Here is a 69,117-nt window from a genome sequence, read left to right on the forward strand (position 1 = left end):
CGTTTAAATACACCCACACACAAAAATGTTGATTTACTGTGGCAATATGTAACTAATGAACCCTTCTCAAAGATATGTGGTATGTTTATTAAAAGATTTTTATATATCTATGTGCAAGTCATTAAATCTATGTGATACATGTTTTTTAGGGGCTACCTTGAAAAAATTGCCCAGTACCCCAAAGAGTGTAATTGGTGGTGCAATTAACAGCAAGATAAATGAACTACGACACAATGAAACCAGAGTGAAGATTTGAAGAACCAGATCTGTATTTTTTGTTTTGTTTTCAACAGGGTTGGGGTCAATTCCAATTCAATTTTTAATTCCCTTTTCAATTCAATTCCAATAAAGAATATTCTGTGAATGCAAAAAGTAATTGCAATTTTGAATTGATTTGTAAGAGGAATTGGAATTGAAAAACAGGAATTGACCCCAACCATGGTTTTCAGTGAGTGTTGTACAAATTGATAGGTCAGGGTTTCTGTAAAAACTTAATAGAGGCCAGCAGGCGTGCACGATCTGGGAAAAACTGCTCCACTACAACAGACCTCTTTCCCTTCGTTTTCTCTAAAAACCTCCTGATATCCTTCACTGCAGCTCTGACTCACCGAGGACGAGGAGGCGAGAGAGGAATCCGTGAAGCCGCCCTCACTGTCACTCCGAGCCGCGATGCTCCAGCGTGTAGCCGGACCTTTCCCCACCAAGCCGCTCGCTACCCCAGCTTCACTACTGTGCCACCACTTCTTTTACTGCCACTATTTACCAACACCGTCCGTGCTCCCTCCCAGCACCTTCTTAGTGCGTTTTTTCCACCCGGCGCCTCGGCTTGTACCGCCGAGCCTGGCCCTGCCTCCTCCTCGGCTACACCCTGTGTGTCTGTCCGCCCGTCTGCTGGCTGCTGAGGTTGTTCCTCGTCACTAACCAGCGCCCCGTGCACCGCCTCAACACCATCTCCCCCCGGCGTCTCGGTCGTCACTATCCCCCGCTGCCTCGACCCCGTCCCCCAGCTGTGCGTCATCGCCTCCGGGCAGCTCTTCCCCCGTCACGGCATCAGTGGTACCATCGGTCCGACCGGCGACTGTCTCCTCCGCCGGGGCTCGATCTCTGTCTGCCCGCTGCATCTGTGGCTGCGGGCCGGTGTCTCTATTCCTCCCCGCGTCGCCCCGCTCCTCCTCCCGCTCCCTGTCCTGCTCGGGACAGTTCCTCACGACATGCCCCTCGCTCCCACACCTGAAACACTTCATGGACTCCGAAGTAGCGAACACGACGTAGTCGGTATTGTCGATCTTAAATTTAAAAATGACATTAAGATCCTCATTGATGTTATTGAGGATCATATACAGCTGCCTTCGGAAGGACACGACGTGTTTCAGTTGCGGGGCTTTGCAGCCCAGCGGGACCCTCTTAATGCCGGACATCAGCTGCCCGAGCCGGTGCGGATGAACGGAGGGACGTTAGACAGCGTTACCTTCCGGGCAGGAGCAGCGAGCGGCAACACCGGGGTGAAAGTGTCGTCTAACACTGTGCCATTAGCCACTAGCTGATTGAGCAGATCAGTGGTTTTTAAGAAGATAACAATGGCAGCAGACTTGATATTTTCACACCCTGCTACCTCCCCAACCGCTAACACACACTGCTCTAGGGGGCAGAACTGCACCGGAGCGATCTTGACTCCATGGCGTCGGGTCAGTTTTTCAAAAGACGCATTCAGGGGGTCCGACCCCCCGACCCGGGAAGAACTACCGGTACTCCCCCCTCCCCTCCCCTGTTCCCCCACAATAAGAAAAGCACTGAAAACAGAAGACAAAATAAACAAACTGAAAAAAGTAAAGCAACAAAAAAACGCAGCCAAAGGACAGAGCTCTCAGCAGCACTCCCGCTCACTGCAGACCCCTCCCACACACTCCCAGCTGAGAGAGAGAGAGAGAGAGAGAGAGAGAGAGAGAGAGAGTGTTAGTGTCTGTCTGTCTCTCTCTCTGTAGATGCATCATAGGGAACATATGTAACAATCTCTCTTTTTGTTTACCAAAAATGAGAATGAACGTATTTCAAGTGGGTGTTGCCTTGGTTGGAAACGTTTTAAGATTATTTATGAAGTGTAAAGTGGATTTGTCTCAGTTCTCCGTAGTTTTCAATGTATGTGCCATTCAGTAGCGTTCATGTTACAGATGTGCCAACAACAACCAACAACGTTTCAAATTAGGTCTTGCGAAGCTGCCAAATAATGCTGTATAATCGTATGTGTCTTCATACACCGGCTGCTATAGTCTGATAGCTTTGATTATATATATATATTTTCTCGTGAACCACAAATGCTATTTGCTTGATTTTTACAGAGTATGTTATAAATACCATTGTTATGAAGCCTGACAAATTGTATGCTGTAATTATGAATATTTTCAAATCATTTGTTTGTTTTTCCTAACATGTTACAAATGTTCCCTATGTGAAAGATGCATTATATCTTAATAACGTCTAAACAATTAAAGATATACAGATTATTATTTTCGGTAAAGTTATAACACATTGCTATTAACTATGTGTGTCAGTAAAAGTTTAAATTTCCTAAAGGATTTTTATTGATCTTGCAAAATAAGTGTTTAGGGAACATTTGTAACATAGAGGTGGGTTAGCCACCGAGTAAGGGCAGCGGCTCCGGCTCCAGCACCGGCACCATGTCGCTGGAAAAGCGCTAAGTGAGCTCACAGTGAGCTCAGTGTAATGTCTGCTCTGGTGAGCTCACAGTGTGACCTAGTCGTGAGTTCACGTCTTCACTGGGTAGTCCTTGACAACTTAATTGACTCAAATCTTGGGCTTAATTGGTCAAAATGACCATTGGTTGAAGGTACTCAGGGACTGATGTGTAGAGAGACTTATTAAACCTGCAGGATTGTGGTTTTCCCAGATCAGAATTAACCAGATCACCACAAAGGAACATGGTAGGTGCTATTGCAACACAGATTACACAAATACATTGAAATCCAAGTTTGCAGTGGTCCTTGGGCCATTGTGTGGTGATCCAGATCACTTCAGCAGGAATTTTGCAGTGGTCTGGACTACAACTCTCTCTCTCTCTCTCTCAATTCAGTGCATTTGAATTGTCAAAGCAATTGGACATGCATACATACATACATACATATACACTCACCTAAAGGATTATTAGGAACACCTGTTCAATTTCTCATTAATGCAATTATCTAACCAACCAATCACAGGGCAGTTGCTTCAATGCATTTAGGGGTGTGGTCCTGGTCAAGACAATCTCCTGAACTCCAAACTGAATGTCTGAATGGGAATGAAAGGTGATTTAAGCAATTTTGAGCGTGGCATGGTTGTTGGTGCCAGACGGGCCGGTCTGAGTATTTCACAATCTGCTCAATTACTGGGATTTTCACGCACAACCATTTCTAGGGTTTACAAAGAATGGTGTGAAAAGGGAAAAACATCCAGTATGCGGCAGTCCTGTGGGCGAAAATGCCTTGTTGATGCTAGAGCTCAGAGGAGAATGGGCCGACTCGATTCAAGCTGATAGAAGAGCAACTTTGACTGAAATAACCACTCGCTACAACCGAGGTATGCAGCAAAGCATTTGTGATGCCACAACACGTACAACCTTGAGGCGGATGGGCTACAACAGCAGAAGACCCCACTGGGTACCACTCATCTCCACTACAAATAGGAAAAAGAGGCTACAATTTGCACAAGCTCACCAAAATTGGACAGTTGAAGACTGGAAAAATGTTGCCTGGTCTGATGAGTCTCGATTTCAGAGTCAGAATTTGGCGTAAACAGAATGAGAACATGGATCCATCATGCCTTGTTACCACTGTGCAGGCTGGTGGTGGTGGTGTAATGGTGTGGGGGATGTTTTCTTGGCACACTTTAGGCCCCTTAGTGCCAATTGGCCATCGTTTAAATGCCACGGCCCGTTGTTTCTGACCATGTCCATCCCTTTATGACCACCATGTACCCATCCTCTGATGGCTACTTCCAGCAGGATAATGCACCATGTCACAAAGGTCGAATCATTTCAAATTGGTTTCTTGAACATGACAATGAGTTCACTGTACTAAACTGGCCCCCACAGTCACCAGATCTCAACCCAATAGAGCATCTTTGGGATGTGGTGTGTAACGTTATGTTGGGTGTATTTGGATAAGAGTATTTGGGCTCTGAGCTGAAGCACGGATCTAAAGAAGACCTCTCCCCCCCAAAGTTATCAGATTTCCTTAGCTCATCAGCTTGGAACTGGTTTGCATCAAAGTGACAGTTTTGGGGAGGATGGCACCGAGAAGAGGCCAAATAGTTTGTTATTCTGCTATGAGATGTCTGGAGAAAGGGGCCTGTGGGTGATAAAAACTCTTTGAAGTGGATGAGAGCCGAAATCCCGACATAGAGCTACGAACCCAGGCCAACCGGCATTTCCAAAAGATGGCATGGATTGACATCAGTCATAAATCCAAAGTCACAAAAGATTAAGTCTGTTTTAGTTACTTGTGATAAATTGTTGATATCCTAAGCGTTGGCATTAGAGTCATTAGGTGATTAATCGAGTACTGTTCTGTTGGGTTGTTACTGAATAGCCAAAACAATGATTACCCAAATGTCCCCATGTGAAGCATTGATTGTTAAGGTACCAGGAACAGAGATTCCTGAATTCCTTGGACGCCTAGGCAGTTTGGACTTTGAAGTAGAGTCGCGTCGAACTCAGTTGGTAAACGACACTACGACGCAACTCGAAAAAGAGTCGATAGAGGTGATGAAAGTTATGGCTAGCTTAGCACTTGCGAGCTCAAGGGTAGTGAACTGGATCATAAGCAAGTTTGAAAAACTGAAAAAGCTAGGAGAAAAGTATGCTAAAGCGAAAGAAGAAAGAGCCAAACGGCATGGAATGGTTTTAGAATTTGAAGGAAAGCTAGATACTTGTGGAAAACAAGTCATTGTGTTGAATGCTGAAAAAGAGGACTTAATTGAACAGAGAGAGCAATTAGGAAATGATTTAAGACAATGTCAAGTTGAATTGGAAACAACTCTGATCCAAGTAAAAGGTCTGCAAAATGACAGATGTAAAGCGGTTGAAAATGAAAGGATAGTTTTGAAGGACCGGGATGTTTTGGAAATGCGTCTTTGCAAAACAGTCAGGGAGAAAGATTTGGGCACTGTAAAAATGGAGATACTCGAAGGCGAGGTCATACATTTAAAAAGGGACAGTGAAGAAATGAGGAGAGTAAATCAGGTGCTTAGGGGAGAACTCAAATCAACTGAAGTTGAAAATGAGCGTCTCAAGCAACAAATAGGGGCCCTGAAAGCTGCCTCTTGGTGGGCTGCAAAGCTGACACCTGACAGCATAAAGGAACAGCCGGAACCGGCCAATGCACGGAGTCGCACACCGTCTCCACATTTAGGCCCCGGGTTGCCTCGTCCTGATCGTACCCCTCCCTGTAGTCTTTCTCCACCCAGGGTAAGAAGCTCGTCGCACAGACGAACTTCCTCTCCCGAGAGTCCAGACCGAAAGGTTAACATGCGCCAGTTGAGAGAACTGGCTAAAGATTGTGAAACCTTTAACCCAGCAGACAAGGAAGGAAATGTGGAAGCGTATATTAAGGACATTAAGTATGCTTTGAGTTTCTATCCTGAGGCTACGGAGAAGGAAAAGGTTCTCCTAATCCGCAAAACTACCTCTCGCCAAGTCCATTCTTTGATGGAGAGGCAAGGGTCCATGGTCTGCGATAGGTTTCAACGCTTGTGCAGAGCATTAGTTAGGGACTATTCCAGGTTCATTGATCCAGTGGCAGCAGTGACTGCCGCACACCAGATCAAACAGGGTAAGCATGAGTCCCCCCGTGATTACTATGAAAAGCTTAGGAAAACCTATTTTGCGGGTCAAGATCGACCCGGGGCCGAGGAAGAGGTGAGCTTTAAAGGGTTGTTTGTTGCTAATTTGTTCCCAACGATTAAGGAAATGATCACATTACATGCAGACGCAATGTATATGAACATAGCTGAAATTTGAAAAAATGGCACAGAAAGCTTGTGAAAGCAAGTACAATAGCACTTCTGATCGTAAAGATTCAAGCACCCAAGTACTGGCAAGGCGCTCTGAGAGCCCTATTTCTCCACTGGAGTTAGAGGGGACAGAGATTCAAAGAAGGAAAGAACCTCCCAAGGTTGGAATCCAAGACACCCAGGCTTACAATAAAAAAAAGAAATCTGCTCCTAGCCTAGGTGGGTTAACTCAGTCTCTGAGCAATGTTGCAGTTTCTGAGCTACTGCTACGCTTAGCTCTGCTCCCTTTGCCCCCTCTTCCCAAACTGGAAGTTAGTAGCCAGGGTAAAGGGCCGGACTCGCCACCTAAGGAATGACTAGCTCTGGAACCACCCCCTGTCCCCGCCTCTGTGTTTTTGATTGGATGTGAGGAACAGCAGGGGGGTTTCTCTGACACATCAGCCCACTGGGACCTCCCAGTGGGGGAAGTTGCCTGCAGGCAAGCTGAACCTTTGGTGATGTTACTGGGTGATCTGACACAGAGAGGCAGAGCCAAGCAAGTTTACATAGAAGTGACCATTGAGAATGTGTGGGAGTGAGGAGCCTTGTTGGACACTGGGGCTGAAATTTGTTTAATGTCTGCCACCACAATGGGCAACCTGAAACAAATTATGGAAACCTCAGACCAACGACTGAAAGTGGAAGCTTGTAGTGTGAACATTACAAGTTACACAGAGACTAAGGCACAGCTCACTCAAAAGGCATTGTTAGAGTTCACCTTTGGGAAGATTAAGTTGGTTCATCCAGTTTATATTTCCAAATTTGAAACAGAGAAGTTGATCATTGGTCAGGATCTATTGAACAGGTTGTGGGCTCAAGTTGAATCACCAAAGCCGGTGGAATTGAATGACAGATATGATACAGCCACCAAGGTACAACTTCCCAATGAGACCATTTTTTGTGCATGTCCCTAAAGGGGGCACCGGCTTACCATGTAAGCCAACCATTCGAACCCAGGTCCCTACCAACTATTATAGACATAGTGAAGGTCAGGTGCCTGAATAACACCTGAATTCCCAGTCACCTCCCTCTGTTAATCAACTTCCACCTATTGGTTACCGTCAGTAACCATACTCAATACTGAGTAATACCAATTGTTTTTTTGTTTTAATGTACTTGTGTTATAATATGTAACCTGTATATGTGCTAGTATAGGATTGTCAATTTGATTGGAATACATTCTGCTTAAATAATGAACTATTAGTTTGTTTTCTTTGATTTCTCGGGGTCATGAATGGTGAAGTCCACTGTTGAATTCTGTTACATAACTTTGAGATAAATGCTTAACGTCTTATTTTGTCTTGAAGGGGATAACGTCCTAGTCGACCTCAGTCCCATTCAAGAAAGGGGGTATGTAGCGTTATGTTGGGTGTATTTGGATAAGAGTATTTGGGCTCTGAGCTGAAGCACGGATCTAAAGAAGACCTCTCACCCCCAAAGTTATCAGATTTCCTTAGCTCATCAGCTTGGAACTGGTTTGCATCAAAGTGACAGTTTTGGGGAGGATGGCACCGAGAAGAGGCCAAATAGTTTGTTATTCTGCTATGAGATGTCTGGAGAAAGGGGCCTGTAGGTGATAAAAACTCTTTGAAGTGGATGAGAGCCGAAATCCCGACATAGAGCTACGAACCCAGGCCAACCGGCATTTCCAAAAGATGGCATGGATTGACATCAGTCATAAATCAAGCCCCCCTCCAATAGGACACTGGGGGCTGAAAACGAAATCCAATCTCAAGAACTCAGGAACCAATCACCTATTGATCTGACAGACTATAAAGGACAAACACGGCCTTTCTTTCTCTCTCTCTCTCACCTGAACCAGTAACTCGCTGCCACAGCTCAACCTGTAGCTCTGTTGCCCGAACCGGAACCAGAAACCAACCAAGTCTTTGCCGGCAACAGAAGAGTTAAACTGGGAGAAGGAGATTGAGCCGTACAAAGAATTCTTTTAAAGGACTTAAATAATTAAATAAAGAACTTTACAGACTGCGCTGCCCGCCTGTGCCCACCTGATCAGTGGAGTTTTACAGCTGGACAAATGACTAAGTCGACTGAATACGAAAGTGTCAGTCATTTAAATAGCTATTTGAGTTTTAAGAAACTTGACCCTTGGAACAAACAGGGCCCTGCTTTCCTCAAAGACTTTGTCTTCAAGTAACTACGGTGGAAACCTGCTTACAAAGAAGATTTTGTGCACAACCTTGGAGCCTTCAAACCAGTGGAAAATCTGTTTGGAAACGACTCTACTTTCGCGAAACCCCAACTTCCAGGTGCATCGACTGAGTGGAAGTTCTTGGACAAAGCCGAACCGGACTGCCTTTGTTCCAAACCACACGGACCTCGTGCCGTGTGCTGTTATCTGAGCCCGAAGCCAGAGAGGCCTCTCTGCGACGAAGTTCAGATAAGTTTAACAGTTTGGAGTTCATGATTCATGACATTTGAGAAATCAATTAGAAATGTTAATCTGTGATTCATAACTCTAGAATGTGTAATATCATTTAGTTTTCTTAAATATAAATGTGTGTTGCATTAAACTGTTTTGTTGATAATTTTAGAAATAAAATCTGTCAACGCCGAGAAATATCTTCTCATTCCTGTTTAACTGTTTAGTCTGAAATTGACACAAGTTAATAGACACCAGATTATAGGTGGCCCTGCCTATCCTTAATCATTGAATAATAATCAGTTAAGGGAAATTGTGGTAACAAGTAATGATAGGATCTTTCTCTCCACCTAAACGTTAATGAGACTGATATATATATATAACGAGAAGTTACCTGACATAAATACTAACCTGCGTAGTTATTTAATGTCTGACTAATAATACTAACAAGAGACTCACCTTCATCTTACTAACTGGTATTGTAGTCAATGTGTTTATAACCTCTTTTGTTTAACGATTTGTGTTATCATATGCGATCCCATGGTCTTTGATTTGGTCACGGAAGTGATTTGTCTTTGATTTGTTGATATAGAGTTGAATTCTAATTAGTTTTTCCCTTTTGTATAATTAGTGTAGTGCTACATTTAGTCTTTGTTTTGAATAAATTTGACAATTTATATCTTTGGAATTGGTGTCTGCGTCCAATTATTACAGAAATTGAGTTCTACAAGATTCCAGGATTCGTGATAAGGTGATACTATAAATTCACTTCTTTAATTGAAATTTATAAGTGTACCTTACGCTACAGGTGGAACGGGAGCTTCGTGCCCTGGATGTGCATCCCACAAATCTCCATCAACTGCAAGATGCTATCCTATCAATATGGGCCAACATTTCTAAAGAATGCTTTCAGCACCTTGTTGAATCAATGCCACGTAGAATTAAGGCAGTTCTGAAGGCGAAAGGGGGTCAAACACAGTATTAGTATGGTGTTCCTAATAATCCTTTAGGTGAGTGTATATGGAAAAGGAACAATATGTGTACATCTCTGCATATGGTGCCCTAACAGATGTGCAAGTTACATGACAGACAGACACTCACACACACTTTCAAAGACAGACAGGCAGACAGACACTCACACACACTTTCACACACTCACTTTCACAGACAGACAGACACAGACACAGACACACTCACTTTCACACAGAGACAGGCACATTTTCACACAGAGACAGACACACAAACACACACAAACAGACACAGACACATACTTTGACAGACAGACAGACAGACAGACACATGCATATTATGGGTCTTTGTTGGGTAGTGAAATGGGTAGCATCAGTCGCAGTGTGGGTAATGTCAGGGAGCCAATCATAGTCCCCGTTATTTGCATATCGTGGCGCAAAGCATTCTGGGAAAAGCAACTTAACACGTTTAGTCATGTATTTGTCCATAGTTTACACATGAGATGAAAGAGACAGTATGACGTATTGAGCACCTAGGATTCCTCATGTGTATGTGAGGGGCAGAGGAACCGGATCCCAAGTGTGCGTCCCAGGTGCTATAGGTTTCAAAGCATGCAGGGGAATAGGCACCCCACCCTGACATATATAGAAGACTGGATAGGGAGATATAAATAGCAATGGGGAGACTCTTGTACTTGGTGTGGCTCTATCCATATAGTGGGGCCAGCAGCCACTTAGCAGGTGCAGCAATAGAAGCTCAGCCTGGGGAGACTGGATTTAGCATTTCCTCTCCATTTTGATAACTATTCATAATCATTTCTGCAAAATACTTCTATGATACCTATGTATGTTTTTTACTTGTACTATATTATACTATCAAGTATCAGTGTACACATACAATGTGACCTGTTACATTAATACAGAGGCCACGGAAGGCCAGATCACTAATAGCCACTGTCCCCTGATATTACACTTTTTTACAATCACTTTGGCACTCATTTCAGAACCTTGATGTCATTTTTCAAAACTCTAGACACTAAACTCACACCCGATGATCAAAATGCACATTTTTCAAAACTCTAACACTTTTTTACAATTGCTTGGATACAATACACATCAACCTCAGATCATTTGTTCATTGAACTAAAATGACACAACTTAACATCAAAGTATTACCATTTCAAAATGCAATTCACACATTACATCTGAGATCACTGTCTATTCATTTCATTACAAAGATCTAACTATCAATTGATACAGCTGCTCAAAATGATAAGTGACTGTTGCATTACTCTTAATGCATAGTTTTATGGAAACTGACAAACAGTATTCCATGTTTCGATCATGAAAGTTTCAGGATAATGAGATCCATTGACACCAATAACCGAGGAGCATGGTTTCTTAGGGTTACCATAGACTTGACTGTGTCTTCTTGTTTGTGAAGGAACAGGACTGTGTTTTCCTGTCTGGGTTCCCGCAGGCTTAAGTGGGTTTGACCTACTATTAGAAAAAAAAAAAAAAAGGAGCGCTAATTAATTGTTCAATATCTGATACGCCGGTGATAATATAAAATAACGTGTTTATAGTTTATAGAAGTTTATAGTGTTTATGGTAAATGAAGAAAAGTCATTAAGTTATATACAAGTTCTATAAATGCAAACATTGAAAAGCATGTTTGTTGTTATTCCTATATAGGATTTAGTATTATTTGTGTTTTCTTGTTTTTTGCTATGTTTTCTCCCCCTATGATAACTATGGAGTGAAGCGGTGCGTTTGACTGGACAATAGGTGACAGAAAATTAAGGTTTCCAGAAGATGGGACTTTTGATTCAGATAGACTTGAGCACCTAAAAACGGTTTTGCAAAATAGGAATACAAAGCATTAAGAAATGAGAAACCAAAGCTAGCTATCTTAAAACATTTGTTAGAGAAAAGAAAGAAAAGACAACAGGCATAATTCAATCTGAATGCCCCGAAGACAAATTAAAAATATATATATATGTTTTTCAGTATAAATGATAGTCCTCAAGATACTGAAGGAAAATTACTAGATAAGTAATAAATAAGGGTAGTTTGAGACACTGCAGGTCAATATAACATGCCAACCAAAACCATGGTATCTGAATTTACTATGGATATAAATTAATATGTGTCTCTTTGTATGTTTGTACGTTTTCAGTTTGCGCAAGGTAAATGTCCATATTTTGACTTTTTCATGTACTGTATAGTCCAGAATATGACTAAGAGAGTCATAAGTCACAAATAGTTACAGAATGATAGCTAAAAAACGCCAGTTAAATATGTTGTAATAACAGACCTACAAGAAAGTCAGCATTTAACTGTACACAGAATGCTATTGCAAACAGAAATAATAATACAAAATTAAGTTATTTAAATAGGTCTTACGAATACAGAAGTTAAAAGTAACATGTTAGACATGGAATTAGAGCCAAATTTAGAAATAGGAATCCGAGGCAACCACAAACATTCGGTGAAGGTTTCTTACATATTGATAAATAGATAACCAGATACTCCAGGAAATTAACGATGTGCTCATTTGGAAGCTATGAGTTCCACAATGAAGAGTTTTTAAATCCCTAGAAATAGATCCCTAAATACAATGTGTAGGTAAGAAATTAACTATTGATCAGTTCAATCTGGATTCGGGAACAGTTCTTCTGAACCTGTACTGGTGTAGATTGGACTTCAATAGGAGGAAGTGACACAATAAAGACATGAGCCGCGCAGGAGGACAGTCTTAGTGCCCACGCAGGTTCTTAGTTGGGGAAATCATTGACTGGACACATTTTTTGAAAATGTGCTTTCCTGAAGTACCTGGACATCATTATTCAGATCAATGAAAAGGCTTATTTTCCAAAGATTAAATACATTCATTAACTACAATAATGTAGTGAAATGTATATAAATAGTAATAATACAAATCGATCAAATATAACTTGCATTTTCTTGTAAGAAATTAGGAATAGGAGAAAGAACAGCTGTTGGGATGCAGTGCGATGTTATCCAAAATTGAAAGCGGTTGAGAAAGGAGAGTTTGTTCTGTGTGAGACAAATGTACTGCCACGAGAGACTCTGATGGTGATTGACTGGAATATGAGGGAAAATAATGAAGTTACTACAGGTATAACTAAAGGTGTAACATAACTAATTTAATGAAACATAGTCATGGCAAGTTATAAAACTGTTTGGAAATAGTCCTTTCACAAACAGAAATACCCTATCAATTAGGAAGAGGGGGGCAGGGGGCAAGGGCCGTATGTGCTCCTCTGCTCCCCCTGTTCGCCTGAGCAGACAAGCAGCCTGAGATGAGAGAGAGAGAGAGAGAGAGAAGTCAGAGACAAGGCAGAGACTGTAAGTACGTGTAAGGGTTCATAACTTATTACAAACAGAGCAAGAGTGTAATGAATGGTAATTTACACTGCTTGTATTAATAATGATAATAATATTGATGTTGATACAGACGAATACATCACATACTAGATGACAACCGCATAAAACTAATAATAATGAAAATAGGAATAATAGGAGTATGGAAATAATTTCAAATTATGGTTTATTGGTAAAAAATGAATTGAGAAACAAAGATTAATAACTGCCATCATTTACCCAACTACTATTAACTATGGTGTTGAAGGAGCTGCTGTAATAGTTATTGTAATGTTCTCAGGTATTTAAGTTAGATAAAAGGACAAAGATAAGCACATTGTTTTGAAACTTTGACAACTCCACACAAAAAGAGTATCTACACTAGGAAGTAAAGCTGATTCAATAAACACAGGAGATATGATGCTGCTGACGACAGCTGAGTGCTGTACTGAAATAATTTGATAAATGAGATAAATTGGAATCAAGATTATTATTATTTTGAATTGTCCCTTTACTAGAAACCTTATAGATTGTGCGAATGTCAACTAATGTGATAGAGATGCCTTTTATAAGGATGATCTCTGATGTTGTGTGAACCACACATTGTGTCTTCAGACTGATTTATTCCACATGGCAGATATGCATATTATGAATCGTGTCCTGAAGGAACCGATGTCTGACCCATATGGAGAAGATGCTGGTGTTCTTGTTGAGACACAGTAGGCCGAGGGCGCGGCTTTAAAGACAGCCTCACAGCAACTTGAACAGACCAATGCTGAGGTCCACTACGCTGAAGTGATGCTTGACTCAGTGGAGAAATAAGTTAAAATACTATAATTAAAGGTTTTCCAGATTATAGGAATCTACAATATATTGTGAAACTGCTCAGATGACGTCCGCAGTAGCACATATTCTTCTATTGATAGTTTAATTTATAATGTACTATTAGTGGAGATGTCACATTATTCAAATGAATAGAATGACAGCCATGAAGTCAGAATCAGTCCATTGCCCTTCACTTAAGATTTGTACAATGTATAATGTTTATAAATCAAAACGCAACAAATATATGTACAATACAGTTTACAAACTGAATTTGTAAAAAAGAATGTTTTGCTGACTTTTGTATTCTCTTTGAAGCAACAAAATGTATGTGTTATGTATGTCGTAACTAGGGTTTGACTTTTATGACCTGGGGCTGGATGAAATTTAATTTGAGATGCACTGTAAAAGCTCCAGGAAATTGCAACTGGCCACTGCACCTTCCATAAGAGAGCTCAAACATTTGCTAATGCATTGGTTGCCTCACAGGCACTCTTTCCCTGGTTTGCCCATGTGGCGCATGGTGTTGGCCACACGGGCAAAGGGGGGATGTGTGCATCAGTCTTTTAAATTGGTTTGCCACAGGTTTTAGAGTAACAGCTTAGCAATATTGTAGAACTTGCCACATTTGTCAAGCTCATAATCCTGCAATATGCAAATAGATTGTGTTCAAAAGCTTAAATGTTGTGGATATGAATATATACTTGTAATAATATATAGGTGTTCTAAATGGGTTGAAGCCTATCCCATAGGAAGGCTGAAGTAGTAAAAGTAGCAAAAATACAGTTAAGGGATGTTATATGTAGATTTCGCATTCCAGGGAAATTTCCAGTGATAGGAACACTCACTTCACTGGGACAATAGTGCAGGAACTATGCAAAGCCCTGCGAGGTAAACAACATTTTCACTGCCCCATCAGGCTCAGTCAGCTGGAGCAGTGGAGAAACAAAATGGGATATTAAAGAATAAGCTGTCTAATATATGCAAACAAACAGGACTCAAACGTCCAGATCCCCTTCCTATAGTCCTAATGACAATGAAATCGTCAGCAAATTGAGAAAAACAGGTCTTTCTCCGTGTGAGATTATTATGGGATGACTTATGAGACTCTCCATCACTCCTCCATTGTCTGTAAGGGAAATGGACATCCACTTGATGGATGATGCTATGTTGTCTTTTTGTATGGGACTAACACGTGCTTTCGAAGCTGTCCATTCACAGATGAAAGCCGCCCAGACTGAACCATCCCAGCAGGTTTACCACCCCTTCCAGCAAGGTGACTGTGTATATCAAAGCACACAAGAGAAAGTCCTCCCAACAGCCCAGGTGGACAGGGCCCTACCAGGTGCTCCTGACCACCCACACAGCTGTGAAGTGCCTAGGAACGACGACATGGATCCACTCCTCACACTGCAAACTTGCCAATCGAGGCGATCAGCACAACCCTGGTGGAGAACAGAGGGATAAAGGAATTGTTCTTCCACATCAGATTTGACATTACTGTATGTATGCAGGCCCTTGTAATTGCTTTTCCAATACTGCCAACTGGTTATTGATGATTGATTTCACATTGTGGTACGAGTATCGAGTGAAATGAGTGCTATCCACCTCAACAACACAGCGATAACATGGAGCCGGCAGGTGATCCAGGTCACAATAGAGGTCAAGCAGTGGGAGGAGGAAGACGTGGTGGTCAAAGGTGTAGCGTAAGGTACACTTATAAAATTCAATTAAAGAAGTGAATTTATAGTATCACCTTATCACGAATCCTGGAATCTTGTAGAACTCAATTTCTGTAATAATTGGACGCAGACACCAATTCCAAAGATATAAATTGTCAAATTTATTCAAAAACAAAGACTAAATGTAGCACTACACTAATTATACAAAAGGGAAAAACTAATTAAAATTCAACTCTAGATCAACAAATCAAAGACAAATCACTTCCGTGACCAAATCAAAGACCATGGGATCGCATATGATAACACACAAATCATTAAACAAAAAAGGTTATAAACACATTGACTACAATACCGGTTAGTAAGACGAAGGTGAGTCTCTCATTAGTATTGTTAGTCAGACATTCAATAACTATGCAGGTTAGTATTTATGTCAGGTAACTTCTCGTTATATATATATATCAGTCTCATTAACGTTTAGGTGGAGAGAAAGATCCTATCATTACTTGTTACCACAATTTCCCTTAACTGATTATTATTCAATGATTAAGGATAGGCAGGGCCACCTATAATCTGGTGTCTATTAACTTGTGTCAATTTCAGACTAAACAGTTAAACAGGAATGAGAAGATATTTCTCGGCGTTGACAGATTTTATTTCTAAAATTATCAACAAAACAGTTGAATGCAACACACATTTATATTTAAGAAAACTAAATGATATAACACATTCTAGAGTTATGAATCACAGATTAACATTTCTAATTGATTTCTCAAATGTCATGAATCACAAACTCCAAACTGTTAAACTTATGTGAACTTCGTCACAGAGAGGCCTCTCTGGCATCGGGCTCAGATAACAGCACACGGCACGAGGTCCGTGTGGTTTGGAACAAAGGCAGTCCGGTTCGGCTTTGTCCAAGAACTTCCACTCAGTCGATGCACCTGGAAGTTGGGGTTTCGCGAATGTAGAGTCTTTTCCAAACAGATTTTCCACTGGTTTGAAGGCTCCAAGGTTGTGCACAAAATCTTCTTTGTAAGCAGGGTTCCACCGTAGTTACTTGAAGACAAAGTCTTTGAGGAAAGCAGGGCCCTGTTCGTTCCAAGGGTCAAGTTTCTTAAGACTCAAATAGCTATTTAAATGACTTTCGTATTCAGTCGACTTAGTCAATTGTCCAGCTGGATGGCTGGGCACAGGCGGGCAGCACAGTCTGTAAAGTTCTGTATTTAATAAAGTCCTTTAAAAGAATTCTTCGTACGGCTCAATCTCCTTCTCCCAGTTTAACCCTTCTGTTGCTGGTAAAGACTTAGTTGGTTTCTGGTTCCGGTTCTGGCAACAGAGATACAAGTTGAGCTGTGGCAGCGAGTTACTGGTTTAGGTGAGAGAGAGAGAGAGATGCCGTGCGTTACCCTTTATACGCCTGTCAGATCAATAGGTGATTGGTTCTTTAGTTTGTGAGATTGGATTTCGGCTTCAGCCCCCAGTGTCCTATTGGAGGGGGGCTTGATTTATGACTGATGTCAATCCATGCCATCTTTTGGAAATGCCGGTTGGCACGGGTTCGTAGCTCTGTGTCGGGATTTCGGCTCTCGTCCATTTCAAAGAGTTTTTATTTCCTACAGGCCCCCTTCCCCAGACATCTCACAGCAGGGATTCCAAGCTATTTGGCCCATTCTCGGTGCCATCCTCCCAAGACTGTCACTTTGATGTAAACCAGTTCACATGCTGATGAGTTAAGGAAATCTGATAAATTTGGGGGGAGAGGTCTTCTTTAGATCAGTGCTTCAGCTCAGAGCTAAAATGCTCTTATCAGAATACACCAACATAACGCTACACTGGTTAATTCTGTTCTGGGAAAACCACAATCCTGCAGGTTTAATAAGTCTCTCTACACATCAGTCCCTGAGTACCTTCAACCAATGGTCATTTTGACCAATTAAGCCCAAGAATTGAGTCAATTAAGTTGTCATGGACTACCCAGTGAAGACGTGAACTCACGACTAGGTCACACTGTGAGCTCACCAGAGCAGACATTACACTGAGCTCACTGTGAGCTCACTTAGCGCTTTTCCAGCGACATGGTGCCATTGCTGGAGCCGGAGCTGCTGCTCGGCCTGGGATCCAGCTGATCTTTTTTGAACCGGCCCGCTTTTCCACCGGTTTTGACGTCACTGGATGTGGGCGTTCCCAAGCATGGAGTAGAAGTGGAGAAACACAGCAATAGTAATCAGCACCGAGGCGACTGCGTCTTTAAACCCCATTTAACATCACAATCAAACTCATTCCGCGTCTATGGCAAATCGTAACCCTAATGTTACAAATGTTCCCTAAACACCTATTTTGCAGGATCAATAAAAAATTATTAGGATTTTTTAAACTTTTACTGACACACATAGTTAATAGCAATGTGTTATAACTTTACCGAAAATAAAAATCTGTATATCTTTAATTGTTTAGACGTTATTAAGATATAATGCATCTTTCACATAGGGAACATTTGTAACATGTTAGGAAAAACAAACAAATGATTTGAAAATATTCATAATTACAGCATACAATTTGTCAGGCTTCATAACAATGGTATTTATAACATACTCTGTAAAAATCAAGCAAATAGCACTTGTGGTTCACGAGAAAATATATATATATAATCAAAGCTATCAGACTATAGCAGCCGGTGTATGAAGACACATACGATTATACAGCATTATTTGGCAGCTTCGCAAGACCTAATTTGAAACGTTGTTGGTAAGTTAGATAATTAGTGGGGACCCTCTATTTGCAGTTCTTCCCCTCCATAATTGCTAAAATAAAGTTTTACTGACATTTTATTGACCCTACCACTGCATAGGGCACATCTGTAACATGAACGCTACTGAATGGCACATACATTGAAAACTACGGAGAACTGAGACAAATCCACTTTACACTTCATAAATAATCTTAAAACGTTTCCAACCAAGGCAACACCCACTTGAAATACGTTCATTCTCATTTTTGGTAAACAAAAAGAGAGATTGTTACATATGTTCCCTATGATGCATCTACAGAGAGAGAGAGAGAGACAGACACTAACTCTCTCTCTCTCTCTCTCTCTCTCTCTCTCTCTCTCTCTCAGCTGGGAGTGTGTGGGAGGGGTCTGCAGTGAGCGGGAGTGCTGCTGAGAGCTCTGTCCTTTGGCTGCGTTTTTTTGTTGCTTTACTTTTTTCAGTTTGTTTATTTTGTCTTCTGTTTTCAGTGCTTTTCTTATTGTGGGGGAACAGGGGAGGGGAGGGGGGAGTACCGGTAGTTCTTCCCGGGTCGGGGGGTCGGACCCCCTGAATGCGTCTTTTGAAAAACTGACCCGACGCCATGGAGTCAAGATCGCTCCGGTGCAGTTCTGCCCCCTAGAGCAGTGTGTGTTAGCGGTTGGGGAGGTAGCAGGGTGTGAAAATATCAAGTCTGCTGCCATTGTTATCTTCTTAAAAACCACTGATCTGCTCAATCAGCTAGTGGCTAATGGCACAGTGTTAGACGACACTTTCACCCCGGTGTTGCCGCTCGCTGCTCCTGCCCGGAAGGTAACGCTGTCTAACGTCCCTCCGTTCATCCGCACCGGCTCGGGCAGCTGATGTCCGGCATTAAGAGGGTCCCGCTGGGCTGCAAAGCCCCGCAACTGAAACACGTCGTGTCCTTCCGAAGGCAGCTGTATATGATCCTCAATAACATCAATGAGGATCTTAATGTCTCCGAAGTTGGATCTCTCTTGCTGCCACCACCACGAAGATTGCTCTTTAATAATGTTGGAAAGTCAAAGACAGCAACCGTCAGGGTTCTTGCATATGACGTATTCGTGCTGCACCTCTCTGCAAGGATCCAGGACAGTTTGTCAATGTAAACTCCAGTGCCTGGGAATATTTCCACCTAAAAGACAATGGTAAATAAAAAACAAGTTTATCCCCAAACTATTCTTATATTATGTTAAGTGGAATACATTATCAGTAAGGCTGTGATTTTGTTACAGAAATGTGTTATTAAAGACCACAGTATGTCTCAATTCTAAGTTTATTAATTTACAGACATAATAAAGTCAGTGAATCTGTGACACCCATAATTCAATTACATTCTTATTATCAACTATAACTATGAATATAACTGATAATGTAGCATCATTAGATTGTTTACAACCAATATTTGTTTTCAATATATATATTTTTACCTTGTCTTTGTAATATTGTAGACCAAGAGTGTTATACCTGTTTTGGTGATTCTTTGTCAGATTCAGAACAATTTGCTGTGGGGCTGTCAGAACCACTTGATGGTGACACACTTTTGTCTTCATTGCTGATAAATGTGGCTTTTGTTACAATTTTTTTCAGATTGTCCAAAAGGTCTGGAATCTCTGGAGAAAAAAACCTTAGTATTAAATGATAATCATTTCTAGTAATATATTTAATACAAAGTGAAAACAAAACCATCAATGCCTGCAATTATACTTGAGAGACTTGCTCTATGTTATTGGCAAACTGACCTTTTTGTGGGTCATTAACATTAGCTACGAAAAAAATAAAAGAGATAAAATACAAGAATTACCAGGTCTAATGTAATGCATATAGTCATTAATGTAGGATTATGAAGTTATGTTGAAAAACTTTATTTAATAATCAGTATTATTAAACTATTAGACAGTGCACATTAAGAGTCTGTATTGTGGTTCTAGATTACTTCAGTATGATCAACTATAATACATTACTCTGGAATCTAAATTACTGAAGAATAACATTTATCAAGGTAAGGAATTATTTGCTATAAATAAAAAAACTTACCATCAATCATACGGTTTCGAAGACATTGGTTTTCATTTTTAAGTCTTGTGTTTTCCTTTTCGAGCTGCTTAACGTTTTGCTGTAGCTCAACTTCACTGGACTCTTTAAATGTCTGTAGAATATGACGGGATCTAATTCTTGAAGCTCCATCGGTTTTCTTTCTTATTTTGTGCTGTATTCAGAGAGGAAAAGAGTTTAAAATGAAAATATATATATATATGAATATGATTAAAAAAAAACAATCCTGCAATACATTTATTTAATATTTGCAGTAATTATCTCACCGGTAACTGTGGTTCATCAAGGTCACTATCATCTGAAATTTGAAGTTTTTTGTTTGGTTTAGGTACTCTCTTCATTTTAGGACAGGGCATTTTTGTTAGGTCATTAAGTTTTCTTCTTAGTTCGCCTTCTTTTCCTAAAATAAAAATAAAATAAATAAAACCCTGCATTATGTCCACAGATATTTGGGGATTATATTTATTTGTCATAAAAATACTGTGCTTTGACCACACAAATTAAGATGAACAGCCAACACTGAATCAAAACTGAAGTTAAATTATATCTGGTTTAATTTATTTTGTGATTTGGGGGATTTTATTGTAAAGCACAACACACAATAAATCGTTCTTACAAATGCCAGTCAAGTATGACGAGTTTTTAGCGCCCTCACCACCACCTACCATGTTATAAGAGTATGTTAGAAGTACAACACATTAATAACTTAAACATTCATTTCAAATATACTGTGATTGTATATATCAAATAGCATGTAAAGACTTTAATATTTTTTTTTTTTAAATAAACATTGTTACCAGTCATAATGATCTGCGCTTCATGGACAGGCCATCCACCTTTTGGAGGTTTGTTCGTGTCTCTCCACTCTGCTCTGAAGTTTCGAGTCGTCTCTTCGTCATCATCAGCAATGCTGAATAAATCAAAATTGCGAAAGCAAGCAGTGGGAATCACGCTGTAAGAGTCTTTGTCGACCCCGCTTTCCCACTTCACCAACGCGTGCATCACCGCCATACTACCTTCACCTTCTCGTCCGTTTTTTCTGCGCCTTTTTCCCCCGACAAGTCACGGCACAAAAAACAGTCCCGCTCTGCATTCTGGTACTTGGCGTTCTTAATAACACCAACAGGGTGTAATCGCATAGACCACTCGAGTATAAAGTACTACATATCCCATCTGTTACAGTTTTTTTTCTTCTTCTGAAACTGCAAGCGCACTACATAAAGTTTGGCAAATGAAGAAATTTGGATGATGAGTTTACAATCTTATAAACAGTATTTAAGTAAACCTAGATATGCAATTCCAAAAAGAACAGCATCGAGATGGAGAAACAGGATACAAAAATAATAATACAATGTTTATACTTTTTGTATTTTAATTACAGTATGTAATTATTGCCTTTTGATTTACATTTACAGAAAAAGAACGGCGGCAAATGTGGACTACCCAACAAGAAGCAACAAAGTTACTAAAATATCAGATTCTCAGGTAAGCTTCATGCAGCCATACATGTATAATTATAAAATCAATCCAAAAAATAGACCTTGTTTACCCTACAACTGATTTGAGTGTTAATTCTATTTAAGATATAAAAAAATATTTTGTTTTCTGAACTAATAATCTGTGAACATTCTATTATCTCTATAATTTTAATTAATACATTTATTTTATTATTGGTGGAACATTATATTTTTCAGCTCAGATGATTTCACGTACCATCAATTTTTCTGTTAATAAATGTGCAAAAACAAATCAGATGGATAGGCCCCTACATATGAACATTAAGTTAAAGGCCTAGAGTGAGTGTTCTTCACTTCCAGTCATGGCGGGCCACAATCCAGCTCTTTGTAACTCATCAACAACCAAAGACCTGGGAAAAGGGTTAAATGGCTTCAGTTAAGCCAATTAGGTAATTAAGAGCTCAACTGGAAAAAAAACAGCAGGCATAGGGGTACTTTAGGACCACAGTCACTGATATAACCTACAATGTTGTTGTAATGAAAATCAGCAGACAGTGGGCCTCCTCCAGGACTAAGGTTGAGAAGCACTGGTCTTGAAGACCACAATAACAATCGACCTCAAGGGCTAGGGATATTCGAGGTGATGCTAAACCAGTCCTGAATGTTTAAATATAATGTTATTTTCTTGTAGTGTGCCGTTGCTGTTAATGCAACCAGTTATATTGAGCCATCAAATACAGAAGCTGACGAAAGACATCAACATGTAAATTTAGTTGTAAATTTAAAGTGTGTGTGAAAAGTATTTTGTATATGGAGATTAACCCATAGTTTCACAGATAAATTGTGGACCAGTGATATTCAGGATCTTCAAAACAAGTCCTGAATGCTCAAACTTAACACTTCTTTTTTTAGAGTGTCGTTGCTGTCAATCCAGCCAGTGATGTGGAGCCATCAGATACAGAAGCTGATGAAAAACAACATGTAAATTTCCTAAATTAATATGGTGCATCAAAATACTTATTTAGCACTTTCAACTGTTTCTTTGTGATTCCTAAAATTACTTTACAGGCTGGGGCTGGGGGAAGACACTGCGCCCGCCTGGAGAAGCCTGTACAAGCCCCCCTCAATAAGAGAGCTGGCAATCTGCAGTGGAGGGTGTTACACACCATTATTGCTGTCAATTCTTTTATTACTGTTCTTAACCCTGCTGTGTCCGACGCCTGCCCATTCTGTGCTCAGAGAGAGACCGTGTTTCACTGTTTCAGCACTTGCTCTCGGTTGTCACCCATTTTTAGTCTTTTAACTCGTCTTTTTACTGATCTTAACCTGATTTTTAACACAAAGGTTTTTATTTTAGGGGCGCGATACACCAGAAAGACCAAACATGTGGACCAGCTGGTAAACTTCTTGCTGGGCCAGGCTAAAATGGCCGTCTATAAGACTAGGAAGAACAGAGTGTGTGGGGAGGGCAGTGAGGATGCAGTGAGAGTGTTTGCCATGCTGGTCAAGTGCAGAGTCAGACTAGAGTTTAACTATTACAGGCTGATGAATGATTTGGAGAGTTTTGAACAGGTCTGGTGTATTAATGATGCCCTTTGTGAATTGTATGACGGGGAGTTGGTTTTTATTATGTAATTCATTTATAGGGTTTAGTATTTGATGGTTGTTTTGTTGTGTGTATTGGGTTGCTTTCTTTAAAAGTGTACAGATCAGTGGCGGAGTTAATGCTTGTTGGGGGGAGACAAACAAAGGGGAACACTATTTTTTATTTATTTATTTATTTTCTTTTGTATGAATTATTGCGTGTTGCAAACAGGCAATGAAGTCTGATAAAAGTCAAAAAGTCTCTCTCTCTCTCACACACACACACACAGCCAGCAAGACACACAGAGCCAGCCAGCTCAGCGATGACATCACAAACATCTCTCTCAGGTGACTCCTATGACATCACAGAGCACGTACATTCCGTTGCTTGCCGTCTGTCAACCACTCAGTCACTGCCAGCCAGACTGGCTGGCTGACTGGATGGTGGGGCTGCTTGCTGCTGCTGCGTACCTTAGCAAGCTTATTTGCTTGACCGGCCTTCCTCCTCCGCCCACATGCCCACCTATGTCCGATCTGCTGTTCACCTGGATCACAGCTCCGCCCCAACAAGGCAGAGCCTCCCAAGAATGGTACAAACTCACCCACGATCCCCTCCACGGAAAGCTATAGCAAAAGGCAAAAGCATTATACGTAATGAAGAGGAACCCGAGTCCAAGACGCATCCGACCAGCCATACATATTTGTGTGTATTAAAGATCACATTTTATTACATTTAGATTTTCTGTACTTTATTACATCTTTTTGTGATTTTTAAATGTATTGTTTCTTTTCCTTATATATGTATGTATGTATGTATGTATGTGTGTGTGTGTCTGTGTGAAAGTGTATGTGTTTGTGTGTCTCTGTGTGAAAGTGAGTGTGTGTGTGTCTGTCTCTGTGTTTGTGTGTCTGTCTCTGTGTGAAAGTGAGTGTGTGTGCGTGTGTCTGTCTGTGAAAGTGTGTGTGTGTGTGTGGGTGTGACAGTGTGTATGAGTGTCTGTCTGTCATGTAACTCGCACATCTGTGAGGGCACTATTTTTGCAGAAAGAGATGTACACATTTTGGAGCAACATATGCTGCCATCCAGACATCGTCTTTTCCAGGGACATCCCTGCATTTTTCAGCAGGATAACGCCAAACCACATTCTGCCCAGATTACAAGCGCATGGTTGCGTAGGCAGAGAGTGCGGGTGCTAGCATGGCCTGCCTGCAGTCCTGACCTGTCTCCGAATTGAGAATGTGTGGCGCACTATGAAGTGCAAATTAAGACAACGAAGGCCCTGTGCAGTTGCGCAGCTGAGGAAATGCATAATGGATGAATGGGGGGAAATCCCACTTGCTAAACTTAACCAAGTGGTGTCTTCAGTGCCCAAGTGCTTAATAAGTGTTATTAAAAGAAAAGGTGATGTTACATAGTGGTAAACAGTCGACTGTCCCAACTTTCTTGGTTTCTTTTCACTGCTAATGAGATGCTGTAGAGTGAGTTAGTTATATTGCTTTCAGGAGCTCTAATCGTATTGATGAGTTCATGCAGCATTTGTAATTGAATTTCAAAAAGAAATCCTTGCTGTCTGGCCTGTGTGTATGAGATGTACTCTGTCAATCTTTGGCTAACAACTGAAACATTGGTAGAACAAAAATGGCAACAAAAAAGAAAAGTACATTTTAAAAGAGCACATTAAATAGGATGAATATACAGTTTTTTACAATCACTTTGTCACTAATTTCAGAACCTTGATGTCATTTTTCAAAACTCTAGACACAAAACTCAAAACGGTCATCACTTGTAACACAGGCTGTCCAATGTTCAAAACATTGCATTGTGCATTCATATCTTTAAAGAAACCTTGCACTTGCAGACTTGTTGGTTCAAATAATTCATTTATCATGAAATACCATAGTAACATTTATTTAGATCACCCACACAGAAGATACCGATAGTTTCACTGTGTAGTTGTTCGTATAATCATTAAATATTGTAGTACAAAATATGTGATACATGTTTCATTATGGTACTACACATAAATACATCACTGTAAAAGGACTAGTAGAGAGAATACTACAGACACAGTGGAATCATTGAACAAAATCTGAAATGTATTGATGCAATACAATCAAATCACACCATAGGTTTCTTTGAAGCCATGCAACAATAATTAGCTACAAAAAATAACAAAACTACAGTAAAATGTCAACTGCAGTGTTCCTCACCTGGCTTAGTGTAAAACAAAGGATTGATTACTGTACTTCTGAATTTCCATCAGCCCTGTGTTCAGGTTCAGGTTCTCACAACCATTTTTCACAAGAGGCATCTTGAAACTGAACATACCTGAACATACTCAGTCATCAGCTGCTTCACTCTGTCTGCATTTCTTTCAAAAGGCACACTATACTCTGTGCTACACATTGGTATGCAGTATACAGTCATTTGACAATTGAGAGTAGCCTAATGTTTAGTGCATGCTGAAGACTTGCCGCTTCTCAGTACGGACATTTCTGATGATTGAGGCCACAGTTGATCCTGAGTTGATTCTGAGGTTTGATTGAATCATTGTAGCTGCCTCAGTCATGGTCATGCCATGATTTACAACATGCTCTACAACTATTTCTCGGATTTCACTGGACACTATTTGCTGTTGCTGCCGCTGTCTGGTCCGTGGCCTTGTCCTCTACCACGTTCCCCCAACACCTCTCAAATGAGGCCCATGGCTGCCTCTCTGGTGAGGCCTAAGCCCTCCTCTATGACGAGGCCCACGACCACCTCTCAGAAGGGGTGCATGTCCCCTTCCATTCCTTTGACCACCACGTCTTCCTCCTCCCACTGCTTGACCTCTATTGTGACCTGGATGACTTGCCGGCTCCATGTTATCACTGTGTTGCTGGGGTGGATAGCACTCATTTCACTCGATACTCGTACCACAATGTGAAATCAATCATCAATAACCAGTTGGCAGTATTGGAAAAGCAATTACAAGGGCCTGCATACATACAGTAATGTCAAATCTGATGTGGAAGAACAATCATCTTCAACCAGGTTGGAGCGTTAGTTGCAATGCCTTTAATACACGCAGCGTGGAGAGGAACAGTGACTCAAGTAGATCCCAAAGTCGCTCTGCCTTCATTTTAACAGTCAGAGCTTTTATACACAAAAATCAAAGAGCTGGTTATAATCAGAAAGTCATTACTATGTTATCTTAAAAGTTAGCTAAGCAGAATTTATATCATTATAGGACAGAGTTCATAGATCAACACATGGATTAGGGAGCAGGCACTTCAATCATACTGTTTGACATTGTCTCCAAGATTCTCATCGTAAATAACAAACAGAAATCAAACTACCTTCTGGCCTGACCTTCTAGCTTGACCTTATCTTTCTTAAGTATACAAGAGAGAAAAACAGGTATTAGAGAAAAAAATTCTAACTTTCCTTCCACACTGCAAACATGGTGTGGAAAAGTGCTACATGATGATGAATGATGATGAAATATTACATCCATAGATAATGTAGTCCAACTGGTTCATGCTCCTCGTTTATTGATGTCAATGGATCTCATTATCCTGAAACTTTCATGATCGAAACATGGAATATTGTTTGTCAGTTTCCATAAAATTATGCATTAAGAGTAATGCAACAGTCACTTATCATTTTGAGCAGCTGTATCAATTGATAGTTAGATCTTTGTAATGAAATGAATAGACAGTGATCTCAGATGTAATGTGTGAATTGCATTTTGAAATGGTAATACTTTGATGTTAAGTTGTGTCATTTTAGTTCAATGAACAAATGATCTGAGGTTGATGTGTATTGTATCCAAGCAATTGTAAAAAAGTGTTAGAGTTTTGAAAAATGTGCATTTTGATCATCGGGTGTCTAGAGTTTTGAAAAATGACATCAAGGTTCTGAAATGAGTGCCAAAGTGATTGTAAAAAAGTGTAATATCAGGGGACAGTGGCTATTAGTGATCTGGCCTTCCGTGGCCTCTGTATTAATGTAACAGGTCACATTGTATGTGTACACTGATACTTGATAGTATAATATAGTACAAGTAAAAAACATACATAGGTATCATAGAAGTATTTTGCAGAAATGATTATGGATAGTTATCAAAATGGAGAGGAAATGCTAAATCCAGTCTCCCCAGGCTGAGCTTCTATTGCTGCACCTGCTAAGTGGCTGCTGGCCCCACTATATGGATAGAGCCACACCAAGTACAAGAGTCTCCCCATTGCTATTTATATCTCCCTATCCAGTCTTCTATACGTGTCAGGTATACAAGTGTGTGTGTGTGTGTGTGTGTGTGTCTGTCTGTCTGTCTGTCTGTGAAAGTGTGTGTGTGTGTGTGTGTGTGAAAGTGTGTGTGAGTGTCTGTCTGTCTGTCTGTCATGTAACTTGCACATCTGTGAGGGCACCACTAATGCAGAAAGAGATGTACACATATTGTTTATTTTCCATATATATGTATGTATGTATGTATGCATGTCCAATTGCTTTGACAATACAAATGAATTGAATTGAGAGGGAGAGAGAGAGAGTAAGAGAGAGAGAGAGAGACAGACAGACAGACAGACAGAGAGACACACACACACACACACACACACACACAGAGAGCCAGCCAGCCAGCTCAGCGATGACATGACGAGCCTCTCTCAGCTTACTGCTATGACATCACAGAGCACGTACATTCCGTTTAACAAATCGTTAAACAAAAAAGGTTATAAACACATTGACTACAATACCGGTTAGTAAGACGAAGGTGAGTCTCTCCTTAGTATTATTAGTCAGACATTAAATAACTACGCAGGTTAGTATTTATGTCAGGTAACTTCTCGTTATATATATATCAGTCTCATTTACGTTTAGGTGCCGAGAAAGATCCTATTTGTTACCACAATTTCCCTTAACTGATTATTATTCAATGATTAAGGATAGGCAGGGCCACCAATAATCTAATGTCTATTAACTTGTGTCAATTTCAGACTAAACAGTTAAACAGGAATGAGAAGATATTTCTCGGCGTTGACAGATTTTATTTCTAAAATTATCAACAAAACAGTTTAATGCAACTCACATTTATATTTAAGAAAACTAAATGATATTACACATTCTAGAGTTATGAATCACAGATTAACATTTCTAATTGATTTCTTAAATGTCATGAATCACAAACTCCAAACTGTTAAACTTATCTGAACTTCGTCGCAGAGAGGCCTCTCTGGCTTCGGGCTCAGATAACAGCACACGGCACGAGGTCCGTGTGGTTTGGAACAAAGGCAGTCCGGTTCGGCTTTGTCCAAGAACTTCCACTCAGTCGATGCACCTGGAAGTTGGGGTTTCGCGAATGTAGAGTCTTTTCCAAACAGACTTTCCATTGGTTTGAAGGCTCCAAGGTTGTGCACAAAATCTTCTTTGTAAGCAGGGTTCCACCGTAGTTACTTGAAGACAAAGTCTTTGAGGAAAGCAGGGCCCTGTTTGTTCCAAGGGTCAAGTTTCTTAAGACTCAAATAGCTATTTAAGTGACTGACACTTTCGTATTCAGTCGACTTAGTCAATTGTCCAGCTGTAAAACTCCACTGATCAGGTGGGTCTGTGAAGTTATTTATTTAATAAAGTCCTTTAAAATAATTATTCGCTCAATCTCCTTCTCCCAGTTTAACTCTTCTGTTGCCGGCAAAGACTTGGTTGGTTTCTGATTCCGGTTCTGGCAACAGAGCTACAGGTTGAGCTGTGGCAGCGAGTTTCTGGTTCAGGTGAGAGAGAGAGAGAGAGAAAGACTGTCCGCTGTTCCTTATAGTCTGTCAGATCAGTAGGTGATTGGTCCCTGAGTTCTTGAGATTGGATTTCGGTTTCAGCCCCCAGTGTCCTATTGGAGGGAGGCTTTATTTATGACTGATGTCAATCCATGCCATCTTTTGGAAATGCCGGTTGGCCTGGGTTCGTAGCTCTATGTCGGGATTTCGGCTCTCATCCACTTCAAAGAGTTTTTATCACCTACAGGCCCCTTTCTCCAGACATCTCATAGCAGAATTCCAAACTATTTGGCCTCTTCTCGGTGCCATCCTCCCCAAAACTGTCACTTTGATGCAAACCAGTTCCAAGCTGATGAGCTAAGGAAATCTGATAACTTTGGGGGGGGAGAGGTCTTCTTTAGATCAGTGCTTCAGCTCAGAGCCCAAATGCTCTTATCCAAATACACCCAACATAACGCTACATATGTATGTATGTATGTATATATGTGTAGAAGGAAAATTAGAAATTATTTTCTTACACCTGTTTTTCTCTCTTGTATACTTAAGAAAGATACGGTCAAGCTAGAAGGTCAGCCCAGAAGATAGTTTGATTTCTGTTTGTTATTTACGATGAGAACCTTGGAGACATTGTCAAACGGTATGACCTACGTGCCTGTTCCCTAAAACCATGTGTTGACCTATGAACTCTGTTCTATAATGATATATGTTCTGCTTAGTTAGCCTTTAAGATAACATAGTAATGACTTTCTAGCATGTATGGATGTATGTATGTATGTATATATATATATATATGTATGTATGTATGTCCAATTGCTTTGACAATACAAATTAATTGAATTGAGAGGAAGAGAGAGAGAGAGAGAGAGAGAAAGAGAGAGAGAGAGACAGACAGACAGACAGACAGCTCAGCGATGACATCACGAGCCTCTCTCAGCTGACTGTTATGACATCACAGAGCACGTACATTCCGTTGCTTGTCGTCTGTCAACCACTCAGTCACTGCTAGCCAGACTGTCCCTAAGACAAAGTGTACAATACTTCAATTATATCTCCTCCAGACAGATAAAGAGTATTAAGAGCTACGATGAAGTTACCCAGGAGACGTAAAAAGCTTGCATCACCTGGTATTTCCTGGAGGTCACCCATCCAAGTACTAACCAGGCCCTGGCCCGTTTAGTTTCCAAGGTCTGACGAGATCGGGCACGTTCAGGACGGTGTGGCCGCAAGCCGAGATGCCTGGCTGCATGATGTCTCTTAAAGGCTGGCGGGTATTGACGGAATTTCCAGCAAAAAATAAAAAATAAAAAAATAAAAAAATGGAGGGAAAAATAACAGTGCAGGAAAGGGTGTTGAAAGTAGCCGGGAACGTGTACAATTCTTCAATTATATCTCCTCCAGACAGAATGAGAGTATTAAGAGCTACGATGAAGTTACCCAGGAGACGTAAGAAGCTTGCAGCACCTGGTATTTCTAGGAGATCTCCCATCCAAGTACTGACCAGGCCATGCCCCGTTTAGCTTCCGAGATCTGACGAGACGGGGTGCGTCCAGGACGGTGTAGCCGCAAGCCGAGAGGCCTGGCTGCATGATGTCTCTTAAAGGCTGACGGGTGTTGACGGAACTTCCAGCAAATAAAAAAAGAAAAATGGAGGGAAAAATATCAGTTCAGCAAAGGGTGTTGAAAGTAGCCGGGTACGTGTACATTTCTTCAATTATATCTCCTCCAGACAGAAAGAGAATATTAAGATCTACGATGATGTTACCCAGGAGACGTATAAAGCTTGCAGCACCTGGTATTTCCAGGAGGTCACCCATCCAAGTACTGACCAGGCCCTGCCCTGTTTAGCTTCCGAGATCTGATGAGATCGGTCGCGTTCAGGACGGCGTGGCCGCAAGCCGAGAGGCCTGGCAGCATGATGTCTCTTAAAGGCGGGCGGGTTTTGACGGACCTTCCAGCAAAAAAAAAAAGAAAAAAGAAAAATGGAGGGAAAAATATCAGTGCAGCAAAGGATGTTGAAAGTAGCCGGGTACGTGTACAATTCTTCAATTATATCTCCTCCAGACTGAAAGAGAGTATTAAGAGCTACGATGAAGTTACACAGGATAAGTAAAAAGCTTGCATCACCTGGTATTTCCAGGAGGTCATCCATCCAAGTACTAACCAGGCCCTGGCCCGTTTAGTTTCCAAGGTCTGACGAGATCGGGCGCGTTCAGGACGGTGTGGCCGCAAGCCAAGAGGCCTGGCTGCATGATGTCTCTAAATGGCTGGAGGGTATTGACAGAACTTCCAGCAAAAAAAAATGAAAAAAGAAAAATGGAGGGAAAAATATCAGTGCAGCAAAGGGTGTTAAAAGTAGCCGGGTACGTGTACAATACTTCAATTATATCTCCTCCAGACAGAAAGAGAGTATAAAGAGCTACGATGAAGTTACCCAGGAGACGTAAAAGCTTGCAGCACCAGGTATTTCTAGGAGGTCTCACATTCAAGTACTGACCAGGTCCTGCCCCGTTTAGCTTCCGAGATCTGATGAGTTCGGGCGCGTTCAGGACAATGTGTCCGCATGCCAAGAGGCCTGGCTGCATGATGTCTCTTAAAGGCTGGAGGGTATTGACGGAACTTCCAGCAAAATAAAAAAGAAAAAAGAAAAATGGAGGGAAAAATACCACTGCAGCAAAGGGTGTTGAAAGTAACCGGGTACGTGTACAATTCTTCAATTATATCTCCTCCAGACTGAAAGAGAGTATTAAGAGCTACGATAAAGTTACCCAGGAGACGTAAAAGCTTGCACCACCAGGTATTTCCAGGAGGTCTCACATTCAAGTACTGACCAGGTCCTGCCCCGTTTAGCTTCCGAGATCTGACGAGATCGGGCGCGTTCAGGATGGTGTGGCCGCAAGCCGAGATGCCTGGCTGCATGATGTCTCTTAAAGGCTGGCGGGTATTGACGGAATTTCCAGCAAAAAAAAAAAAAAAAAAAAAAAAAAGAAAAACGGAGGCAAGAATATCAGTGCAGCAAAGGGTGTTGAAAGTTGCCGGGTACGTGTACAATACTTCAATTATATCTCCTCCAGACAGAAAGAGAGTATTAGGAGCTACGATAAAGTTACCCAGGAGAAGTAAAAAGCTTGCAGCACCTGGTATTTCCAGGAGGTCACCCATCCAAGTACAGACCAGGCACTGCCCCGTTTAGCTTCCGAGATCTGACGAGATCGGTTGCATTCAGGACGGTGTGGCCACAAGCCGAGACGCCTGGCTGCATGATGTCTCTTAAAGGTTGGCGGGTATTGACGGAACTTCCAGCAGAAAAAAAAAAAAGAAAAAGAAAAATGGAGGCAAAAATATCAGTGCAGCAAAGGGTGTTAAAAGTAGCTGGGTAAATGTACAATACTTCAATTATATCTCCTCCAGACTGAAAGAGAGTATTAAGAGCTACGATAAAGTTACCCAGCAGACGTAAAAAGCTGGCAGCACCTGGTATTTCCAGGAGATCTCCTATCCAAGTACTGACCAGGTCCTGCCCCGTTTCGTTTCCGAGATCTGACGAGATCGGGCGCGTTCAGGATGGTGTGGCCGCAAGCCAAGAGGCCTGGCTGCATGATGTCTCTTAAAGGCTGGTGGGTATTGACGGATCTTCCAGCAAAATGAAGAAGAAAAAAGAGAACTGGAGGGAAAAATATCAGTGCAGCAAAGGGTGTTAAAAGTAGCCGGGTACGTGTACAATACTTCAATTATATCTCCTCCAGACAGAAAGAGAGTATTAAGAGCTACGATGAAATTACCCAAGTGATGTAAAAAGCTTGCAGCACCTGGTATTTCCAGGAGGTCTCCCATCTAAGTTCTGACCAGGCCCTGCCCCGTTTAGCTTCCAAGATCTGACGAGATCGTGCGCATTCAGGACGGTGTGGCCACAAGCCGAGACGCCTGGCTGCATGATGTCTCTTAAAGGCTGGCGGGTATTGAAGGAATTTCCAGAAAAAAAAAAAAAAAAAAAAAAATAGAAAAATGGAGGGAAAAATATCAGTGCAGGAAAGGGTGTTGAAAGTAGCCGGGTACGTGTACAATTCTTCAATTATATCTCCTCCAGACAGAAAGAGAGTATAAAGAGCTATGATGAAGTTACCCATTGACGAAAAAAGCTTGCAGCACCTGTTATTTCCAGGAGGTCACCCATCCAAGTACTGACCAGGCCCTGCCCCGTTCAGCTTCCGAGATCTGACGAGATCGGGCGCGTTCAAGACGGTGTGGCCGCAAGCCGAGAGGCCTGGCTGCATGAAGTCTCTTAAAGGCTGGAGGGTATTGACGGAACTTACAGCAAAAAATAAAAGAAAAAAGAAAAATGGAGGGAAATATATCAGTGCAGCAAAGGGTGTTGAAAGTAGCCGGGTACGTGTACAATTCTTCAATTATATCTCCTCCGGACTGTAAGAGAGTATTAAGAGCTACGATGAAGTTACACAGGATACGTAAAAAGCTTGCATCACCTGGTATTTCCAGGAGGTCACCCATCCAAGTACTAACCAGGCCCTGGCCCGTTTAGTTTCCAAGGTCTGACGAGATCGGGCACGTTCAGGACAGTGTGGCCGCAAGCCAAGAGGCCTGCCTCCATGATGTCTCTAAATGGCTGGAGGGTATTGACGGAACTTCCAGCAAAAAAAAATGAAAAAAGAAAAATGGAGGGAAAAATATCAGTGCAGCAAAGGGTGTTGAAAGTAGCCGGGTACGTTTACAATACTTCAATTATATCTCCTTCAGACAGAAAGAGAGTATTAAGAGCTACGATGAAGTTACACAGGATACGTAAAATGCTTGCATTACATGGTATTTCCAGGAGGTCACCCATCCAAGTACTGATCAGGACCTGCCCCGTTTAGCTTCCGAGACCTGACGAGATCGGGCGCATTCAGGATGGTGTGGCACACAAGCCAAGACGCCTGGCTGCATGATGTCTCTAAAAGGCTGGCGGGTATTGACGGAACATCCAAGAAAAAAAAAAAAAAAAAAAATAGAAAAATGGAGGGAAAAATATCACTGCAGGAAAGGGTGTTGAATGTAGCCGGGTACGTGTACAATACTTCAATTATATCTCCTCCAGACAGAAAGCGAGTATTAAGAGCTACGATGAAGTTACCCAGGAGACGTAAAAAGTTTGCAGCACCTCGTATTTCCAGAAGGTCACCCATAAAAGTACTGACCAGGCCCTGCCCCGTTTAAATTCCGAGATCTGACGAGATCGGGCGCGTTCAGGATGGTGTGGCCGCAAGCCGAGAGGCCTGGCTGCATGATGTCTCTTAATGGCTGGCGGGTATTGACGGAACTTCCAGCAAAAAAAAAAAAAAAAAAAAGAAAAAGAAAAATGGAGGGAAAAATATCAGTGCAGTAATGGGTTTTGAAAGTAGCCGGATACGTGTACAATTCTTCAATTATATCTCCTCCAGACAGAAAGAGAGTATTAAGAGCTACGATGAAGTTACCCAGGAGACGTAAAAAGCTTGCAGCACCTGGCATTTCCAGGAGGTCACCCAACCAAGTACTGACCAGGCCCTGCCCCGTTTTGCTTCCGAGATATGATGAGATCAGGCGCGTTCAGGACGGTGTGGCCGCAAGCCAAGAGACCTGGCTGCATGATGTCTCTTAAAGGCTGGCAAGTATTGACGGAACTTCCAGCAAAAAAAAAAAAAAAAAAATAGAAAAAGGGAGGGAAAAATATCAGTGCAGCAAAGGGTGTTGAAAGTAGCCTAGTAAGTGGACAATTCTTCAATTATATCTCCTGGAGACAGAAAGAGAGTATTAAGAGCTACGATGAAGTTACCCAGGAGACGTAAAAGGCTTGCAGCACCTGGTATTTCTAGGAGGTCTCCCATCCATGTACTGACCAGGCCCTGCCCCGTTTAGCTTCCGAGATCTGACGAGATCGGGCGCATTCAGGACGGTGTGGCCACAAGCCGAAAGGCCTGGCTGCATGATGTCTCTTAAAGGTTGGCGGGTATTGACGGAACTTCCAGCAAAAAAAAAAAAAAAAAAGAAAAATGGATGGAAAAATATCAGTGCAGCAAAGGGTGTTGACAGTAGCTGGGTACGTGTACAATACTTCAATTATATCTCCTTCAGACAGATAGAGAGTATTAAGAGCTACGATAAAGTTACCCAGGAGACGTAAAAGCTTGCAGCACGAGGTATTTCCAGGAGGTCTCACATTCATGTACTGACCAGGTCCTGCCCCGTTTAGCTTGCGAGATCTGACGAGATCGGGCGCGTTCAGGATGGTGTGGCCGCAAGCCGAGATGCCTGGCTGCATGATGTCTCTTAAAGGCTGGCGGGTATTGACGGAACTGCCAGCAAAAAAAAAAAGAAAAATAGAGGGAAATATACCAGTGCAGCAAAGGGTGTTGAAAGTAGCCGGGTACGTGTACAATTCTTCAATTATATCTCCTGGAGACAGAAAGAGAGTATTAAGAGCTACGATGAAGTTACCCAGGAGACGTAAAAAGCTTGCAGCACCTGGTATTTCCAGGAGATCACACATCCAAGTACTGACCAGGCCCTGCCCCGTTTAGCTTCCGAAATCTGATATGATCGGGCGCGTTCAGGACAGTGTGACTACAAGCCAAGAGGCCTGGCTGCATGATGTCTCTTAAAGGCTGGCGGATATTGACGGAACTTCCAGCAAAAAAATAAAATAAAAAGAAAAATAGAGGGAAAAATATCAGTGCAGCAAAGGGTGTTGAAAGTAGCCTAGTACGTGTACAATTCTTCAATTATATCTCCTGGAGACAGAAAGAGAGTATTAAGAGCTACGATGAAGTTACCCAGGAGACGTAAAAGGCTTGCAGCACCAGGTATTTCTAGGAGGTCTCCCATCCAAGTACTGACCAGGCCCTGCCCCGTTTAGCTTCCGAAATCTGATATGATCGGGAGCGTTCAGGACGGTGTGACTACAAGCCAAGAGGCCTGGCTGCATGATGTCTCTTAAAGGCTGGCGGATATTGACGGAACTTCCAGCAAAAAAATAAAATAAAAAGAAAAATGGAGGGAAAAATATCAGTGCAGCAAAGGGTGTTGAAAGTAGCCTAGTAAGTGGACAATTCTTCAATTATATCTCCTGGAGACAGAAAGAGAGTATTAAGAGCTACGATGAAGTTACCCAGGAGACGTAAAAGGCTTGCAGCACCTGGTATTTCTAGGAGGTCTCCCATCCATGTACTGACCAGGGCCTGCCCCGTTTAGCTTCCGAGATCTGACGAGATCGGGCGCATTCAGGATGGTGTGGCCGCAAGCCGAGAGGCCTGGCTGCATGATGTCTCTTAAAGGTTGGCGGGTATTGACGGAACTTCCAGCAAAAAAAAAAAAAAAAAAGAAAAATGGATGGAAAAATATCAGTGCAGCAAAGGGTGTTGACAGTAGCTGGGTACGTGTACAATACTTCAATTATATCTCCTCCAGACAGATAGAGAGTATTAAGAGCTACGATAAAGTTACCCAGGAGACGTAAAAGCTTGCAGCACGAGGTATTTCCAGGAGGTCTCACATTCATGTACTGACCAGGTCCTGCCCCGTTTAGCTTGCGAGATCTGACAAGATCGGGCGCGTTCAGGATGGTGTGGCCGCAAGCCGAGATGCCTGGCTGCATGATGTCTCTTAAAGGCTGGCGGGTATTGACGGAACTGCCAGCAAAAAAAAAAAGAAAAATAGAGGGAAATATACCAGTGCAGCAAAGGGTGTTGACAGTAGCCGGGTACGTGTACAATTCTTCAATTATATCTCCTGGAGACAGAAAGAGAGTATTAAGAGCTACGATGAAGTTACCCAGGAGACGTAAAAAGCTTGCAGCACCTGGTATTTCCAGGAGGTCACACATCCAAGTACTGACCAGGCCCTGCCCCGTTTAGCTTCCGAAATCTGATATGATCGGGCGCGTTCAGGACAGTGTGACTACAAGCCAAGAGGCCTGGCTGCATGATGTCTCTTAAAGGCTGGCGGATATTGACGGAACTTCCAGCAAAAAAATAAAATAAAAAGAAAAATAGAGGGAAAAATATCAGTGCAGCAAAGGGTGTTGAAAGTAGCCTAGTACGTGTACAATTCTTCAATTATATCTCCTCCAGACAGATAGAGAGTATTAAGAGCTACGATAAAGTTACCCAGGAGACGTAAATGCTTGCAGCACCAGGTATTTCCAGGAGGTCTCACATTCAAGTACCGACCAGGTCCTGCCCCGTTTAGCTTCCAAGATCTGACGAGATCGGGCGAGTTCAGGATGGTGTGGCCGCAAGCCGAGATGCCTGGCTGCATGATGTCTCTTAAAGGCTGGCGGGTATTGACGGAATTTCCAGCAAAAAAAAAAAAAAAAAAATAGAAAAATGGAGGGAAAAATATCAGTGCAGGAAAGGGTGTTGAAAGTAGCCGGGTACGTGTACAATTCTTCAATTATATCTCCTGGAGACAGAAAGAGAGTATTAAGAGCTACGATGAAGTTACCAGGAGACGTAAAAAGCTTGCAGCACCTGGTATTTCTAGGAGGTCTCCCATCCAAGTACTGACCAGGCCATGCCCCGTTTAGCTTCCGAGATCTGACGAGATCTGGCGCGTTCAGGATGGTGTGGCCGCAAGCCGAGATGCCTGGCTACATGATGTCTCTTAAAGGCTGGCGGGTATTGACGGAACTGCCAGCGAAAAAAAAAAAGAAAAATAGAGGGAAAAATACCAGTGCAGCAAAGGGTGTTGAAAGTAGCCGGGTACATGTACAATTCTTCAATTATATCTTCTCCAGACAGAGAGAGAGTATTAAGAGCTACGATGAAGTTCCCCAGGAGACGTAAAAAGCTGGCAGCACCTGGTATTTCCAGGAGGTCTCACATTTAAGTACTGACCAGGTCCTGCCCCGTTTAGCTTCCAAGATCTGACAAGATCGGGCAAGATCGGGCGCGTTCAGGATGGTGTGGCCACAAGTCAAAAGGCCTGGCTGCATGATGTCTCTTAAAGGCTGGCGGGTATTGACGGAACTGCCAGCAAAAAAAAAAAAGAAAAATAGAGGGAAAAATACCAGTGCAGCAAAGGGTTTTGAAAGTAGCCGGGTACGTGTACAATTCTTCAATTATATCTCCTGGAGACAGAAAGAGAGTATTAAGAGCTACGATGAAGTTACCCAGGAGACGTAAAAAGCTTGCAGCACCTGGTATTTCTAGGAGGTCTCCCATCCAAGTACTGACCAGGCCCTGCCCCGTTTAGCTTCCGAGATCTGACGAGATCGGGCGCATTCAGGACGGTGTGGCCACAAGCCAAGAGGCCTGGCTGCATGATGTCTCTTAAAGGTTGGCGGGTATTGACGGAACTTCCAGCAATAAAAAAAAAAAAAAAAGAAAAATGGATGGAAAAATATCAGTGCAGCAAAGGGTGTTGACAGTAGCTGGGTACGTGTACAATTCTTCAATTATATCTCCTCCAGACAGAAAGAGAGAATTAAGAGCTACGATAAAGTTACCCAGGAGACGTAAGAGCTTGCAGCACCAGGTATTTCCAGGAGGTCTCACATTCATGTACTGACCAGGTCCTGCCCCGTTTAGCTTCCAAGATCTGACGAGATCGGGCGAGTTCAGGATGGTGTGGCCGCAAGCCGAGATGCCTGGCTGCATGATGTCTCTTAAAGGCTGGCGGGTATTCACGGAATTTCCAGCAAAAAAAAAAAAAAAAAAATAGAAAAATGGAGGGAAAAATATCAGTGCAGGAAAGGCTGTTGAAAGTAGCCGGGTACGTGTACAATTCTTCAATTATATCTCCTGGAGACAGAAAGAGAGTATTAAGAGCTACGATGAAGTTACCCAGGAGACGTAAAAAGCTTGCAGCACCTGGTATTTCTAGGAGGTCTCCCATCCAAGTACTGACCAGGCCCTGCCCCGTTTAGCTTCCGAGATCTGACGAGATCTGGCGCGTTAAGGATGGTGTGGCCGCAAGCCGAGATGCCTGGCTGCATGATGTCTCTTAAAGGCTGGCGGGTATTGACGGAACTGCCAGCAAAACAAAAAAAGAAAAATAGAGGGAAAAATACCAGTGCAGCAAAGGGTGTTGAAAGTAGACGGGTACGTGTACAATTCTTCAATTATATATTCTCCAGACAGAAAGAGAGTATTAAGAGCTACGATAAAGTTACCCAGGAGACGTAAAAGCTTGCAGCACTAGGTATTTCCAGGAGGTCTCACTTTCATGTACTGACCAGGTCCTGCCCCGTTTAGCTTCCGAGATCTGACGAGATCGGCCGCGTTCAGGATGGTGTGGCCGCAAGCCAAGATGCCTGGCTGCATGATGTCTCTTAAAGGCTGGCGGGTATTGACGGAACTGCCAGCAAAAAAAAAAAAGAAAAATAGAGGGAAATATACCAGTGCAGCAAAGGGTGTTGAAAGTAGCCGGGTACGTGTACAATTCTTCAATTATATCTCCTGGAGACAGAAAGAGAGTATTAAGAGCTACGATGAAGTTACCCTGGAGACGTAAAAAGCTTGCAGCACCTGGTATTTCTAGGAGGTCTCCCATCCAAGTACTGACCAGGCCCTGCCCCGTTTAGCTTCCAAGATCTGACGAGATCGGGCGCGTTCAGGATGGTGTGGCCGCAAGCCAAGATGCCTGGCTGCATGATGTCTCTTAAAGGCTGGCGGGTATTGACGGAACTGCCAGCAAAAAAAAAAAGAAAAATAGAGGGAAATATACCAGTGCAGCAAAGGGTGTTGAAAGTAGCCGGGTACGTGTACAATTCTTCAATTATATCTCCTGGAGACAGAAAGAGAGTATTAAGAGCTACGATGAAGTTACCCAGGAGACGTAAAAAGCTTGCTGCACCTGGTATTTCTAGGAGGTCTCCCATCCAAGTACTGACCAGGCCCTGCCCAGTTTAGCTTCCGAGATCTGACGAGATCGGGCGCATTCAGGACGGTGTGGCCACAAGCCGAAAGGCCTGGCTGCATGATGTCTCTTAAAGGTTGGCGGGTGTTGACGGAACTTCCAGCAAAAAAAAAAAAAAAAAAGAAAAATGGATGGAAAAATATCAGTGCAGCAAATGGTGTTGACAGTAGCTGGGTACGTGTACAATACTTCAATTATATCTCCTCCAGACAGATAGAGAGTATTAAGAGCTACGATAAAGTTACCCAGAAGACGTAAAAGCTTACAGCACCAGGTATTTCCAGTAGGTCTCACATTCATGTACTGACCAGGTCCTGCCCCGTTTAGCTTCCGAGATCTGACGAGATCGGGCGCGTTCAGGATGGTGTGGCCGCAAGCCGAGATGCATGGCTGCATGATGTCTATTAAAGGCTGGCGGGTATTGACGGAATTTCCAGCAAAAAAAAAAAAAAAAAAATAGAAAAATGGAGGGAAAAATATCAGTGCAGGAAAGGGTGTTGAAAGTAGCCGGGTACGTGTACAATTCTTCAATTATATCTCCTGGAGACAGAAAGAGAGTATTAAGAGCTACGATGAAGTTACCCAGGAGACGTAAAAAGCTTGCAGCACCTGGTATTTCTAGGAGGTCTCCCATCCAAGTACTGACCAGGCCCTGCCCCGTTTAGCTTCCGAGATCTGACGAGATCGGGCGCATTCAGGACGGTGTGGCCACAAGCCGAAAGGCCTGGCTGCATGATGTCTCTTAAAGGTTAGCGGGTATTGACGGAACTTCCAGAAAAAAAAAAAAGAAAAAAAAGAAAAAAGAAAAATGGATGGAAAAATATCAGTGCAGCAAAGGGTGTTGACAGTAGCTGGATACGTGTACAATACTTCAATTATATCTCCTCCAGACAGAGAGAGAGTATTAAGAGCTACGATGAAGTTACCCAGGAGACGTAAAAAGCTTGCAGCACCTGGTATTTCTAGGAGGTCTCCCATCCAAGTACTGACCAGGTCCTGCCCCGTTTAGCTTCCGAGATCTGACGAGATCGGGCGCATTTAGGACGGTGTGGCCGCAAGCCGAGAGGCCTGGCTGCATGATGTCTCTTAAAGGTTGGCGGGTATTGACGGAACTTCCAGCAAAAAAAAAAAAAAAAAAAGAAAAATGGATGGAAAAATATCAGTGCAGCAAATGGTGTTGACAGTAGCTGGGTACGTGTACAATACTTCAATTATATCTGCTCCAGACAGATAGAGAGTATTAAGAGCTACGATAAAGTTACCCAGGAGACGTAAAAGCTTGCAGCACCTGGTATTTCCAGGAGGTCTCACATTCAAGTACTGACCAGGTCCTGCCCCGTTTAGCTTCCGAGATCTGACGATATCATGCGCGTTCAGGACGGTGTGGCCGAAAGCCGAGAGGCCCGGCTGCATGATGTCTCTTTAAGGCTGGCGGGTATTGACGAAACTTCCAGCAAAAAAAAAAAGAAAAAAGAAAAATGGAGGGAAAAATATCAGTGCAGCAAAGGGTTTTGAAAGTAGCCGGGTACGTGTACAATTCTTCAATAATATCTCCTACAGACTGAAAGAGAGTATTAAGAGCTATGATGAAGTTACCCAGGAGACGTAAAAAGCTTGCAGCACCTGGTATTTCCAGGAGGTCACCCATCCAAGTACTGACCAGGCCCTGCCCCGTTAGCTTCCGAGATCTGACGAGATCGGGCGCGTTCAGGACGGTGTGGCCGCAAGCCAAGAGGCCTTGCTGCATGATGTCTCTTAAAGGCTGGCGGATATTGACGGAACTTCCAGAAAAATTAATAAAGAAAAAGAAAAATGGAGGGAAAAATATCAGTGCAGCAATGGGTGTTGAAAGTAGCCGGGTACGTGTACAATACTTCAATTATATCTCCTCCAGACAGAAAGAGAGTATTAAGAGCTACGATGAAGTTACCCAAGTGACGAAAAAAGCTTGCAGCACCTGGTATTTCCAGGAGGTCACCCATCCAAGTACTGACCAGGCCATGCCGCGTTCAGCTTCCGAGATCTGACGAGATCGGGCGCGTTCAGGACGGTGTGGCCGCAAGCCAAGAGGCCTGGCTGCATGAAGTCTCTTAAAGGCTGGAGGGTATTGACGGAACTTCCAGCAAAAAATAAAAGAAAAAAGAAAAATGGAGGGAAATATATCAGTGCAGCAAAGGGTGTTGAAAGTAGCCGGGTACGTGTACAATTCCTCAATTATAACACCTCCAGACAGATAGAGAGTATTAAGAGCTACGATGAAGTTACCCAGGAGACGTAAAAAGCTTGCAGCACCTGGTATTTCTAGGAGGTCTCCCATCCAAGTACTGACCAGGCCCTGCCCCGTTTAGCTTCCGAGATCTGACGAGATCGGGCGCGTTCAGAACGGTGTGGCCACAAGCCGAGAGTCCTGGCTGCATGATGTCTCTTAAAGACTGGCGGGTATTGACGGAACTTCCAGCAAAAAAAAAAGAAAAAAATAAATAGAAAAATGGAGGGAAAAATATCAGTGCAGCAAAGGGTGTTGAAAGTAGCCGGTTACGTGAACAATTCTTCAATTATATCTCCTCCAGACAGAAAGAGAGTGTTAAGAGCTACGATAAAGTTACCCAGGAGACGTAAAAAGCTTGCAGCACCAGGTATTTCCAGGAGGTCCCACATTCAAGTAATGACCAGGCCCTGCCCCGTTTAGCTTCCGAGATCTGACGAGATGGGGCGCGTTCAGGACGGTGTGGTTGCAAGCCAAGAGGCCTGGCTGCATGATGTCTCTTAAACGCTGGAGGGAATTGCTGGAACTTCCAGCAAGAAAAAAAAAAAAAAAAAATAGAAAAATGGAGGGAAAAATATCAGTGCAGCAAAGGGTGTTGAAAGTAACTGGGTACGTGTACAATACTTCAATTATATCTCCTCCAGACAGAAAGAGAGTATTAAGAGCTACGATAAAATTACCCAGGAGACGTAAAAGCTTGCAGCACCAGGTATTTCCAGGAGGTCTCACATTCAAGTACTGACCAGGTCCTGCCCCGTTTAGCTTCTGAGATCTGACGAGATCGGGCGCGTTCAGGACGGTGAGGCCGCAAGCCGCAAGGCCTGGCTGCATGATGTCTCTTAAAGGTTGGCGGGTATTGACGGAACTTCCAGCAAAAAAAAAAAAAAAAAAGAAAAGTGGATTGAAAAATATCAGTGCAGCAAAGGGTGTTGACAGTAGCTGAGTACGTGTACAATACTTCAATTATATCTCCTCCAGACAGAAAGAGAGTATTAAGTGCTACGATGAAGTTACCCAGGAGACGTAAAAAGCTTGCAGCACCTGGTATTTCTAGGAGGTCTCCCATCCAAGTACTGACCAGGCCCTGCCCCATTTAGCTTCCGAAATCTGACGAGATCGGGCGCATTCTGGACGGTGTGGCCACAAGCCGAGAGGCCTGGCTGCATGATGTCTCTTAAAGGTTGGCGGGTATTGACGGAACTTCCAGCAAAAAAAAAAAAAAAAAAGAAAAATGGATGGAAAAATATCAGTGCAGCAAATGGTGTTGACAGTAGCTGGGTACGTGTACAATACTTCAATTATATCTCCTCCAGACAGATAGAGAGTATTAAGAGCTACGATAAAGTTACCCAGGAGACGTAAAAGCTTGCAGCACCTGGTATTTCCAGGAGGTCTCACATTCAAGTACTGACCAGGTCCTGCCCCGTTTAGCTTCCGAGATCTGACGATATCATGCGCGTTCAGGACGGTGTGGCCGAAAGCCGAGAGGCCCGGCTGCATGATGTCTCTTTAAGGCTGGCGGGTATTGACGAAACTTCCAGCCAAAAAAAAAAGAAAAAAGAAAAATGGAGGGAAAAATATCAGTGCAGCAAAGGGTTTTGAAAGTAGCCGGGTACGTGTACAATTCTTCAATAATATCTCCTACAGACTGAAAGAGAGTATTAAGAGCTATGATGAAGTTACCCAGGAGACGTAAAAAGCTTGCAGCACCTGGTATTTCCAGGAGGTCTCTCATTCATGTACTGACCAGGTCCTGCCCCGTTAGCTTCCGAGATCTGACGAGATCGGGCGCGTTCAGGACGGTGTGGCCGCAAGCCAAGAGGCCTTGCTGCATGATGTCTCTTAAAGGCTGGCGGATATTGACGGAACTTCCAGAAAAATTAATAAAGAAAAAGAAAAATGGAGGGAAAAATATCAGTGCAGCAATGGGTGTTGAAAGTAGCCGGGTACGTGTACAATACTTCAATTATATCTCCTCCAGACAGAAAGAGAGTATTAAGAGCTACGATGAAGTTACCCAAGTGACGAAAAAAGCTTGCAGCACCTGGTATTTCCAGGAGGTCACCCATCCAAGTACTGACCAGGCCCTGCCCTGTTCAGCTTCCGAGATCTGACGAGATCGGGCGCGTTCAGGACGGTGTGGCCGCAAGCCAAGAGGCCTGGCTGCATGAAGTCTCTTAAAGGCTGGAGGGTATTGACGGAACTTCCAGCAAAAAATAAAAGAAAAAAGAAAAATGGAGGGAAATATATCAGTGCAGCAAAGGGTGTTGAAAGTATCCGGGTACGTGTACAATTCCTCAATTATAACACCTCCAGACAGATAGAGAGTATTAAGAGCTACGATGAAGTTACCCAGGAGACGTAAAAAGCTTGCAGCACCAGGTATTTCCAGGAGGTCTCCCATCCAAGTACTGACCAGGCCCTGCCCCGTTTAGTTTCCAAGATCTGACGAGATCGGGCGCATTCAGAACGGTGTGGCCACAAGCCGAGAGTCCTGGCTGCATGATGTCTCTTAAAGACTGGCGGGTATTGACGGAACTTCCAGCAAAAAAAAAAGAAAAAAATAAATAGAAAAATGGAGGGAAAAATATCAGTGCAGCAAAGGGTGTTGAAAGTAGCCGGTTACGTGAACAATTCTTCAATTATATCTCCTCCAGACAGAAAGAGAGTGTTAAGAGCTACGATAAAGTTACCCAGGAGACGTAAAAAGCTTGCAGCACCAGGTATTTCCAGGAGGTCCCACATTCAAGTAATGACCAGGCCCTGCCCCGTTTAGCTTCCGAGATCTGACGAGATGGGGCGCGTTCAGGACGGTGTGGTTGCAAGCCAAGAGGCCTGGCTGCATGATGTCTCTTAAACGCTGGAGGGAATTAATGGAACTTCCAGCAAGAAAAAAAAAAAAAAAAAATAGAAAAATGGAGGGAAAAATATCAGTGCAGCAAAGGGTGTTGAAAGTAACTGGGTACGTGTACAATACTTCAATTATATCTCCTCCAGACAGAAAGAGAGTATTAAGAGCTACGATAAAATTACCCAGGAGACGTAAAAGCTTGCAGCACCAGGTATTTCCAGGAGGTCTCACATTCAAGTACTGACCAGGTCCTGCCCCGTTTAGCTTCTGAGATCTGACGAGATCGGGCGCGTTCAGGACGGTGAGGCCGCAAGCCGCAAGGCCTGGCTGCATGATGTCTCTTAAAGGTTGGCGGGTATTGACGGAACTTCCAGCAAAAAAAAAAAAAAAAAAGAAAAGTGGATTGAAAAATATCAGTGCAGCAAAGGGTGTTGACAGTAGCTGAGTACGTGTACAATACTTCAATTATATCTCCTCCAGACAGAAAGAGAGTATTAAGTGCTACGATGAAGTTACCCAGGAGACGTAAAAAGCTTGCAGCACCTGGTATTTCTAGGAGGTCTCCCATCCAAGTACTGACCAGGCCCTGCCCCATTTAGCTTCCGAAATCTGACGAGATCGGGCGCGTTCAGGATGGTGTGGCCGCAAGCCGAGATGCCTGGCTGCATGATATCTCTTAAAGGCTGGCGGGTATTGACGGAACTGCCAGCAAAAAAAAAAAGAAAAATAGAGGGAAATATACCAGTGCAGCAAAGGGTGTTGAAAGTAGCCTAGTACGTGTACAATTCTTCAATTATATCTCCTCCAGACAGAAAGAGAGTATTAAGAGCTACGATGAAGTTACCCAGGAGACGTAAAAGGCTTGCAGCACCTGGTATTTCTCGGAGGTCTCCCATCCAAGTACTGACCAGGCCCTGCCCCGTTTAGCTTCCGAGATCTGACGAGATCGGGCACATTCAGGACGGTGTGGCCGCAAGCCGAGAAGCCTGGCTGCATGATGTCTCTTAAAGGCTGACGGGTATTGACGGAACTTCCAGCAAAAAAAAAATGGATAAAGAAAAATGGAGGGAAAAATATCAGTGCAGCAATGGGTGTTGAAAGTAGCCGGGTACGTGTACAATACTTCAATTATATCTCCTCCAGACAGAAAGAGAGTATTAAGAGCTACGATGAACTCACCTAAAGGATTATTAGGAACACCATACTAATACTGTGTTTGACCCCCTTTCGCCTTCAGAACTGCTTTAATTCTACGTGGCATTGCTTCAACAAGGTGCTGAAAGCATTCTTTAGAAATGTTGGCCCATATTGATAGGATAGCATCTTGCAGTTGATGGAGATTTGTGGGATGCACATCCAGGGCACGAAGCTCCCGTTCCACCACATCCCAAAGATGCTCTATTGGGTTGAGATCTGGTGACTGTGGGGGCCAGTTTAGTACAGTGAACTCATTGTCATGTTCATGAAACCAATTTGAAATGATTCGACCTTTGTGACATGGTGCATTATCCTGCTGGAATTGGTACTAAGGGGCCTAAAGTGTGCCAAGAAGACATCCCCCACACCATTACACCACCACCACCAGCCTGCACAGTGGTAACAAGACATGATGGATCCATGTTCTCATTCTGTTTACGCCAAATTCTGACTCTACCATCTGAATGTCTCACCTCTTTTTCCTATTTGTAGTGGAGATGAGTGGTACCCGGTGGGGTCTTCTGCTGTTGTAGCCCATCCGCCTCAAGGTTGTACGTGTTGTGGTTTCACAAATGCTTTGCTGCATACCTCGTTTGTAACGAGTGGTTATTTCAGTCAAAGTTGCTCTTCTATCAGCTTGAATCAGTCGGCCCATTCTCCTCTGACCTCTAGCATCAACAAGGCATTTTCGCCCACAGGACTGCCGCATACTGGATGTTTTTCCCTTTTCACACCATTCTTTGTAAACCCTAGAAATGGTTGTGCGTGAAAATCCCAGTAACTGAGCAGATTGTGAAATACTCAGACCGGCCCGTCTGGCACCAACAACCATGCCACGCTCAAAATTGCTTAAATCACCTTTCATTCCCATTCAGACATTCAGTTTGGAGTTCAGGAGATTGTCTTGACCAGGACCACACCCCTAAATGCATTGAAGCAACTGCCATGTGATTGGTTGATTAGATAATTGCATTAATGAGAAATTGAACAGGTGTTCCTAATAATCCTTTAGGTGAGTGTATATGTATGTATGTGTATGTATGTCCAATTGCTTTGACAATACAAATGAAATGAATTGAGAGAGAGAGAGAGAGAGAGAGAGGAATATGAGCTCCTAAAAAACATTTGTTTTTATACATAAGCGGATTTAATTTGTGATTTACAAATGAATATATAGCACTATAAACATACACAGAAGACATGGAATAGAAATTCAGAAGAAAAAGTATTCAAAAAATAATAATTTTAAGAGAAACACAAAAAGAAGAAAGCAGAGAGACAGTTCAGGAAGAAAAGTCAGAAAAGAAAAGCTGAAGACAAGAATTGGAGGTAAGAGACAAATAATTAAACAAAAAAATATGTATTAATAAAATAAATAAGCATTCTCAGTAGTTGACTCAGCCAATGAAAATGCAGAGCTCCGATTTGAATAGAGTGACAGTAGGAGAGAGCCCAACTGCCACTGAGACTGATAGAAATCTATCGAACAGCAGTCTGACTGCAGAGCTGCCTTTTGAAATCCGATACCCTGAAGACATTCGCTCTGCACAGGCTAAGAAGGACTACAAACAAGCTGTGATGAGAGCATCTCCTGAGACCCTCATCCTAGACTACACCGGTAAAGGAGAAAACAGGGTCAAGAACAATCTACTGTTCTACAGCGCCTTTCACAAAACCCTGTGCCAGACATACCCCAATAACAACAAGAGGGGCATTAGCAGAGGCAGGCAGATCTCAGTGCTGGTAGAGAAAGACACAGACAGTGTGATGCTCACTTTTAATGTATACCACAACGGGACCATCATGGTGCAGGGCAGCGAGAGCAGCCTGGACCAATTAGCTCTCGGCTTCCACACCTCAAAGCAGCAGACTGAGGTAGAGAAACAAGAGCCAGAGCCGGCCACCCTGCAGTCTGCCCCCAGCCACACGGAGCCAGACAGTGCCCCATCTCCCACAGACTGCCCCCCTGTCTCCCCAAAACTCTCCAGCAACATTAAAACACTAAAGGAATGCCTATCAGTGCTGGAGCTGGAGTTTGCGGAGTTCAGGGAGCAGACCTTGAGCACCCTGGCCCAGACCTCCTTGTGTGATCAGCTCCGGGATGAGATGCACAGACTAAAGATGCAGCACAAGGCTGAGATCCATGAGCTGAGAGCAGCAGTGAGAGACCTGGAGGAGCAGAGCCAAACCCTGAGGACGGAGCTGCGCAGAGCGAGGGAGGAGCTGACCTGGACACCCCAGCACAGCTAGCTGAGGAGCCTGCAGAGCCAGCTGGAGGAGCTAAGAGAGGAGCTACACATCACTGGAGCACAGAGACTGCACTGCACTGACCCCACAACACCTCCAACCCCTGACGCACCCACTGATCCACCCACACTCCCCACCACTCCTGACACACCCACTATCACCAGACCTGCCACTAATACACAACCCCCTGAAACGCCACTCCCCCAAAACACACCCGCTGCCCCCACCACTCCCGACGCATACCCGGAGTGGCAGGTCAACGCAGAGGTGGTCATTCTGAGCGAATCCAATGGGAAGATCCTGGTTGAGAGGCGCCTCTTCCCTGGGCGAAAAGTGAAAAAGCTTTGGTGCTCCACAGCACAGAGAGCCCTGGAGCTGCTCTCCAAGAGGAGGCTTTGCCAAGTCAAACACATCCTCATCCACACCGGCACTAACGACCTGAGTGCCCGCAGGGGCGATGTGGCCTCAGCCCTGAGACAGGTAGCAACGAAAGCCACAGAGGAATTCCCAACTGCCAAAATTTCCATCTCCACACTGCTGCCCCGCACAGACGTGCCCCTGCACATCATCCAGGCCATCAACGCAGAAGTGTCCCGAAGATGTGCCCTCCTCCCCAACGTCCACCTGGCACACCACTGAGACATCCAGCCACATCACCTGTATGACCACGTCCACCTCAACAAGACGGGTGTGAGGATCATCTCAAAGGTCCTCAAGGACACAACCCTGGGCCGAAACCCCACACACCCCCACCTCGAGACCAGGAGCAAACCCCCCAGCCCCCGGCCACATCCCCAGCCACCGGCTCCACCCCAGCCCCAGCCCCTGAGACCCCGCGGCCCCATTCCCCACCCCCCCATCCCCAGAGGGCCCGTCCAGCACAGCAGAGCGGACAGCCGGGGACCAGCACAGCCACACAGCCACGCAGCAGCGGCTTCCAGAGCCTGGAGGCCCGATGCTGCCCAGCTGGCCCAGATAAGGCAACTCCTCAGTGTCATCTGTTCCACACTGCTGAGTTAACTGAGCCTCAACACACATATATATGGTTGTGGAGATGGAGAGTAAGAAAAAATGTGATTTAATTATTCTGATATTTTGATGCAAAGATAAAATCTTTGAGTGATTATTATGTATATCCATATATAATTATTAATAGTAATATAATATCAGTTGTAGACCACAAATTAAACTTTCTTATGTAGAAGAGACAAGTATAATAAAATATATTAACATGTCCTTTAAAATAAGCAGTTGGAATATGCAGGGTTTACGCTCCTCAACTTTTGGAATGAAGAGCACAGGCCCTGAACTGATCAACACTGTAAATAGTTCAGATGTTTTCATTCTTGTAGAGACTTGGTGCTGTGCAGATATGTCTATACACTGGATGGATACAATGGATACAGGGAGCTGATTGTGCCCTCCTATAAAAAACCCAAAGTCAGGTGTGGCAGGGCCTCGTGGGGGATTATCGTGTGGTACAGGGAGGAGCTCCGAGCAGCCCTATGCCCAGTACAGAGAGGAGACACACACCTGTGGATGAAAATCAGAAAAGACACCCTACAAAATAACACAGATATATACCTATGTGCAATTTATATGCCACCCGCAGACTCCCCCTACTATAATGAGGAAGGCTTTCATGAGCTTCAAAACGAAATCTGCCACTTCCAGACCCTGGGCTCTGTACTGCTGTGTGGCGATCTCAATGCCAGGACTGGCAGAGAGATGGACTACATCAATACAGAGGGGAACACACACCTGTTCGGAGACTCCCCGCTGTGCCACACACACACCTCCACACTGACACAGCCACGACAGCGTGGTAAACAAGAGCAGGAAGCAGGTAGTGCGCCTATGTAAAAGCCTGGGTCTATATATCATCAATGGCAGGACCAGGGGGTACTCTCTGGGGAGATTCACATACTGCTCGGCTCTGGGCAGCAGTGTGGTGGACTACGCCATAACTGACCTGGACCCACAAGCCAACAATGCGTTTATAGTCAGACAACAATCTCCACTATCAGACCACAGCCAAATAACACTTTACCTAAAAAGATCAGCGCAGCCACAAGTCAGAGCCAAACTTCCCACAAAACTGGTCTCCCTGCCACCCAGTTAGAGATGGTCAGAGCCCAGCACAGAGAACTACACAAGAGCCCTGAATAGTGATGAGATTGAAAACATGTTAGACAGATATCAATCCTCACACTATCAAATAAACCAAAACGGAATAAACTCAGCCACCAAAACACTGAATGAAATATTTGAGAGACTGGCTTTAAAATCAAACATTAAAACAATTAAAAACCAAAATATGAAATCGTCTAAAAGAAAAAAAGAACAGTGGTGTGACCAGGAGTGTGAAACTTCTAGGAAACACCTGAGACATCTCTCCAACACTAAACACAGAGAGCCCGACAACCAGGAGGCTCGCCTCAGCTACTGCCAGGCCCTGCGGCACTACAAGCAACTCCTCAGTAAGAAAAAAGACCACTATATGGGCAGAATAAATACCCCAAAAACAAAAAATGAAATACCAATTCAAAATGGAGAAATCTGGAAAACACACTTTGAAAAACTTTACCAAAATGTTGAAAACAATCCAAAGCCAGAACAGGTTAAAATATTAAAAAACCTAAATAAATTGGAAGAAATCATTAAGAATAACCAAAATCCCTTAGATAACCCATTTACAATACAGGAACTAAAACATCAACTCAAAATCCTCAAACCCAGGAAAGCCAGCGGCCCCGACAGCATCAGCCCTGAGATGCTGAAGCACAGCAGCCCGCAGCTGCAGGAGGCTCTGCTCAAACTCTTTAACCTGGTGCTGAGAGCCGGGTGTTTCCCTGAGGTCGGGAATCAAGGATTGATCACCCCGATTTTTAAAAGTGGAGACAAATTAGACCCCAATAACTACTGGGGCAGCTGTGTGAGCAGTAACCTGGGGAAGGTGTTCTGCAGTATCATCAACGCCCAGATACTGGCCTTCCTTACCAAGCACAGTGTCCTGAATAAGAGTCAGATTGGCTTCCTACCAAAACACAGCACAACCGATCATATTTACACTCTACACACCCTCATAAATAAATATACCCAAAACAATAAAGGAAAAATATTTGCCTGTTTTGTAGACTTTAGAAAGGCATTTGACTCAATCTGGCACAAGGGATTATTTTATAAACTTCTACAGAGTGGTGTAGGGGGTAAAGTTTATGACATCATTAAATCAATGTATTCTGAAAACAAATGCGGAGTTCAAATTGGCAACTCAAGAACAGAGTTCTTCACTCAGGGGCGGGGAGTGAGACAGGGCTGCAGTCTGAGTCCAACACTGTTCAACATCTACATCATCGAGTTGGCCACAGTGTTGGAGCAGTCTGACGCCCGCAGCCTAACTCTCCATGACACAGAGATCAAGTTCCTGCTCTACGCAGACGACCTGGTGCTGCTGTCGCCCACAGAGCAGGGGCTTCAGCAGAACCTGGCGCTGCTAGAGCAGTACTGTCAGAAATGGGCCCTGGCAGTCAATCTGGACAAGACCAGAGTTATGGTTTTCCAGAAAAAAGCCCCATCTCAGGGAAACAGGTACCGCTTCACTCTGGGCAGCACTGGATTAGAGCACTGCACCAGATACAACTACCTTGGCCTGACCATCAGTGCGTCAGGGAGCTTCAGCCTGGCTATAAACGCATTAAAAGACAAGGCACGCCGGGCATTTTATGCCATAAAGACACAATTTGGGAAAACAACAATACCAATAACTATTTGGATTAAAATATTAAACTCCATCATCCAACCAATCCTGCTATATGGGAGCGAAGTGTGGGGTCCCCTCATGAACCTCAATAACAGCAATTGGGACAAAAGCCCCATGGAAATATTCCACCTAGAATTTAATAAAAACATCTTACACGTACACAGAAACGCCCCCACGGCTCTGAGGCTCACAGAGCCCGAACACACAATGACCAAAACAACTACAATTGGGAAAATTGACATGTACCTGAAAAGCAAATACACAAAAGATTAGAGACACGAATTAGAATTACAAAACAAATTGGAATGCTACCGGGCCCTGAATAGAAACATTACATTGGCTGAATACTTAAAAATCCAAAATATAAAAGAGAGACAAAATCTAACTAAATACAGGCTCAGTGACCACAGCCTCGCCATTGAAAAAGGCCGCTACAGAAAATTCTGGGTTGCCAGAGAAGAGCGGCTGTGCAGCCAGTGTGACCTAGGGGAGGTCGAAACACAGGCGCATTTCCTGCTGTCCTGCCCTAAATACACAAAAATCAGGGAGACATACTTTAAAATATTAAAAATGCATATCCCTGAGTTCAGCATGATCCCCGATTGCTGCAAACTCCCCGTCCTGCTGGGAGAGGAGGAGCGCACTGCCTTCTTAGCAGCGCAATATGTATCCACCTGCCACAGCCTGCGAGACAGTGTGTAGACACCAGCCTGTGGCACTCCATTTGCAAAACAAAATAAAAACAGTGATTTTTCTGATATCATGACACAAATTTTGATACAAACAACAAATATGGTTTATATCCTACTTAATTTTATTTCAATGTGTACTATATTTGTTCCACTGAATCTTGTATTGCAATGTTTTGTCTTGATTGATAGAACATTTGTATCTGCTTTGGCAATATTGTGATAGATCATGCCAATAAAGCACCTTTGAATTGAATTGAAATGAATTGACAGACAGACAGACACACGCACACACACACACACACACACACACACACACACACACACAGAGCCAGCCAGCCAGACAGCCAGCCAGCTCAGCCATGACATCACGAGCCTCTCTCAGCTGACTGCTATGACATCACAGAGCACGTACATTCCGTTGCTTGCCGTCTGTCAACCACTCAGTCACTGCCAGCCAGACTGGCTGGCTGGCTGGATGGGGGGGCTGCTTGCTGCTGCTGCGTATCTTAGCAAGCTAATTTGCCTGACCGGCCTTCCTACTCCTATGCCCAAATGTCCACCTAAGCCCGATCTGCTGTTCACCTGGATCACAGCTCCGCCCCAACAAGGCAGATCCTCCCAAAAATGGTACAAACTGATCCACGTTCCCCTCCACGGAAAGCTTTAGCCCAAAATAAGGGACACATTCTGCCCAATATGTCAGCGCCAACCACAGCCTGAGGGACACAGTGACACACGAGCACCGGCTGTAAATATAATGTAAATACTCGTTTGTAATGCATGTCATTGTATTTCAAAAAAGGAATCTGGAAATGGTATACCTATTTTCTTTATTTGTATGTATTAAAGATCACATTTTATTACATTTTCTTTTTCTGTACGTCATTACATCTTATTGTGATTCATAATTCTATTATTTATTTTCCGTGTATATGTATGTATGTATGTATTGTGACAAACCAAGGGGCAGGGTCATACATGGCAGATATGTCAGGCCAGGTCTGCTGCAAGGTGTGTACTCTAGGGTAGAATACCGACCCTAGGCAACTACACTCCCCAGAAACCCTCAGGCAGCCATTCTAGCACCTAATGTGGTCACTTGGTGTTACTTCCTCAATTATTCACCAGGTATATAAGGCGGGCCTGAGAGAGAGAGAAGTGAGAGACAATAGGGTGAGTTATCTGGAAAACAGAGGTAGCTCATAAGGAGAAAGCCAAGACTTATTTATTCCAGACTTTGTTTAAAATAGAATGATTATGTAAGATTAGTTACAACTCCAGTGTGAGTTAGGTTTTGTTTTCAGATTTGTTTTGTTTGAAGTAAACATACAGGCACAGCCCTGTATTTGCAACCTCCTCCCTGGGTCATGACTGGTTTTTACTCCTAAGAAGATCACAGAGAAGACCCGCACATGTGTACAGCCAAGGCGTTTTGTCACATTTGGTGTAGAATGCGGGCAGCACCTCATGAAACCCAGACTGGCTGAGTGAATTTTTTTATCCAAAAAAAAAAAAACTACAGGCTGTAATAGCCCAACAGGAAGCGACCAGGGTGCAGCAGGTGGCTCACCAGGATGCTATGCGGATGCATCAGGAAGCACTGCAGGTCCAGCATGATACAAATAAAATGTTTAGAGAAGAGCAGGAAAAGGTGACTAAAGAGCTGAAAGAGAGTGTTGAAGCACTTGCAACCAGGATTGGGCCACAGGGGGCTGCAACCCATTCCACTCCCCGCACCAATCACTTTCTGCAGAAAATGACAAAACAGGACGATGTTGAGGCCTTCCTTATGACCTTTGAGAGGACAGCAGAGAGAGGGATGGCCAAAAGATTCCTGGGCAGGGCTTGTGGCACCTTATCTGGCAGGGGATGCACAGAAAGCGTACTTTGATCTGGAGCTGAAGGACGCCCAGGACTATGATAAATTGAAAGCGGAGATGAGGGCACATCGGTTTCAGCAGTGGGCCTACCAACCAGGACAACCAATCCGAACGCAGATGTTTGATCTGATCCATCTGGCCAGGAAATGGCTACAGCCAGAGGTCCATTCATCAGCCGAGGTGGTGGAGGCCATAGTCCTTGACAACTACCAACGCTGTTTGCCCAAGGACGTTCGACGCTGGGTTGGCCAGAATGAGGTGCTGTCCGCTGACACCTTGGTGGCCATTGTAGAGCGGTTCTATACAGCCGGAGCAGCAGAGCATGTACCGGAGGTTAAAAACTCGTTCCCCAGGCCATGACGAACCAGCGGACCGGGTAAGATGGTTCCAAAGTACTCTGGGAAACATGACGCGCTGGGTTGGAAGAAAAGAGCAAGACTGGGGGGGGCAAAGGTGGGGCCTAAAGCCGAGACTAAGGGTTATAGGGGGTCACCATCACAACCAATTGTCTGCTACAATTGTGACAAAGTAGGACATATTGCGGCCCACTGCCCAGGTAGAGAGGAACCAATGCAATGTAATGTGTGTGATATGGGGAAAGAGAAACCGGTATTTTATGCCTGCCCTGTTGGGACGGATGTTTTCATAGGCGGAGTACCTAATCCAAAACACATGTGTACAGTGATAGTCGATGAGAAAGAAGTGGCTGCTCTACTCGACTCTGGCAGTATGGTTACACTGGTCACAGAAAAATTAGTAGCGACCAACAAGCTGGATAGACATCAGGAGCTCAGTATCACATGCACACATGGTGACACACGCCCCTATCCCACAGCCCTTGTAAACATACAGACAGAGGCCGGGAAACTAGATTACGAAGTCGGTGTGGTACCCAACATGCCATATGATGTGATACTGGGACGATATTTTCCTAATTTTGGAAAACTAGATAGAAAACATAGTAAATTGGAAATGCACACTGAAAACTGTAAGCCAGAAGTTGCCTCGATCCCACAACTAGAGCTAAAAGTAGACCTGGTTCCAGTTGAGTCGACAGTGAAGGTTTTGGTTGGGGAAAATTAACTGAAAACATAGGGGTGGAATGTAGTGACGTAGATGACCCTATGGAGGGTGAGGAACCCAGCACTAGCAGGGTGGGTGAGAATCCATTCATAGAGACCCCTGAAGCTGACAATGTAGAAGTGTCAGTGTTAGAGGGACTCCCCACTGATTTTGGCAGCGCACAGGTGCGAGATCTCACTCTACACTATGCTAAAGAAAATGTGAAGGTAGTAAATGGGACCCCTATGACTACTGCAGACCCGCCAACAGCTTATCCTTATTTTATGGTAAAAAATGACCTATTGTACCGTGTAAATAAGATAGGGGTGGACATTGTGGAGCAATTGCTAGTTCCCACCCCATTCAGACGAACAGTTCTCAATCTGGCACATGGGCATATCCTGGGGGGACATCTGGGGATGGACAAAACCAAGGATAGACTCCTGAGGAGGTTTTACTGGCCAGGCGTACATGCAGACGTGACAGAACATTGTAGCTCATGTCCTGAATGTCAACTACATGCTCCTAAACCAGCCTTCAGAAGCCCACTGGTCCCTTTGCCCATCATAGAGACCCCCTTTGCTAGGATAGCTATGGATGTGGTGGGACCTCTCCCGAAATCAGCCAGAGGGCATCAGTATATACTGGTTATTTTGGATTATGCCACCAGGTACCCAGAAGCCATTCCACTGCGGACCATGGCTTCAAAAGGTATTGCAAAAGAGCTAATGTTGATGTGTAGTAGGGTGGGGATACCGAGGGAGATATTAACAGATCAGGGCACACCCTTTATGTCTAAGGTTATGACCGATCTGTGTAAATTGTTGCAGGTTAAGCAGTTGAGAACATCAGTCTACCACCCACAAACAGATGGGTTGGTTGAGAGATTTAATAGGACCCTGAAGTCCATGCTAAGAAAGGTAATCGATAAGGATGGGAAAAATTGGGAATTCATGCTGCCCTACTTGATGTCTGCCATTAGGGAAGTCCCACAGGCTTCCCTGGGCTTTTCGCCTTTTGAACTGTTATATGGGAGGCACCCCAGGGGGATATTAGACATAGCCCGTGAAACGTGGGAACACGAGTCCACTCCTTTCCGGAGTGTAGTCGAGCACATCAATGCTATGCAAGAGAGAATAGCCACAGTCACTCCCATTGTGAGAGAGCACCTAAGGCAGGCACAGGAACACCAACAATTCGCCTATAATCGTCAGGCTACACTGAGGGTGTTCCAGCCTGGTGATAGGGTGTTGGTGTTGGTTCCCACTGTAGAATGTAAATTTCTGGCTACGTGGATGGGACCTTATGAGATTATAGAGCGAATACGGGAAGTGAACTATAAGGTTCAGCAACCCGGCCGCCGACCCCCAGAACAAATATATCATGTCAACTTAATAAAAGCCTGGAAGGACAGGGAAGTGTTGATGTTGACTTACCCCCCTCAGCCACTAGGGACACCGAAGGTGAATATTGCAGCTGCCTTGTCACCTGACCAGTTGAAGGAGGTGAACGACTTGATAATACGTAATAGGGAAGTTTTCTCAGGCATACCGGGGCGTACCCATTTAGTCTCTCACAACATTGTGTCTCTCCCAGGAAAGAAGGTAAATATGAGGCCTTACAGGGTACCAGAAGCTCGCAGGAACACTATTAGAAATGAGGTTAAGGAAATGCTGGAGGCAGGGGTTATTGAAGAATCCCACAGTGAGTGGTCCAGCCCTATAGTCATGGTTTCCAAACCTGATGGCTCCTGGAGATTCTGTAATGATTTTAGAAAGGTTAATGAAATTTCAAAGTTTGATGCATACCCAATGCCCCGAGTAGATGAATTGTTAGAGAATATTGGGAATGCTCGCTATATTTCAACTATTGACTTAGCCAAGGGCTACTGGCAGATTCCCTTGACCCCGGGTGCCAAAGAAAAAACAGCCTTTGCAACCCCAGATGGTCTGTTTCACTACACAGTGATGCCCTTTGGCCTGCATGGTGCTCCTGCCACCTTTCAAAGGTTGATGGACCACATACTTAGACCACACAGGACGTATGCGGCAGCATATTTAGATGATGTGGTCATTCACAGTCCAGATTGGGAATCACATTTGTCTCAGCTCCAAGCGGTATTGGATTCAATACATGCAGCAGGCCTGATGGCTAATCCAACCAAATGCAATTTGGGGTTGGAAGAGGCCAAATACTTGGGCTATACAGTAGGGAGGGGTATGGTGAAACCCCAAATATCCAAGGTTGAAGCCATAAACTCTTGGCCTAGGCCTGTCAATAAAAAGCAGGTTAGGGCATTTTTAGGGTTAACTGGGTATTACCGGAGGTTTATTCCCAACTATGCTACCTTAGCGGCCCCTCTGACTGATATGACTAAGGCTACAGAACCCAATATGGTTAGATGGGGTGATACAGCAAACCGGGCTTTCCGGAGCCTACAGGAGGCGCTCTGCCGCAACCCCGTTTTAATGGTACCTGACTTTCAGAAAGAATTTATAGTCCAGACGGACGCCTCTGAGGTGGGGATCGGAGTGGTTTTGTCCCAAAGAATGGGTGATCACGAACACCCGGTGTTGTTCCTTAGCAGAAAGTTGGAATCCAATGAAATAAATTATTTGGTAGTTGAAGAAGAATGTTTGGCAGTGAAGTGGGCTTTGGACAGTCTTCGATACTATTTGTTGGGCAGGCACTTCACCCTGATCACTGACCATGCCCCCCTCACTTGGATGCATCGTTCGAAAGACAGGAATGCCCGTGTGATGAGGTGGTTTTTGAGTCTCCAACATTTTCATTTCACCCTGCAGCACAGGCCAGGGAAGGCCATGGGGAATGTTGATGGGCTGTCCCGGGTGCATGCTTTTTTGCGGCTGTCGCTCGACCTATGGGGTCGCAGCTGGGGGGGAGGATGTGGGACAAACCAAGGGGCAGGGTCATACATGGCAGACATGTCAGGCCAGGTCTGCTGCAAGGTCTGCACTCTAGGGAAGAAAACCGACCCTAGACAACTACACTCCCCAGAAACCCTCAGGCAGCCTAATGTGGTCACTTGGTGCTACTTCCTCAATTATTCACCAAGTATATAAGGCGGAAAGATAGAGTCAAGCTAGAAGGTCAGGCCAGAAGCTAGTTTGATTTCTGTTTGTTATTTACGATGAGAACCTTGGAAACAATGTCAAACGGTATGACCTACGTGCCTGTTCCCTAAAACCATGTGTAGACCTATGGACTCTGTTCTATAATGATATATGTTCTGCTTAGTTAGCCTTTAAGATAACATAGTAATGACTTTCTAGCATGTATGCATGTATGTATGTCCAATTGCTTTGACAATACAAATGAATTGAATTGAGAGGGAGAGAGAGAGAGAGAGAGAGAGAGAGAGAGAGAGACAGACAGACTGAAAAACAGACAAACAGACACACACACACACACACAGACATACACACACACACACAGAGCCAGCCAGCCAGCCAGCTCAGCGATGACATCACGAGCCTCTCTCAGCTGACTGCTATGACATCACAGAGCACGTACATTCCGTTGCTTGCCGTCTGACAACCACTCAGTCACTGCCAGCCAGACTGGCTGGCTGGCTGGATGTGGGGGATGCTTGCTGCTGCTGCGTACCTTAGCAAGCTTATTTGCTTGACCGGCCTTCCAACTCCTCTGCCCACATGCCCACCTATGCCCGATCTGCTGTTCACCTGGTCACAGCTCCGCCCCAACAAGGCAGATTCTCCCAAAAATGGTACAAACTGATCCACGTTCCCCTCCACGGAAAGCTTTAGCCCAAAATAAGGGACAAATTCTGTAACAACATAATGGATGCCCACCCAACCTGTGACAAAACTGAGAAAAAAGAAAAACGCCAGTCCTCCTGGGGGAGGGACACACAGCCACCCTGGCTGCCCAATATGTCAGCGCCTACCACAGCCTGAGGGACACAGTGACACACGAGCACCGGCTGTAAATATAATGTAAATACTTGTTTGTTATGCATGTCATTGTATTTCAAAAAAGGAATCTGGAAATAGTAAACCTATTTTCTTTATTTGTATGTATTAAAGATCACATTTTTTTACATTTTCATTTTCTGTACTTCATTACATCTTATTGTGATTCATAATTCTATTATTTATTTTCCGTGTAGATGTATGTATGTATGTATGTATGTATGTATGTATGTATATGTATGTATGTCCAATTGCTTTGACAATACAAATGAATTGAATTGAGAGGGAGAGAGAGAAAGAGAGAGAGAGAGAGAGAGAGAGAGAGAGAGAGAGAGAGAGAGAGAGGAATATGAGCTCCTAAAAAACATTTGTTTTTATACATAAGCGGATTTAATTTGTCATTTACAAATGAATATATAGCACTATAAACATACACAGAAGACATGGAATAGAAATTCAGAAGAAAAAGTATTCAAAAAATAATAATTTTAAGAGAAACACAAAAAGAAGAAAGCAGAGAGACAGTTCAGGAAGAAAAGTCAGAAAAGAAAAGCTGAAGACAAGAATTGGAGGTAAGACCTTTCACCTATAGAGACAAATAATTAAACAAAAAAATATGTATTAATAAAATAAATAAGCATTCTCAGTAGTTGACTCAGCCAATGAAAATGCAGAGCTCCAATTTGAATAGAGTGACAGTAGGAGAGAGCCCAACTGCCACTGAGACGGATACAAATCTATCGAACAGCAGTCTGACTGCAGAGCTGCCTTTTGAAATCCGATACCCTGAAGACATTCGCTCTGCACAGGCTAAGAAGGACTACAAACAAGCTGTGATGAGAGCATCTCCTGAGACCCTCATCCTAGACTACACCGGTAAAGGAGAAAACAGGGTCAAGAACAATCTACTGTTCTACACTCAGTACCCCACCGCCTTTCACAAAACCCTGTGCCAGACATACCCCAATAACAACAAGAGGGGCATTAGCAGAGGCAGGCAGATCTCAGTGCTGGTAGAGAAAGACACAGACAGTGTGATGCTCACTTTTAATGTATACCACAACGGGACCATCATGGTGCAGGACAGCGAGAGCAGCCTGGACCAATTATCTCTCGGCTTCCACACCTCAAAGCAGCAGACTGAGGTAGAGAAACACGAGCCAGAGCCGGCCACCCTGCAGTCTGCCCCCAGCCACACGGAGCCAGACAGTGCCCCATCTCCCACAGACTGCCCCCCTGTCTCCCCAAAACTCTCCAGCAACATTAAAACACTAAAGGAATGCCTATCAGTGCTGGAGCTGAAGTTTGCGGAGTTCAGGGACTAAAGATGCACCACAAGGCTGAGATCCATAAGCTGAGAGCAGCAGTGAGAGACCAGGAGGAGCAGAGCCAAACCCTGAGGACGGAGCTGCACAGAGCGAGGGAGGAGCTGACCAGGACACCCCAGCACAGCCAGCTGAGGAGCCTGCAGAGCCAGCTGGAGAAGCTAAGAGAGGAGCACAGAGACTGCACTGCACTGACCCCACAACACCTACAACCCCTGACGCACCCACTGACGCACCCACTGATCCACCCACACTCCCCACCACTCCTGACACCCCCACTATCACCAGACCTGCCACTAATACACAAACCCCTGAAACGCCACTCCCCTAAAACACACCCGCTGCCCCCACCACTCCCGACGCAAAACCCGGAGTGGCAGGTCAACACAGAGGTGGTCATTCTGAGCGACTCCAATGGGAAGTTCCTGGATGAGAGGCGCCTCTTCCCTGGGCGAAAAGTGAAAAAGCTTTGGTGCCCGACAGCACAGAGAGCCCTGGAGCTGCTCTCCAAGAGGAGGCTGTGCCAGGTCAAACACATCCTCATCCACACCGGCACTAACGACCTGAGTGCCCGCAGGGGCGATGTGGCCTCAGCCCTGAGACAGGTGGCAAAGAAAGCCACAGAGGAATTCCAAACTGCCAAAATCACCATCTCCACACTGCTGCCCCGCACAGACGTGCCCCTGCACATCATCCAGGCCATCAACGCAGAAGTATCCCGAAGATGTGCCCTCCTCCCCAACGTCCACCTGGCACACCACTGAGACATCCAGCCACATCACCTGTATGACCACGTCCACCTCAACAAGACGGGTGTGAGGAAGGTCCGTTTTTAGTGTTTCTCTGAACACATCCAAGCTTACCTAGGCGCTACATATTATTTTCAATTACCCGTAATTCTGATCTGTATTTTGGCTTGTTAATAGAAGTTATTGAAGTTGGACTCCTAATTCAAAATAACCAATATGTATCTCAACGTAATTTACTGACAGACATCACTCTTTATCACTTTCACTTTTGAAGGAACTGCTTTGTATTCTGTGTATTGTTTTATTGTAGTGCTGCTTCCTTTCTTGGCCAGGTTTTACTTGCAAAAGTGATTTTATTCTCAATGTAAGCTCAAAGTCAAATAGTTTAAATAAGAAAACAATGTATTGAAATGTGAACATCATGAACCTGTGTAATTGTGCTGAAGGACAAGCACTGAAAGCAGAGAGAATTTTGTGTTTGGCATTGAATAGCCTTAAAGAAAACTATGCCGTTTTTGGAAACTTTCATATTTAAGTTGAATGTAGGCAAAAACATTCCAGTCACTCTGAAGAGAGAATACAGTTTACTGTTCGAATAAGTAGCCCCTGAATTGAAGATAAAAATCAAAAGTGCTGTTCGTAATTAGTTTACACTTTTACATCAGATGTCTTGTTTTTGCGTTCCAAATTGAGGAGTTGTGGCATATAATGTAAATGAAGTTACTTCACTAGTAGTGTGATTTCTACGTTGTGTATGTGTGTTTGTATATATGAACTCATACATTTTTTAAAGATTGTATTTGGAAAACAAATTCAGGTATAGCACGTGTCCCCCTTTTGAATGGGTTCTATATATAACATTTTAAAACGAATGGTTCTGTGTAGAACGCTATGTTTGGGGGTTCTTCATGTAACCCCTTTGAAGGGGTTCTACATAGAACCATAAAGGGATCCACCAGAGCGATTACTCGAGGAACCCTTTATGGTTCTGTGCAGAACAATTTCTTCTAAGAGTGTGGAGTGTCGCCACACAATTTCTCTCAGAGGGCTTTTGACCAATGGCAATCCAATCCTGAATGACGTCACCACTATCCTGTTGTACTTTATGGGAGAGATGTATTAAGTAGTTTATAATGAGAAGAATAACAATAATCACCTGTTTTTCATAGGTTTTGTATCCATGGTCTCCTTCATATTAGGAAAGGAAGTTGATCCATAGCCTACTCAGAGACAACTGAGAGTTGGTCTCTGAGCAGCAGCACAAAGGGGTCGAGTCTCTCAATGTCCGTGTGTTGGAGATATTCCACCATATTGGTCCCAGCCTTTAAAACAATGTTAAAGAAGATGTTAAAGATATTGTAGAAATATATTGCAGAAGAGCAGAACTACAATCACACTTTTTCAATGCTATTGCTGTTTTCTACCTCCCTGGTGAGGTACCAATGCGGGAAGTTTGAGAGAGTATTTCTAAAATGTGTATGATCCAATACACACAGTTATTTAAAAAGCTGACGTCTTGTACATGCTCACCAGAACCAAGCCTAATTAAATAACACATTTAATATTAAATAAGTACATGTGCAGTAGCCACTTGGACAATTACAGATCCCCAGGTCAAAACACAACAGAAAGACATGGAAGATCGTATTTTCAAATCACATCTGTGGCCCCCATAACTGTAATTTGGTATTAGTGGGTCAAAGGATTTATTTGGTTCAAGTGATAATAAGATCATATTTTGAAAACAAACACTACAGGATGTCATATTTAAAATGACTGTGAGTACCTTTCTTTAGTGACGGTTCTGAGGGGGGCAGGGATTAGTTGAGTGTGCTAATTGGAGCTGTGAAGTGTGCAGAGAAAATACAAATGTTTTCTTTTAATATGAAAACAAAGAACTTTTTTTTAACACCGACCTGGGATTGTGTTTCTTTCCAAGTTTCCTTATTGTTTCTGAGAAGAGACTGTTCACTTGCAAAGTGAACTGGACCCGTGTGACTCGCAGGTAAGGAGAGCCCGTGTTGAACTAAGATGGCTACAGTGAGTTTTCCTGGACAAAGCTCGGGCAAAGGATAGCGCAGAGTGCACCTGCACCTGAGATTGTGTTGAGAAGCTTTGTGATAAGAGCAGGTAAAGAGGGAAAAGAAACACAAGTATTTTCTTTGTTTGAAGAACACATTTTGTTTTAACTGAAACGGGACTACAACTTTTGAAAGGGAAATAGTTGCTAGTGCACTGTATTTTTATTGAGTTTATTAGAAGAAAAAAGCTTATATTTTGGACAGAACGAACTCATTTGGCATGCAACTAGCAGCAAACGATGAGAAGCAAACAAAACAGCAAGTTAGCAAGTTACAGTCTGTCCTAGGTCCGGGGGTGCTTATGGTTGTTTATGGGTTCCCTTACCTTAGCCAGTGTCATGTACGGGTGTCCGTACCTTACTGGAGTGTTTGTTTTTATTATAATATATATACATAATATAATATATAATAATGTCATATTTCAGATAAATCATCACAGTGAGTGACACCAGCATTATTGGTTTTTTGAGAAATAAAAAAACAGAATGTAGAGAAGAAAATGTTGGAAGGAAGTTGGGAGAAAGACTGGTCTCCGAAGGAGCACCGGGACTGGTGGAAGCAACAACAACCAGATAAGACAGAGAAAGGAATTGTGATATTGTGTCAGGTTGGTGAGAATCAAGAAAAGAAAATAACAGAAATGGAAGATCATCATAAACAGTAATGTGAATTGAGAGAAGAAGTTGTGAAAAATACGATAGAATTAATAGAACTACAAGGCAAATTAGAAGGGCAAGAAAAGTGGTCAGAAAAGGTGAAGGTGTAGGTGCGCGATGTGCTGCCGTGTTAGGAGCGCGTCGCGACACAGATCACTCCGAGGACGACAGGCCCGATTGGGATGATTTAGATCGCAAAGCATGGGAATATGAAAAAGGAGGTTTTGCTAGCGCTCCTCCCCCATATAATCCGGAATATAAATCAATCACTGATTTTGGTTATAATAATACATTGTATCCAGATCTGACCGCTCTGAAAACGGTCCCAGCTGCACCCATGCAAGTCAAAACTAGACAGAGTAAAGAGGAAGGTCAATCAATAGTCTATACGACTAAAACCCATGTCCCCTTCTCCCCAGGAGAAAAAGAAATGATATGGGCGTCCCTCCCAAAATTAAAACCAAACCAGGGTAACACAACTTTTTGGGATATTCTAGATGAAAAGATGGTTATTCACCTCCTTCACCCGCACGATGTACACATCATCGTGAAGGCTAAATGTCCGCCCAACATTTGGATACAGTTACTACGAGAATATCAGACCGGGGAGTGGGCTAATGTAGCCTCTACAGATGAGGAGGAAATAACAGAACTTTTTCACAATGGATCAAGAAAACTGAGATAGTGAAATAATGAAATAATCGAGTGGGATTATTTGACATTTTATTCTAAATAATCATAAGCTTAAATAATAAGTTATAAGGGCTGTTTGAGACACTGCAGGGTCAATAAAACATGCCACAGATCGGATATCTGAATTATCTTTAGATATCAATGTGTATGTGCTTTGTGTGTTTATGTATATGTATAGTTTGAAGGTGATATAAGGTAAATGTCTATGTTTTGGCAATCATTTTAGAATTATATTTAAAAATGTAACAACAGATTTATCATATTCATGAGGATCTTTGGCTCTATACAGAGTGCCTCAAGCATCAGAAATCAGAAAGAAAGACTATTATAAGAAAAGTAATCCAAAATATACATTGAATAAACAGATGGATAATAATAGTAATACATAAATAGTCATGGTGTCTCCACAAGAAGAACCAGAATTTGTTTGTTAAACATCATGTTATGGACAAGCTCTGTCAAAAGTCAAATTCAAGGAAACGAAAGGCTAGAAGAGAGCCTGGTGCAGCCCTGACAGCCTGTGAAAGCAGGAGAATGTAAACAGTCTGGTGACATGTTACAGTCTTTCAGAAAATGTTTGGTTATTGGTGCCTAGCATATAATACCTGAAATGAAAGTCAAAGTAGACCATGGTTTTAAGATGAGTGATGTAGGAAAAGGGTAAGATACCGCAGAAGTATAAGATTACAACTATAGAATAAGTAAGCTCAAGTAATATAAAATGCTTTACAGGAGAAAAGTAAGAATGGAAAGGAAGAGTAAAAGAGAAGGTGTCCTAGGATTATGGGAATCATTATTGAGATCAATGGCCTATTGGCTAATATTTTGTTAGGTACATATATGACTTCAATAAACGAATAATGGAGTGACATCTGTATAAATATAAATAAAACATATTGATAAAAAAACCTGAATACATTTCTTGTAAGAAATTAAGAATAGGAGAAAGAATAGCTGTTAGAATGCAGAGCAATGTTAACCAAAGTTGAAGAGGGTTTGAGTAAGTTGACGAGGGTCTGAGTAAGTTGATAAGGCTTGGGAAGCAGGAAAAGGCGAGTTTGATGTGTGTGAGACAAATGTGCTGCCACTTTTAGCACAGAGAGCTTCTGATGGTGATTGAATGAAACGTGGGAAAATAAATAAACTTGATGTAGGATAAATGAATAAATAATTGAATGAGATATGAGCCGCAGAGACCTCCCACATTGGAAAGTGGACTACAGCAGATAATCCTCTCCTCTCCCAGGGCAGGGTGATTAAGTGGGGACGCGTGTGAAGAGTGCAGGTGGACCCAGGTGAGTTGTGAAAGAAAGAAGAAACAAAAATAATAAGGCACGCGTGCAAACAATCAAAATAATACTAAGTGAATAACAAATTAAACAATAAAGTGAAAGATAATCAACACACAAAATAATGGCAATATAGAATCAAACAAAATACACAAGCCATATTGCATAAAGTGAAGTGAAATATAAATATAATAAGTAATGGTGATTAAGGAGCTAATTAACACCGTCCGTGACATTTACATTGGTTGGGTGTGTGGATACCAGTAATTATTTTTGTTTTATTGAAATACAAAATAATTCTATTTTTCCGAAGTGCTGAACTTTAATACAGTCTAGAAAGATTAATATTTTTTGTCTTGGGCTATATTATTATTACCATAGTTTTTCTATTGTATAAGTATCTTGGAGTAGAGGCATAGGTGGGCATGTGGGCAGAGGAGTAGGAAGGCCGGTCAAGCAAATAAGCTTGCTAAGGTACGCAGCAGCAGCAAGCAGCCCCCACATCCAGCCAGCCAGCCAGTCTGGCTGGCAGTGACTGAGTGGTTGACAGACGGCAAGCAACGGAATGTACGTGCTCTGTGATGTCATAGCAGTCAGCTGAGAGAGGCTCGTGATGTCATCGCTGAGCTGGCTGGCTGGCTGGCGGGCTGGCTGGCTCTGTGTGTGTGTGTGTTTGTGTGTGTGTCTGTTTTTCTGTTTGTCAGTCTGTCTGTCTGTCTCTCTCTCCCTCTCAATTCATTTGTATTGTCAAAAGCAATTGGACATACATACATTCATACATATATATATATATATATATATATATATACATACATACATACATGCTAGAAAGTCATTACTATGTTATCTTAAAGGCTAACTAAGCAGAACATATATCATTATCGAACAGAGTTCATAGGTCTATACATGGTATTAGGGAACAGGCACGTAGGTCATTCTGTTTGACATTGTCTCCAAGGTTCTCATTGTAAATAACAAAGAGAAATCAAACTACCTTATGGCCTCCTGACCTTCTAGCTTGACCTTATCTTTCTTAAGTATACAAGAGAGAAAAACAGTTGTGAGAAAAGAATTTCTAACTTTCCTTCCACACATACATACATACATACATACATACATACATACAAACCAGAGGCATGCAAAAAAATATAAAGAGGAAGAAAATGTTGTATAGCACATACAAAAGGGATGGTGATGAAACAAAATACATAGAATATGTTGAGCTGCAAAGAGATCTTAAGAGAGGGATCAGGAAAGCAAAGAGGGAAATAGAAAGAAACATAGCTCTTGGAGCTACAACCAATGCAATGAGCTTTTTTCAAAATTACAACAGCAAGCGGTCAATTAAGGAGGAGGTGAAACAGATAAAGGGCAAAAATGGAGGTATCTTGGAAAACGAACAAGATGTGGCAAATATTCTAAATGAGTATTTCACAGAGGTTTGTACAAAAGAAAAAACAGATGACATGCCACAGGTTGACAATCAATCCAGTCAAACCCTAAGAGAGATCAGGATAAATGAGGAGGAGGTACTAAAGGGACTAGCAGAATTAAAATCAAACAAATCACCTGGGCCAGATGGGATATTTCCAACAGTACTTAAAGAAATGAGGGAAATTATGTATAGGCCGTTAACTCGATTATTTCAAATGACACTTAGAACAGGGGATGTTCCCACTGACTGGAAGACAGCAAATTTCATACCAATCCACAAGAAAGGGGACAAAACTGAGCCAGGAAATTACAGACCAATCAGTCTCACCTGCATCACCTGTAAAATGTTGGAAAAAATGATTAGACAGAAAATAGAGGAGCATCTCAATGAAAACCATATTCTTGGAGATAGTCAACATGGGTTTAGACGAGGCAGATCATGTCTTACTAACTTAATACATTTTTTTGAACATGGAACTGCAGCTGTAGATCACGTGAAAGCATATGATATGATATACTTAGATTTCCAAAAAGCTTTTGATAAGGTTCCACACCAAAGACTGATCCTCAAATTGGAAGCTGTAGGCATTCAGGGTCATGTAAGTAGATGGATTATGAACTGGTTGATGTATAGGAAACAGATTAGAGGAGTCACTTCTAACTGGAGTGAGGTTGTTAGTGGAGTTCCACAGGGATCAGTACTAGGGCCTTTGCTTTTTCTAATTTATATTAATGATCTGGACTCTGGGATACTTAGCAACCTTGTCAAATTTGCAGATGATACTAAAATAGGTGGCTTAGCAGATACAATCTTGGCAGCACATGCTATTCAGAGGAACTTAGATAAATTCAGTTGTGGGCTGACACCTGGCAAATGAAATTCAATGTGGACAAGTGCAAGGTAATACATGCAGTAAAACAAAAATGTCCACTATAATTACACTATGGGAGGTACAGATCTAGATGAAGTAATGCATGAGAAAGACCTAGGAATCTATGTGGATTCACTTTCTCCATCCAAACAATGTGAGGAAGCAATACAAAAGGCATACAGAATGCTAGGGTATATCGTCAAAAGTGTAGAATTTAAAACAAGGGAAGTAATGTTAAGACTGTACAATGCGCTAGACCTCATCTGGAATACTGTGTACAGTTCTGGGCACCACACTTCAAGAAGGATATTGCTGCTTTAG

At 43.1% G+C, this 69,117-nt stretch overlaps 13 non-coding genes and 35 pseudogenes across 13 annotated transcripts; all 48 read right to left on the minus strand.

The window, feature by feature from the left end:
• Positions 1-23,707: 23,707 nt before the first annotated feature.
• On the minus strand, positions 23,708-23,822 carry LOC136729274 (U5 spliceosomal RNA). The gene has a single exon (XR_010808886.1). It is a non-coding gene; the product is annotated as a U5 spliceosomal RNA (small nuclear RNA).
• Positions 23,823-30,005: 6,183 nt separating this feature from the next.
• Positions 30,006-30,124, minus strand: LOC136729581 (uncharacterized; annotated as a pseudogene).
• A 221-nt stretch (positions 30,125-30,345) lies between these two features.
• On the minus strand, positions 30,346-30,464 carry LOC136729005 (uncharacterized; annotated as a pseudogene).
• Positions 30,465-30,673: 209 nt separating this feature from the next.
• LOC136728893 (5S ribosomal RNA) lies at positions 30,674-30,792 on the minus strand. The gene has a single exon (XR_010808826.1). It is a non-coding gene; the product is annotated as a 5S ribosomal RNA (ribosomal RNA).
• A 216-nt stretch (positions 30,793-31,008) lies between these two features.
• Positions 31,009-31,127, minus strand: LOC136729755 (uncharacterized; annotated as a pseudogene).
• A 214-nt stretch (positions 31,128-31,341) lies between these two features.
• LOC136729162 (uncharacterized) lies at positions 31,342-31,460 on the minus strand (annotated as a pseudogene).
• Positions 31,461-31,675: 215 nt separating this feature from the next.
• Positions 31,676-31,794, minus strand: LOC136729704 (uncharacterized; annotated as a pseudogene).
• A 224-nt stretch (positions 31,795-32,018) lies between these two features.
• On the minus strand, positions 32,019-32,137 carry LOC136729523 (uncharacterized; annotated as a pseudogene).
• A 218-nt stretch (positions 32,138-32,355) lies between these two features.
• Positions 32,356-32,474, minus strand: LOC136728928 (uncharacterized; annotated as a pseudogene).
• A 216-nt stretch (positions 32,475-32,690) lies between these two features.
• Positions 32,691-32,809, minus strand: LOC136728838 (uncharacterized; annotated as a pseudogene).
• Positions 32,810-33,030: 221 nt separating this feature from the next.
• Positions 33,031-33,149, minus strand: LOC136729423 (5S ribosomal RNA). The gene has a single exon (XR_010809021.1). It is a non-coding gene; the product is annotated as a 5S ribosomal RNA (ribosomal RNA).
• Positions 33,150-33,365: 216 nt separating this feature from the next.
• On the minus strand, positions 33,366-33,484 carry LOC136729613 (uncharacterized; annotated as a pseudogene).
• Positions 33,485-33,699: 215 nt separating this feature from the next.
• On the minus strand, positions 33,700-33,819 carry LOC136729097 (uncharacterized; annotated as a pseudogene).
• A 220-nt stretch (positions 33,820-34,039) lies between these two features.
• LOC136728792 (uncharacterized) lies at positions 34,040-34,158 on the minus strand (annotated as a pseudogene).
• Positions 34,159-34,382: 224 nt separating this feature from the next.
• LOC136729641 (uncharacterized) lies at positions 34,383-34,501 on the minus strand (annotated as a pseudogene).
• Positions 34,502-34,720: 219 nt separating this feature from the next.
• Positions 34,721-34,839, minus strand: LOC136729376 (5S ribosomal RNA). Its single transcript, XR_010808979.1, has one exon. It is a non-coding gene; the product is annotated as a 5S ribosomal RNA (ribosomal RNA).
• A 215-nt stretch (positions 34,840-35,054) lies between these two features.
• On the minus strand, positions 35,055-35,173 carry LOC136729116 (uncharacterized; annotated as a pseudogene).
• A 209-nt stretch (positions 35,174-35,382) lies between these two features.
• LOC136728847 (uncharacterized) lies at positions 35,383-35,501 on the minus strand (annotated as a pseudogene).
• Positions 35,502-35,717: 216 nt separating this feature from the next.
• On the minus strand, positions 35,718-35,836 carry LOC136729605 (uncharacterized; annotated as a pseudogene).
• Positions 35,837-36,052: 216 nt separating this feature from the next.
• On the minus strand, positions 36,053-36,171 carry LOC136729493 (uncharacterized; annotated as a pseudogene).
• Positions 36,172-36,386: 215 nt separating this feature from the next.
• LOC136729185 (uncharacterized) lies at positions 36,387-36,505 on the minus strand (annotated as a pseudogene).
• Positions 36,506-36,714: 209 nt separating this feature from the next.
• LOC136728898 (uncharacterized) lies at positions 36,715-36,833 on the minus strand (annotated as a pseudogene).
• Positions 36,834-37,048: 215 nt separating this feature from the next.
• Positions 37,049-37,167, minus strand: LOC136728949 (uncharacterized; annotated as a pseudogene).
• Positions 37,168-37,385: 218 nt separating this feature from the next.
• On the minus strand, positions 37,386-37,504 carry LOC136729567 (uncharacterized; annotated as a pseudogene).
• A 549-nt stretch (positions 37,505-38,053) lies between these two features.
• LOC136729015 (5S ribosomal RNA) lies at positions 38,054-38,172 on the minus strand. Its single transcript, XR_010808837.1, has one exon. It is a non-coding gene; the product is annotated as a 5S ribosomal RNA (ribosomal RNA).
• Positions 38,173-38,388: 216 nt separating this feature from the next.
• Positions 38,389-38,507, minus strand: LOC136728960 (uncharacterized; annotated as a pseudogene).
• Positions 38,508-38,726: 219 nt separating this feature from the next.
• On the minus strand, positions 38,727-38,845 carry LOC136729434 (uncharacterized; annotated as a pseudogene).
• Positions 38,846-39,054: 209 nt separating this feature from the next.
• On the minus strand, positions 39,055-39,173 carry LOC136729137 (uncharacterized; annotated as a pseudogene).
• A 210-nt stretch (positions 39,174-39,383) lies between these two features.
• Positions 39,384-39,502, minus strand: LOC136729323 (5S ribosomal RNA). Its single transcript, XR_010808931.1, has one exon. It is a non-coding gene; the product is annotated as a 5S ribosomal RNA (ribosomal RNA).
• Positions 39,503-39,711: 209 nt separating this feature from the next.
• LOC136729473 (uncharacterized) lies at positions 39,712-39,830 on the minus strand (annotated as a pseudogene).
• A 215-nt stretch (positions 39,831-40,045) lies between these two features.
• LOC136728943 (uncharacterized) lies at positions 40,046-40,164 on the minus strand (annotated as a pseudogene).
• Positions 40,165-40,383: 219 nt separating this feature from the next.
• LOC136729027 (5S ribosomal RNA) lies at positions 40,384-40,502 on the minus strand. The gene has a single exon (XR_010808838.1). It is a non-coding gene; the product is annotated as a 5S ribosomal RNA (ribosomal RNA).
• A 225-nt stretch (positions 40,503-40,727) lies between these two features.
• LOC136729406 (5S ribosomal RNA) lies at positions 40,728-40,846 on the minus strand. The gene has a single exon (XR_010809005.1). It is a non-coding gene; the product is annotated as a 5S ribosomal RNA (ribosomal RNA).
• A 216-nt stretch (positions 40,847-41,062) lies between these two features.
• Positions 41,063-41,181, minus strand: LOC136729209 (uncharacterized; annotated as a pseudogene).
• Positions 41,182-41,397: 216 nt separating this feature from the next.
• On the minus strand, positions 41,398-41,515 carry LOC136729318 (5S ribosomal RNA). The gene has a single exon (XR_010808926.1). It is a non-coding gene; the product is annotated as a 5S ribosomal RNA (ribosomal RNA).
• Positions 41,516-41,731: 216 nt separating this feature from the next.
• Positions 41,732-41,850, minus strand: LOC136729638 (uncharacterized; annotated as a pseudogene).
• A 216-nt stretch (positions 41,851-42,066) lies between these two features.
• Positions 42,067-42,185, minus strand: LOC136729331 (5S ribosomal RNA). The gene has a single exon (XR_010808938.1). It is a non-coding gene; the product is annotated as a 5S ribosomal RNA (ribosomal RNA).
• A 222-nt stretch (positions 42,186-42,407) lies between these two features.
• On the minus strand, positions 42,408-42,526 carry LOC136729107 (uncharacterized; annotated as a pseudogene).
• A 220-nt stretch (positions 42,527-42,746) lies between these two features.
• On the minus strand, positions 42,747-42,865 carry LOC136728860 (uncharacterized; annotated as a pseudogene).
• Positions 42,866-43,081: 216 nt separating this feature from the next.
• LOC136729592 (uncharacterized) lies at positions 43,082-43,200 on the minus strand (annotated as a pseudogene).
• A 215-nt stretch (positions 43,201-43,415) lies between these two features.
• Positions 43,416-43,534, minus strand: LOC136729210 (uncharacterized; annotated as a pseudogene).
• Positions 43,535-43,750: 216 nt separating this feature from the next.
• Positions 43,751-43,868, minus strand: LOC136728947 (uncharacterized; annotated as a pseudogene).
• A 216-nt stretch (positions 43,869-44,084) lies between these two features.
• LOC136729758 (5S ribosomal RNA) lies at positions 44,085-44,203 on the minus strand. The gene has a single exon (XR_010809058.1). It is a non-coding gene; the product is annotated as a 5S ribosomal RNA (ribosomal RNA).
• Positions 44,204-44,419: 216 nt separating this feature from the next.
• Positions 44,420-44,538, minus strand: LOC136729532 (uncharacterized; annotated as a pseudogene).
• Positions 44,539-44,760: 222 nt separating this feature from the next.
• Positions 44,761-44,879, minus strand: LOC136729108 (uncharacterized; annotated as a pseudogene).
• Positions 44,880-45,099: 220 nt separating this feature from the next.
• LOC136728861 (uncharacterized) lies at positions 45,100-45,218 on the minus strand (annotated as a pseudogene).
• Positions 45,219-45,434: 216 nt separating this feature from the next.
• LOC136729422 (5S ribosomal RNA) lies at positions 45,435-45,553 on the minus strand. Its single transcript, XR_010809020.1, has one exon. It is a non-coding gene; the product is annotated as a 5S ribosomal RNA (ribosomal RNA).
• A 209-nt stretch (positions 45,554-45,762) lies between these two features.
• Positions 45,763-45,881, minus strand: LOC136729349 (5S ribosomal RNA). The gene has a single exon (XR_010808954.1). It is a non-coding gene; the product is annotated as a 5S ribosomal RNA (ribosomal RNA).
• Positions 45,882-69,117: the final 23,236 nt, after the last annotated feature.

This window comes from Amia ocellicauda, unplaced genomic scaffold (assembly GCF_036373705.1).
Source record: "Amia ocellicauda isolate fAmiCal2 unplaced genomic scaffold, fAmiCal2.hap1 HAP1_SCAFFOLD_30, whole genome shotgun sequence".
In the NCBI taxonomy this organism is placed as follows: domain Eukaryota; kingdom Metazoa; phylum Chordata; class Actinopteri; order Amiiformes; family Amiidae; genus Amia; species Amia ocellicauda.